Genomic DNA, 60580 nt, shown 5'->3' with positions numbered 1-60580 from the left:
GGTTTGGGTTTGGTTTTGGCTTTTTTTTCTCCCCTTTTAGGTCCTGTGCTGAGATATCGAGTACGCAAAGTCCTTACAGCAAAGGTTTGAATCTTGGTGGGATTTTTAGTTACAAATGCATGTTATGGCTGTAGGTGTTATGGATGCGCCAGCCCGTAATGTTTTCATTATGTTTTCACTCAGAAAGTTGGCACAGTCAAGAATACCAAGAGCTAAAAGGAACCTCAGCTACAAGAACACCAGTAGCTAAGAGACATTAGCAAGAGTGAGGAGTTATTTCAAAACAAACAAAAATAATAATAATAAAATAAAGGAAAACTGCAGATTGAAAAAATTGAGGTAGTCTAGTCAATGTAATTCTTCAGTAGAAAGTCTGGAATCATATTGGTTCTGTTTAAATAAAGGTTACTCTTCTGAAGAACAAACAGAATCGGGCTGTTTTTTGCTGCCTCTGAGAAGGAATTTTTAGGTACTTACCTAACAGGGAGAGTGTTAGGACTGATACTGAATTGCTCTGTGTATATTAAATATTTAAAATCCTGAATTAAAAACACAAATCCTGACTTCAGCTGGTCTGAATTCTTTGAGAGTTAATGACTTTGGAAGGGGCAATGACATTTTAGTAAAAGCAAGACCTGCAGTTAATTATTAATGGTGAGTGGCGTGTATCACCGCTGTCAGTGGTGTCTGTTCATCTGCAGCAGCAGTGAAATACAGCTTAATCCAGATCTGTTGGCATTGCAGTTGTGCTGATTGAGGCACCATGGCTATTTTAATATATTTTTTTGTTGTTGTAGTGTTTTCTGGAGCAGCTTTTAGCCAAGATAAAACGTAAGTAAAATGAATGCAGTGTTTACTGGACATGTTACTTGATTGTTGGGTGAATAGGTGCAGAATTTCAGTAGGGGCACTATAGCAGAGACTATCCAAATCAACGTGTTCTCACAGCAAAACTCCCTGATGTGTGCTAACGCTGGAAAAAGGGCTGATGCAGCTCTAAGTGCTCTATTTGCTGTCGGCGAAAGTGGTAGAGTCAGCTCCTTCCCTGCAATGAGTTCTTAACATAATGACAAGATCAGTGTGGGAAAAAGCAAAGCCTGTGCTCACTAGATTTTCTGTAGTGCCTGAAGACAGATATTATGCTGCAGGTTGGAGGAAAGCTCTTATTTGAATGCGTATTTTGTGGTTGTATTCAGCAGTGCTTATTTTGATTCTTCTGTTAACAGTGGTGTGTAAGAAAGCAATCAGTCTAAGTGCTCTTGGAAAAAGATGAATGTTTATTGTTCAGCAGCACTTCGTATATATTTGAGATAGATTGTGTGCTCATGTATTGAAGCCTGGTTTGTGGTTTTGTGGAGTAATGCATACTTCAATTTATAAAGCACTGAAGGAATTAGAGTAATCCTACAGAAGTTTGCTCACATTTCCCTTTGCTATAAATTGCCCCATTTATTTCAGTAAGAGCTTTGCTGGTGGGAAAACTATACAAGTGTACTGTTTGTTATGTAACACTTTAAGGGTTCATTTGGGTTTGTTTTGGCAGCATCTACAGAAGTGAATTACAAATGAAAGTAAGAAACATGAAAGTATTGCTCCATTACCCCTTTATTTTTTGTATTTCATATACAGGTATGTCCTTACAGCACCAAAAGTCTTCCAAGTTGGGGCATCTGAGAAAGTCGTAGTTCAAGCTTTTGGCTATGTGAAGGAATTTGCAGTCAATCTTGCCTTAAGAAGCTTTCCAGATAAGCTTGTTACTTATTCTTCTGGCCACATGTCTTTAAATCCAGGCAACAACTTCCAAAGTTCTGTAACAGTAACAGTAAGGATTTATGGCTTTTCTTGACATGTTTTCATGCTTGCGTTTAGTTGGATGTCTTAAGAAAAGATTGCACTGAGTTTATGGTTGTTTAAAGTGGGAGGGGGAGCCTATGGCCTTCACTGCTCAGATTGCTCTGTGTAGTTTCTTTCATTTTACTTTGTCTGAAATTGGAATTATAGTGGATAAAGTTTGGATAGAGGAATGAAATCAAAACTAAACATTTAATCAAACTATTGCAGAAACATTATCATGTTCAGTAACATTAAAAAAAAATAAAGAGGAAGGAATGGAAGCATGTTTGGTCTGGACAAGATGCCTCATCTGAGTAAGTCAGAGTTTAACTAAGCTTCATCTTGTTTGGCACTGACAAGCTGCAGAGGGACTGAGGCATAACCATTAACATTGATGACCTGAGGCCAAGGGGGCAGGAAGCTCAACAGGTTTTACTGAAAGCTGACAACAGATTTTTGCTGAACTATGATCACTGGGGAGGTGTTAATCCAGGTGGTGCCTCCCAGGAGCCTCTTCTCACTCCACTTTCCCTTTCATCCAAATTCATCCCACTTCTTGACAAGAAATGGTGTAGAAAAACTAGTTGAAAAATATTTTAATATTCTTTAACTCTTCTCCCCCAGCTTCAGCCAACAGATTTAGGTGGCCCAGAGGACTCACTCAAGTATGTGTATTTGGAAGCTGTTTCTCCGCATTTCTCCGGTCTAAAAAAAATTCCTGTTTCCTATGAGAATGGATTTCTTTTTATTCACACAGACAAACCAGTGTATACTCCAGATCAGTCGGGTAAATAATGGTCATTTCTCCTAGCTGGTATTTTATAAGCCAATGATATTATTATTACTTTTATAAGCCAATGATATTATTGCCAAGGAACTCAGATATGAATGTCATTTAAGCTCTTGGCCCTGTTGTATTGCCATCAGCTACTATTTAACTTTTCAATCAGCAGAAAAATACTGTGAAATTTTTATCATATTGTAGAAATTAATAACTTCTCCCATTATCCTCTTTTCTGAGTCCTTACCTTCTCAGTTTTCCTGAGAGCATACTAAAAATAATACGTTTGTGTAGAAATAGTGATGACTGAATCCTTGATTTGGTGTAGATGCAGGTTTTCTTGCTGCATAAATGGTACTAAAGACAAAACTCTAATAAAGAAATAAGTTAAACGTTTTAGGTTTGGTTGGTCTTGTTTTCTTGCTTTGTTTGTTTGTTTGTTTTGTTTGAATATCAACAGCGGTATGACCTTGTGATCTGCTGTACTGAATCTTGCAGTGAAAATCAGGGTTTACTCTCTGAACGACAAACTGCAGCCAGCTCACCGAGAAGCTGTCCTAACTATTGTGGTATGTTGTAATTTAATTTAATTTTGATAGTTCACAGATCACAAGAATAAGAATCCTACCTATATAGGAAATTGATGCTATGGATACACGAGAAAACTGATAGATAAATGTTTTTGCAGGTAGCCAGATATCTTTCAGAAGATCTAAATAGGACTTTGCACACTTAGATTTTTTTTCAGTGTTGTGATGTAAAGCTGTTACAGAATGGAGAAAAGAAAAAGCACAAATGTTTCCTAGGGAGACAGTTTGTGGGAGAATTTTTATAACTTAAGATTTTCATACAATTGTTTATTTCATTTAAGATAGAAAAGTTATCAGTAGCTCCTGTGCTGTGTTGTTTGTTTGTTTAGCCACAATAGTTACCGTTCTTATAGTAACTTTCTAGAAACTGATGTCATGTTCAGGCTCCCACTAAGGTCACTGAATTAAGATTTTTCCTTTTGCTCACAGTGATTTCTGCTAATTCTCTTCTGCTCTGTTTTCAAGGATCCAGACGGAGTGAAAGTGGATATCCTAGAAGAAAATGACTTTACTGGAATAGTTTCTTTTCCTGACTTCAAGATTCCTCCTAATCCCAAGTAAATACATTTAATATTCTTTGAAAACCTTTAGCATAATTCTGCCTTTTCTTAAAGGCTGTCAGCGTGTTTTTTGCTGATACACAGAGCGTGCGTAACTTGTAACTTGTTAATTTGTGACATTTCACATGATACGTTATAACCTTTTATATCCTTTTTAGTTGACTTCCAGATGAATTTTTGCCTGCTGAAGTGAAATTACAAGTTTACTGCCTTTATTTTCAAAAATATGAAATATCCTCGCTGTAATTAAAGAAAGTGAGAAGGTTTAGTGGGTGAAAATATTGATGGTAAAACTAAATGGCAGGTTTATCATGCTCAGTTATAAAGGAAGACTGGTAAAAACTAAAACTTTCTATTCTGGATATAGAAGTACTGTCAAAGATGTACAGATTTCAAGTAAGGGAAATGATGCCATTTCATACTTTCAAATCATCAGCATTTTTCCAGTAAGATCCACACACAGAATACATGCCTCTACAGTTCTCCCTTTGGTCTTGAGAGGGTGCTGAAGATACACTGAGTTGATGGATGCTAGCTTGAAAGGAATGTTTTCTGACCAATTTATTATTCATTAGCAAGTTAGCAATAATTTCAATCCATATACAAAATAATTTTGTATCCCTTTTGAAACTGAGTATCTGCTAACAGTAGACAGAATAGTTTCTATATTGGTGTTATAAAGCCAAAAGATTGCAGGAACTGGTTTTCTGTATGCTATTTAATGTAAGTTGTGCTTGTGCCTCAGTGCTGTAGTTGGAGAGAGAAGGACCCTAACAGAAGCCTGCATGACCCTTTGGAGCATTATTTCTCAATTACTGTGTTTCAAATAAATAGTAGAATCTTCTCAGAAAGGCACTGTACGCATGCAAAAAGTCAGTGCCAAGTATTTCGAAGTGATTATTGATATGAATTATTGGTAAATAGCAATTATTTCATTTTCAATAATTTTTGTTTAATTTAAAAAATATAGTTTGGTTGTTGGTTTATTGTAGGTATGGAACTTGGAGGATTGAAGCGAAGTACAAGAAAATTTTCACAACTTCAGCTGTTGCAAAATTTGAAGTTAAAGAGTACGGTAAGTCATGCCTGAAATGTGAATCTTCATGTTTATGTGTTTTTTCCATGAGATTAGATAGGGCAGCCATGCAATACAGAGTAACAAAACTCACGAATACTTGAGGTAGCACAGCCTACTTGAACAGCTGCAGGATGCAGTATAGTGCCAAGTGGCAACATCAACTCAATATTGTACAGCTTACCTATAAATGGTTATTCTTCATGGTGCTGGTAATTTTGACATGGTTGCACTGATGCAAGAAGTGGAGATGGCAGAAACAGATAGCTTTGGGCTGTTTAACTTGTGTTGCACTGTGGAGAAGCTGAAAGCTTTATTTTTGGGCTATAACGTAATTCACGTAACTTGAAACGTGATTCTCTGGTGTGCATGTACTGGTATGTTTCTGAGTACCTTTTGGTCATTGTTTAAAAACACATCAAAGTGCCTTTATTTTTTCCTCATTTTTTCAGCTATGCCAAGCTTTTCTATTGTCATAGAGCCTGAAAATAACTTCATTAGTTCTGATAAATTTGAGAACTTCAGGATTGCTGTGAAAGCTAGGTAAGGAAATCTGACTTTGATTTCTAAAAGGTGTGTATTTTAATTCTTTACTTCAAGAATAATTCTCTTATGTTGAGAAACTTCCTCTTTCCCAAGAAACTGTATCATTACAACCCTTTGAGCTCTGCTACAGAATTAAGTGAACCACTTAAAAATTCTTATGAAGTGGTTATTTTTCAGTGTAGACATTTGTTTTCTACTCCTAGAAGGAAATGACCCTTCTTAAAAGTCCTGCTTTGTTGCAGCCATTAGGATGGAAATCTCAAAAACATGAATACTGGTTTTTATTCACAGCTATTTTTATAATAAAAAGCTTGCAAAGGCTGATGTTTTTCTACGTTTTGGAATAATTGAAGGAACTGAAAAAAGAATGATGCCTCGTGCAATGCTTGTAACTAAGGTAAGAAAAAGCAAAACTAAACTGTGCAGACTTCACCCACTTGATTCAGGACTGATCCAATTCTACTGAGGCTGGGGAGGATGTGTCCCAAATCCTAGTTTGTGCCCACTGCTATTCAGTGTCAAATTTTCCTTTGTAATCCTTCATCAACCACATAGATATATACTTTGCAAGAAAGTCAGAAGCAGCATCACCAACAGAATGTAACTGCAGTCTGGTTCATTTGTTCACTTGAGTGAATCTTGTGGCTGAAATTTCTGTGAAGTAGATTTTTTTGCTGTCTATTACAAAACAGAAGAAATCAGACATAGGATCAGTGTAGTGTAATAGCAAATCACAATCAGAGACTGCTTCTCCTTTTCTCATTTAGTCTGCTCTTTTTTACTTAGTCATTGAGGAATTGTAAATGGCATTATCTTTTCTAAATGAGGGGAGATATATCAGTGTTTGGCCAGCATGCAGATTTTGGAGCATGTGCTTTTGATTCATTAATCATTTATAATTCTAAGGAAGAAAGAATTCTTATTTGTTAAATTATTTGTTAAAAATGTCCACTCTGATTTTCTCTAAAAATACTGAGCAGAAACATGCTGAAAATAGAATTTACGTATAGTTTACCTATCTATTATTTCTAAGTTATTCACTGTAAATGAATAATTTTTATTTAATTTCCAGATCACAAATGGAATTGCTGAGATCAATTTTAACAGTAAGAAAGCAGTGAGTTCTTTAGGGTTTCAAAGCCTAGAAGAATTGGATGGGTCATATTTATACATTGTAGCATCGGTAGCAGAGTCTATGGGTAAGTTGCTTTCTGATTGGTTTCAATTGAAATTAATGGCCCTAGGATGTGATTATGTTAAGGGGTATGATATTTTGTTAGGTGGCCTCAGTGGTGAAGTGGAATTTTCTGGGGTCAAATATGCTGTATCTCCTTACACACTGAGTTTGATTGCTACTCCTCTCTTTATAAAGCCTGGACTTCCATTCTTCATTAAGGTTAGTTAAACTAAGTACTATTGCACATTACAACATAAAACCCATCGTGTCGTAGTCTTAGTATTTTTTGTGAATATTACTGTAGATCTTTACACACTTTTGATTTCCATTGACTGTTGACATTTATTTTATTTGCTGTTGTAGAAGGTTAGCTGCTTGTTTTATGCCTGAAAAATGGCATTCTTGAAAGAAATATTTTCTGGTGAACAGGTGCAGGTGAAGGATACAGTGGATCACTTTGTTGGAAACATCCCTCTAATTATCACTGCAAAATCCTTTAGTCAGCAGATGGATGAGACAGAGTTGATTTCAGAAGGTTCCGAATCTGGGATAAGAGAAACAAACATAAATGATGGAACTGCTTTATTTGTTGTTAATATCCCATCAGATAGCAACCTACTGGAGTTTCAAGTGAGTTAAGTTCTTTCATTAATTTGTTTCTAAGAGGGTTTAATTGTATATTTTTTTCCAGTGTAGAGCAAATGCTAAGATTTTGCCCTCAACTGTTAGTTTATAAACCTAGAGATTGTTCCCATTAATCACTTATGAAACCTAAATGTTATAATAAAACATTACTTCTATATTTAATTGTGCTTGAAATTATTCTGAAACAAAATATCTCAGTTAATCACACAGTTATTTTATAGTACTCAGATGTTTTATTTAATAACTGAATTATGTGAACTAATCTGAGAGTGCTTATTTTGTTGTGTCATTTTCTGCTCTATTTATGTACATGCTTCTATACTACAATTTCTATTTGATTTTGTATTTATAAATATTTTTATTAAAGAAAGCGTAAGCCTTTAGTTGGCTTATTTTATTAATCTTTGTGAATAATGTATTACGAAATACTTTTAATATCATGCTTATTTTCTGAAGTGTATCTTGGTACTTAAGCTACCCAGAAGTCAGGACACGCAAGGTTTATTTCCTTTTCTGCTACAGAATTTTGTGGGAATTTTATTATCTTTTCAGGTAAAAACTGCTGATCCACACCTTTCGGATGAAAACCAAGCAACCAAAACCTATGAAGCAAGAGTTTATTCATCCTTAAGTCAAAGCTATCTTTATATTGACTGGGCTTCAAACCACAAAATACTGAATGTAGGAGATTTCATAAGTATTAACATATATCCACGAAGTCGATACATTCATAATATAAATCACTACAGCTATTTGGTAAGTGTTGTTTCTGCATGAAATATTGAACTGTGACTAGATGTATTGTCCTAGATGAAGGATCCCTTTGGCAGTCAGGATCTATCATCACCAGAGAATGCATGCAGTTCACACAACTGTTCAGAATATGTATACTGTCTTCTCCTATAAAAGTGCCAGTCCTGTAGTATTAACTTATTAGCAGATTTGTGTTTAAATTATATGTTAAAGTTATATTGTTTTGAATTCTCATCTGACGCAGGCTGGAATTATGAAGTAGTAGTGCTAATCTTGAGAGCTATTTCATGAGCTGAATCATCTAAGGAAAGGAAGACAAAGATACATAGAGACAGCAGCTGTTGTTACAGAATGTGGGAGAGAGCTGCCTTCCCTTGAACTAGACATGCTGGTGCTAAATACGTTTTTGTGTGTGCTGGATTATACCTAAATGCAGAGTAATTATCATGTATGAAAGACATTCGACTTAAAATTTGTCATTTTTTGTTCTCCATCATCTTTTTATTACAGATCACGTCAAAAGGAAAGATAGTAAGCTTTGGAACTCAGAAGAGAATTAAAGACTTGGAATATGAACATCTGTCTCTTCAGATAACTCAAGAAATGGTTCCTTCAGCACGTCTTATTGTTTACTATATTGTGGGAGAAGAACCTGCTGAGTTAGTAGCTGATTCAGTTTGGCTAAATGTTGAACAGAAGTGTGGGAGTAGTCTTGATGTGAGTAGTAAAACAGGCACTGAAATTTGTGGGTGTGCATTCATGTTATGATCAGATTTTAACTTGGTATTATACAACTTCTTTAACACTTCCATGATGTGCTGAAATGTCAGCTTTCAGATGCATTTATTTTGAACTAGGTACTTTTAAGATTGCTAACATTTGTTTCTTGTTTATAGATTAAGTTGCTATCAAACGAAGAGACACATAAGCCAGCAGAAGTTGTATCCCTTAACATAAGAACACAATTCGATTCCTTTGTTGCTTTGTCATCTGTTGACAAGGCAATATATGGAGTAACAGGAAGAGGAAAGAAAGCAATGGAAAAAGTTAAGTAACAGCCCACTGTTACGTTTTGTGCCTTCAAAAAGCCTAAAAATAGAAATCTAGAATAAAATCTGTGAGTTTAATTTGTACGATTCCAAATTACAAACTTAATTCATTCACGATGTCTTGATTTCCAGTAAAAGTAAATTGTAATTTTAAAGTCAGATCTCAACAGTCTCAGAAACCCTCAGACTTGGACAAAAACAGGCTGCAGTGTCACAGAGCCACAGAGGCACAAAGACCGTATTTGCCTTTTTATTTCTTCCTATAATCTTTTCAGGCTATTTTTTTTATGGCATACTTTTAAAATGTCATGTCAGTTATGTTCAGTGGATTATAGAGGTTTTCAGTCCTTGTAGAATTTTAGATATATGTACACATTAAGTAAACATACATATAATTTGTCACTGAAATAATTCCAATCCTGTCATAAAATATAGCAGTTCTTTGACACCCCAGAAGAGTCAGAGTCAAAATACATCGATGTTTAATAGGGGAATATTTCAAAAAGTTTTAAACATGCTAGATTGAGTGTCAGAACTGTTATAAACACATTACTGCCTTGATTCTAATGTCTTATTAGCTCCGATGTGTGCCACAAGAGCATGACCATGTTAGTTCTGGTGGTTGAATTAGTTCAGTTTTCTTTTTAATGGTACGCTTCAGTGTATTGTGAAGACATTTTCCAGACTAAGGTTGCCTTTCTAATTCTCTCATTTATCATTTGATAGGTATGATCTGTTCCATATTTTAGTTAGATGCTGATGTATTTATTCCTCAGATAATGCTGAAACTGGAGAAGAGTGACCTTGGATGTGGTGCTGGAGGAGGACAAAACAATGTTGATGTATTTCGAATGGCTGGGCTTACATTTTTAACTAATGCAAATGCTGATGATTCAAATGAAGCAGGTATATTCCCTATATTCCCATATTCCCTGTTTTAAACATGAAATTAGGAATTTTCTTCCCTGAAATATTCTCTTGTGGCTCACAGTACACTGGAACTTAAAAAAAACAAACTTAATAGGAATGTATGAAATACAAAGTGGAGTTTTCAGGAAGAAAAGTATTATGGTTTGTGGGTTGGTTATTGTAACTGACTTATTTTTAAGAAAATTGAACAGTAAATTAAAACGTCTCCCAGTCTGTAATGTGACCTTAAGGATGTCTTCTGAAGTGGTTTGTGTTATTGTCAAAGAGGTCCTTTGTTTTGTACTTACTTGTGTTTTTTTGTTTTTCAAACAGGTGAAAAGTGCAATGAAGTTATAAGAACCAAACGGTCTGACTTCGAGGATCTAGTACTCAAAGAAGGTGTTTGAAAAGTTCTTGAAGATATATATTTTTGACAAAAGGGTCATGCCCATTACTAATCAAGCAAATGTGCTTGTGTAGTAGTTTAAATTATTTTTATTCATGTAATGTAATAAAGAGGGAGACTGACAAAGACGGAAGATAGCATTTAGTAGGACCCCCATTTATGAAGCATTTGCTCAATTTGAAATCAGCAAAATTCAGTACACACTGGAAATGTAGCATATGTGAAGTATTTCTTTTTATTTTCTGGGAAGGCATACATTGAAAACACACAGTTCTACCACACAGCAGTGACCACCTGCCAGTGGCCAAGGCTGATAGAACAGCTTTTGTCTGTTCCATTTCATCATACTAAAAGCGCCTGAATTCAGAATTGTGATTAAGTGCATTTCTCCAGCTTTTTTAAAAACACATGTTCATGTTCCTCCTCAAATCTGCCAAATTCAGCAAATTGTAGAAGTAAGAGTAGTGTGGCTAATTAAAATGTGTTTGAAAATTAAAACTTTTTATTAAGGAAGGGAATTATTTTATTGCTATTGCAGCATCCAAATATAAACACGCAGGAATTCGAAACTGCTGTATGGATGGAGTAAAAGCTTATCCAATAACTGAGACTTGCAGTGATAGAGCTCGGCGAATTCAGAGTCATCCCAGGTGCATTTCAGCATTTGTAAGCTGCTGTGAATTTGCAAACAGACTGCGGGAAGAAGAGCCTAGTAAGCTTCTAATACTGGCAAGAAAACGTAAGTAGAAGAGCTTTGAATCTTGTGTGGACATATTATATTATATAATATTTCTGGTAGAGTGTGAATAAACGTAGAGGTGACAACTTAGTTAATATGTTAACCCTCTCTGATTACCTCTCCTTTCAGAAGGAATTGTGCCAGTCTCCATAGATCTTGATTGTTTACCCCCACAGAGGGGTGAGAGCAGTTGTTTGTTCTGATAGAACTGTTGGAGAGCTATATTCTATTCATCCATGTTTAGAACAAGCAGAAATCTGTTGTTCATGTGAAGAGAATGTTAATTTGAATGCTTAACTTGGAATTCTTTGCCTAGGCCTTAAAAAAAAAACAGTGGGTCAGTGGAAAGTGAAAAAACAGTGGGTCTCAGGAAAGATCAGTGAGAGTGTGAAATTTCTTGTCTTCCATTTTCTCCCTATTATTGCTTGTTAATAGGTTAATCTGTCTGGATATTGAATGGATGTCCACATGTATATATAGATGAAGTGGAATAAACAGGCTCTTGATTTGGGTATTCGGGTACTTTTTTTTGTATCAGAACTAACCAGAGGCAAATAGGCTTCTAGAATATAGGATCACAAAAGGACAATAGAATGATTTTCGTGCCTTTAGTGGAAGGCTTTTGGTGAAGGTTTTTTGATTGTTTATTTTTTACTTGATTTACTCATCTTTTACAGAATTCGAGGCTCTCTTGGAACTAGACGAGGCAGAAGTTCGAAGCTATTTTCCTGAAAGCTGGTTATGGGAAGTTCATCAAGTTTCTTCACGGTACTACTTTTCTCAAGGAAATTACTAACATCATCAGGTTACTTTCTATGAAGTAAATTCTAAAGCTGAGATAACTTGTGTAGCTTTACACATGTTCACAGTATGTGCTAATATGCAGTATTGTAGAAGCACGCTATTCCTGTTGTGTTGTTCTACATACAGGAGGTGCTGTCTGGCACCCAGATTGAGCCCCCTTTCCATTCATTTTTTACCTTGCTAAACACCAGCTTCCATGAAGTCAGCTAAAAACAAGCTTATTCAATCAGAACCCAGACTTTCAGTTCCCTAAATATGCTCTCATCTTGCTTTAGACACTACAGTTCTCAGTGCACCTACTGTTTTTGTGTTGATCAGCTGTTGGTGTTAGCAAATAGTTAATGTATGGATGTGCTGATTGTAAAAGAAAAACACTTCCAAACACAGGTCAAAGACTTTGTCTGTCACTCTGCCTGATTCGCTGACTACCTGGGAACTGCAAGGTGTTGGTATTTCTAATAAAGGTAGGTACTGCAACCCAGTTAAGTTGTAGCCAAAGAATTAGGTAATTTTTCAGTCAGGGTTTTGTAAAGCCTCTCATTTTGGTTCCCACACATACTCTCAAATGTTCATTTTCTGGTTATAAAGGAGGAAAAGACAACATCAAAAAGCATATTTTAGGGAAAGAAAATAATTTCTTCTCTAAGCATAAAAATGGTAGTGCAAGAGAAAGGTTGGTCTAGCCTACTATCTTATATTTGATGGAGACCCATAATAAATAATTAAGAAAGAATGTGAAAACATCACAGATAGTGTGTGACTCTTCCACAGCACAGCTGTGGATCTGCTATCAATAGCTTAGGAACCCGAGGAGAAGAAGAATCAGATTTTCCATTAAGTATGGTATTTTATAGAGAAGAGTTTCTTTTCATTTTCAGAATGAGTAGAAGGAGCAAAAAGGACTGCAGTGTCAGGAGTATATGGAAGAAATGCACTTGGAAGTGAGTATGTAAAAGGAAGTATATGTGAAGAACCAGAAGTAAGAGCTTTTGAAAAAACAGGACTATTGCAAAATGTATTTTTAAAAACAATCTTCAGTAAAGGTGGCAAGAATGTGCTTTATCAGAAGAGAAGACAAGAGAGTGTGATTTTCTGTGTTTAATTTTGTTAGGTATTTGTGTTGCTGCGCCACTGGAAGTACAAGTTGTAAAAGACATCTTCCTTAGCATTTATGTTCCTTATTCTGTGGTGCGAGGAGAACAAATTGAATTAAAAGGATCCGTTTATAACCATAGAGCTTCTGCAATTAAGGTAATTTGTCACCCTGAATTTTATTGAAATATTAAGAAATAAACTGAGAAAAAGCACTTCCTCTATGAGTACCTAATATAAACAGATCTCTGGATTGGGTTTCTGTAGTCCTTCAGGAAGAGTTATGTATGCTCTGCTTTACTGTGTAATAGTAAAATATGATCATTAATCATTTCATTTCCAGCCATTCCACTGACTATGATGTTGTTATGGTTTTATGTAGCAAATTTGCTCCATAAAATGTATGTAAAGATATCTGTGATTCCCAGACGTTGCTAAGGAACATTTGTTGGTGTGTCTCTAGTGCAAATAGTAGTAATTCTGCAGTTAGTAGCACCAGTAATAGTTGTTCATTGTAGACAGAAATTGAGTATTACATTAATAGAATACTCAGTATGGTGTTTTAGTGACTTTTGTATTTCCCTGGTAGTTTGCCTGTTGTGAAGGTGAACATTTAAAATCTTTCAATGTTTCAGTTCTGTGTTAAAATAGCAACTGGGGAAGGAATCTGTTCTTCTGGAGATTCTGTGACTACTGGAGCAAGGATGCACAACTGTAAAGTGAAGAATTTGGGTGCTGGTTCTTCATCGCCAATTATCTTCAGGATTCTTCCTTTGGAATTAGGTCTTCACACCATCAACTTCACACTGCTGACAACTGGGAGCAGTGAAACTGTAGTTAAAACATTACGTGTAATGGTAAGAAATAAATGATTAATTCTGATTTTCATATTGATTCAGTTAATAAGAACAAAATATTTGAAATCAATATATGAACGTCGCTTTATTTTAATGTTATTATACTCCCATGTATCAGGTAACATCATAGCATTAATTGAGGTATATGCAGTGGAAAAATGTATGGCAAAGTATTTGAGAGTGTGAATTTTATACCTTGCATATAGAGATTGCCAGAAGAATACGTATATATCTAATTGAATAAGCAAGGAAGATATGGAATTCTAAGTTACTTGGCTGAGATTTTCAACTGCTTTTTTGGAGGAGAATCTTATGCTTTCCTAAGCTTTCATTTAAATCTTTTGTTAAACTTTCTCAAAACTTTTGGGAAATAGACCACTAACTTAAATATATTACAGAACATGGAAGGAAAATTCAGCTGTACAGAAGGATCCAGAAGGCAACTAATGTATTTGTGTATGTAACAGTGTTACTGTTTTCTGCTTCTTTCCTCTGAATGCTTACAGCCAGAAGGCATTAAAAAAGAACTTAATGCGGGTTTCACTTTGGATCCACAAGGTGTTTATGGTATGAAAATTGATTCTATGCATCTTCATATATTTTCTTTACTTTCTGATGTTCTGGATTAATGCAGTTATGATGCTCAAGTTTTTTGTAATATGAAAAGAATGGCGCTTCTCCTTCCTGACATTTCTTGTTGGACATGTCCAGGGATGTCTTGTCCTTTCATTGGCTGACAAATCCAGCTCACAATAGCTAGTCTTTCAGATAATACATTATTTAGAAATAAAGCATTACGTATTTTTAAAAATACGATTTAATACTACATTTTTCTTAGTGTGCTTGAAAGCTGATTAACAGGTATGTTAATAATGAAGATGGAATGTATTCTCGTTTAATCACAGCTGATTTATAAACTCAAAGATGATATTTTCTGTTAATGGTAAAGACAAAAGTACGATTACAGTGCTTGCATCTGTTCTTTTTCAGCAGTTGATACTATTTGCATGTATATTTCTACTTTTCATGTCATTGTAGTTATTTTTGTTGCTGTCTTAAATAGTTGAAACATTTAAATCCAACTGTTTTATCTTAATTCTCTACTGATTTAGATTTTGCTGTGTGTTATGTATTCATCTTCCCTTGTAGGTTCAATCAAGAGACGACAGGAATTTCGTTATAAAGTTCCACTAAACCTGGTCCCTAAAACAAAAATTGATAGAAGTGTCAGTGTAAAAGGTAACTTGTATTGAAGTTTTTGGTCTTCTATTGGTCCGTGTTTAAATTCTGCACTTGGATTTGCTTTCCTGATCATTCATTTAAGTCAGTTTTGTTATTGTTCTTTCCACAGGACATCTCATGGGTGAAGTAATTGCCACAGTCCTCAGTCCTGAAGGTCTTAGTATTCTTACAACTCTGCCAAAGGGCAGTGCAGAGGCAGAGCTCATGAGTATTGCCCCAGTATTTTATGTGTTTCATTACTTGGAAGCATCAAACAACTGGCGTGTGCTGGGTCCTGAAACCTTAACGTCAAGAACTCAAATGAGGAGGAAGATGAAAGAAGGTAGAAAAATATAACTTCTCTTGCTTCAGAATTCTAGATCTTTATCGACTTTGCTGAGTAAGAAAGGTAATGTATCTGAGTGAGCAGATATAATTTTAATGTGTCCTTTTGTAACTTTCTTTCTGCCTAATATATCCCTTAGGAATTGTAAGCGTCTTGTCATTCAGAAATTCTGACTTCTCATACAGCATGTGGAAGAATAGGAAAGCTAGCACATGGTGAGTTAGATGTCTTTGGATCTGTATGAATGGAAATGGCTTGATTCAGTCCTTGGCTTTCATGCTATAGCTTATTTTTTAAAGGGTGATATTTTCAAGTAGGACATGTAGCATCATAGTGAGTTCATATCCTGAAGCATGGTATTTGATCCCTATTATAAAATTACTTATGACTAATTATTGTCCATTTGTTAAGTTAAATTTAAAATTCTTCTGCAATATCTCTTGGAACTGTGGGAGTATATTACATACCTAAATCATAAATAATGTAAATTTGCCTAATCTGTAGCAATTTGATAGTATCTGCAAAATATAAAATAAAATAAAATATTGGATTTCTTCATCAGGTTGACAGCTTTTGCTTTAAGGATTCTTGGACAAGTTAATCAATATATAAACCTTGATCAAATTTCTGTTTGTGGTTGATTGATAACTGCCAAATGCCAGATGGGTCATTCAGAGAATTTTCAGATTATCAACCAGTGAAACTACAGGTATGAAAATTGGTTGTTTACTGTGTATGTAGAGCAGGCACTGAAGTTACAGAAAGTGCAATGTATTCCAGGCTGCATTTCACCAGAAATCCAGTCAGGAGAATTTTGCAAATTTTACCTCTTTGTAACTAATTTAAAGAACAGTACAACATTACAAACTTTCTTGTCTTCCCACTAAAAGTAGCTGTGTGACGATTCTTAATGTTTAGAAAAAATAAATGCATAGCTTGATTTTACAATATAATTGACCTGGCTTGACAATAAATATGTTTAGGTCTCTTTTACTAATGAGCTCTTACCTACAAAAGAGTCAACGTATTTTCAGGTAAAATCAAATTGATATTTCATACAGGATTTTCAATTTATTTCCTCACTTAAAACATAAAAAGTTGCAATTATTTAGATGAACTATTACTTCTATTTATTATATTTGCATATTTTATTTTCTAGGGTACATTACCCACAGAAGCTAAAGAAAAATCTTTGTATCTCACAGCATTTTCTGTCATTGGCATTGAAAAATCAATTAAAATATGCCCTACTCAGGTAAATAATGTCTTTAATTCTGCCTGCAGTCATGTTCCTGGATTCTGATTTCTTCCATTTTCTGTAACATTTGTTCAAAGAAATCAACACTTTTTTACAGTGCCAGAGGTTAAAATTTAGTTGCTTTCAAAGTTGTTAAAAGAACAACAATAGAATTCTAGATCACTTTATGGCAAATTGTAGAAAATACTACGTTATCCTATATCGTCTTGATAGATGTGTGTAACAGATGTATCTAAACATACATTGTATATATAATATACATATTCACACGTATATAAATGTCTTATACATGTAAGCTGTAGTCTGTTTATTTTTTCAGAGAATCCATGATGCTAAAAATAAGGCAGGAGATTATTTGTTGAGAAATTCACACTCTGCTCAGAGCCCCTTTACGATGGCAATAATTTCATATGCTTTAGCTCTTGTGGATTTGAATCATCAGGCTGCAAGGTCACTGTTCTCTGCTCTGAAGAGGGAGGCATCTGTCATAGGTATTTCTTATTAAATTCTCTCAAAGTGTGTATCAAACTTGATCCTCAAGTAAGTTGTTCCTTTTATCATCAGCTTCTAGAGTAAATATCATTTAGAAGCATAAGAGGAGTGTATTTTCATCTCTTGTTATATGCAGGGAGAGGAGAGTATCTCCTTTTCTTCTTGACCTGCATAAACAACTTGAAACCTTTCTTCTATACTTTTGTAGGTGATCCTCCTATCTATCGCTTTTGGAAAGATGGTTTTAAAACATCAGACCTATATGCTCCCAGCTCTGTTACTGCACAAATGGTTGAAACTACAGCATATGCTTTGCTTACTGCTTTGTTAAGAGGAGACAAGAACTATGCTGATCCAATCATCAAGTGGTTGTCTGAAGAACAAAGATATGGTGGTGGATTTTACTCAACTCAGGTGAGCTTCTAAATAGTTCATTCCCATTCCTCAAGTGCCAAAATCTGAGAAACCTTAAGAGAATAATATCATTAGATGGCCCTGCTTGACAACTTCAGTATACACAACAAATATTTGTGAAGCCAGTATTGAACAGCTCTCATGCCATGGTTTTCTTTGTCTCTGGGAAATACAACTTTTCTTGCAAAGTTCATTATGAACAGAAATTTGCAAGCTGATTCCACTGATTTGAGAAAAACGGAATGAAAGGAGGCCAGGAAATTTTTCCCAAGTCTGTTATAAAACAGAATATTTCATTTTGTGACATTTTTTTCTTGTTTCCACCTCCCCCCCCCCAATAAAATAAAAAAATAAAAAAAAAAAAGAGATATGCAGTGTAAGAGAGTATATGTTTTTTTCCTATGTAAAAACTGTATTACAATAGAATGGAGTAGTTCAGTTGGGAGGGATCTGTGAAGACCTTTGAGTCCAATTGCCTGACCACTTCAGGGCTAACCAGGTGCCTGAATGCCTCTTTAACACTGGCAGACATCAACCACCTCTCTAGGAAGCCTGTAGTGGTCATACTACATAGAACATTCCAGTTCATACAAGACTTTGTATGAAAGTACAAAGTCTTTTCAAATTACTGAGAAGTAAGAACAAATTAGAGAGAGAAAATGGAGAGAGAAAATGTCTGGTGTTTATTATTTACTGTTTGCATACTGTTAGCTTACCACTGTGTTGAAGGTACTATCACGCTGCGTAATCTCTGGAGCAGGTAATGGTTACCAATGTATGCCATCCTGTTTAAACTGCAGAAAATGAATTGCTTTGTGAAAAAAAATATCTTTAGTTTGTATTTTTGTAAGTAAGTCTTTCAAATAATTTGCTGACAGGATACTGTGAATGCTCTTGAGGCCTTGACTGAATATTCCCTTCTTGTCAAACGGCTTCATCTGGACATGGGTGTTAAGGTTGCATACAGAAATCATGGAGATCTTCATCTATTTAAACTGACAGAAGATAATTTTGTGGGAAGAGCTCTGGCAGTGAGTGAATGGAATCTCTTCTGAAAAGTCTAAGCAGAATTCTGTATAATTTGTTAAGTAGTTCTGTGAACTAGATTAGCTTTAACTTTTGATAAACTGATATTAATATGACATAGACAGTGTTATGAGGAATTTGCTTATCTGCTACATTTAATCATTTTATGTGCTTTTTAATGTATAACTTGTCTCTGCTTATTCCTGTGAAGTTCTTGTGGTTTTGTTTTTGTAGAAGCTGTTTGTGGCTTTAATTTGTATTTGAATATAGAAAAGACAAGCAGTTCATTTGGCTTTGATTATATTCTTTACTATTATCTTTATATTTATTCTTTACTATTTACATTTAACACCAACCCCCTAGGTACCTTTGGAGGATGACATATATGTAAGCACTGGCAGCAGCACTGGCATCGCTACAGTGAATGTAAGTATGCAACCAATTTTTTATATGGTATCTCTTGTTTGTTAATGTGAATGCTGAAAAGGAAAATGCAGCTTTTCCACTTGTTGCACTTACTTTTAGACTTCAGGGATGGATGTCATCTTGGCTATGTTTTGTGCTGAGCTGATGTACCACGATCTATGGACTTGTATTTACATTCATAAAACAATCAGGGCTTGTTCATATAGTACTTTTAGTCTTCTAAACACCACCAGAAAGAGTTGGTTTGGTGTTTCTTGAGAGCGCCACATTTGTTTCTGTGCTGATCATTTACTCATTCTGGTGTGTGTTCACCAAAACTAATCATGCTGTACAAACCTGATTTTACTTGTCTCATAATCCTCTAACTCCACTGTGTCAATTTTCAGATTTGTATGCCATGTTTGAACATTGTTTACTGTTTCTATATTCTCTTACTTGTTTGTAGGTAAGGACAGTATATAATGTAATGGGCACTTCTGAAGAGTCATGTAACTTTGAATTGAAGATAGCTCCAAAGACAGATGATGGTAAAGAGTTAATATGGTTTCAAATATTGCTGACTGGGTCAGTGCAGAGGTGGGGGAAGCTTGTTTTGTTTGACAATGTGCTTTTTATTAGGAATGATATTAATGAATTCTTCCACTGGAAAACAAATTGCTAGAAGCTTTTTTTTGCCCTTTGAAACCATTGTCTTTTTGTGAATGGAAATATTTTTGATGTATTTATGTTATTGCATTTTTACTCATTCATAGAAGTGCTATTAGAATGGAGACAGTGAGAAATATAAATTTCTAGCAGAAGAAAGAAATATAATAGGAGAGTGGTTTGTGGTAAATTCTGTGAGGTGCTGAGACTTGTAATCCAGCAGCAGTGGGGTGTATAAATGCATTGTGAGCTTTTGCTATGAAGTAGTTTTAACAACTTCAGTACATGATAAATCACATTAAGCATTAAAGCTGACATTTTACCCAAATTATAAAATATTTTGGTATTATTTGCTTGTGACTAGACAATGTGTTCATATGAAAAATAGCTACCAAAACAGTTTTAAAAGCTCTCTTTCAATTATGAGAATAGTTTACAAGAATTTGGGGTTGCTATTTCTGAAGAGCTTTAAAATCACTTCTTTGACTCTACTTGATTTAAAAGGTTACAGCGGAGTAGATGGTGAGCCACTTGGGCGCTTAGAGGCTTGTGCGAAGTAAGTACAGCTGGCGGGGGTTAGTTGGGTAGTTTGTTATTATTTCTGCAGTGATTGAGCCAATGTTTTGCTTTTAAATGTTTCATTTAAACTCAATTCTGGTTTAAAACATCCTGGATTGATGAACATTTAACACTATTTGCAAAGGTGCAACTCCCAGATGTTAAGGAATTTGAGAAGAGCAAGGAAATATATTGTGGCTCTATGTATACATAGTGAAATTACTCTGAGAATGTTATACAGACCTTCTGCTCATATATATATATATATATATAGTTATTGTTTTAATGTCACATTAATTGACATACTTACATTCAAATCTTTTTTCAAGAGTGAGATTAAAATGTACTTATCTGCTAATTCTCCCATGTTAATAATTACATCTGGTCTTCTGATCTTCTTTTCTTCATTTTTCTTCTCTATGCATTTGTGTAAAAAGTCTTAGAAACAAAAGTCATTATTCTTTTGGGAAATGGTCTTTTAAGTATGTTAACTTACATAAGTCTGAAATGATTCATTGGTGTTATGAATGTTGACAGAATTTTCCTTGGGATTTTCTGAGATGGCAGATTGAAGTTTATTTTTAGCTTCAGTTGTGTTTAACTAATTTTATTTTTAATATATTTTAGGTACAGGCCCCGCACAAGGGAGCCACAGTCAGGATCTGCTCATGTGGTGATGGACATAAGTTTGGTTAGTGGTTTGGAAGCAAATACAGAAGACTTATCTACTGTAAGTATTAAAGAACACCTTCCTTTTGCTGGAGAATTTTCTGACAGAACTGTGATACTGTTCTTCATCTCTCTCTGTTAGACTAGTAGTACAGATTTGTATCATTGTATTCTTATTACTGCAAAGTACTTCTAATGCAGATGAGAATAGTCTAAGTATGGAGTCTGGATTTTCAGTAGAGTCAGATCACATTCCTTTAACTGGTCAGAAGCCAGACATCTAACTAAAGCTTATAATACAGGCTCCCCCTGTGACCAGTGGAAAGAGAAAAGTGAATAGAGAGTGGCTGCCATTTGTGTTAGGATGATGTTAATCCATCTCTGGATATGTTTTATGTGCTAAATGTAGAGAGGATTCTCTTAGTGTTCACTCCTAACTATTAGTTGACTGAAGTCTGTGTGATGAATCTCCACTGTAGCATCTGTCCACCTCGTACTGCAAGATAAAGTTACACCGAGTTATAGGATTTAAATGGGACGCTAGAAATCAGGTATCCCTATAAAGACAGTTGGCTTTGTAACTGTTATCTTCATGCAATGTGTAAAAGGACTAAAAAAAAAGTGAGAGTATAAGCATTATAAGAGGCAACCCAGAAACAGCTTTTTAAGTCTCAAAATTGTGTAAAGGTTACTGATTAAAAAAATCTTCAAGACCATCCAGAAAACTTTATCTTTTTTTTTTTTTTTCCTGTTTTTCTTCCCTACAGCTTGCAAGTGGAGTTGATCAGTTGATAGCTGACTATGAGATAAAAGATGGGCATGTTATTCTGCAGATAGACTCTGTATGTTACCATGTTTCCTCTTTCATAACTGTAAGAACAAATTTAACTCTGTGTTTCCTTTTTAGAGCTTCTTCATTCATGTGTCTTTCAAATAGGTGCCAGCTGACCGCTTCCTCTGTGTTGGGTTCCGAATAAGTCAGCTTTTCCATGCTGGAATGCTAAATCCTGGCACATTCACTGTATACGAGTATCACGCACCTGGTATGTATTCCATGTCTTCAGACTCATGCTTCTTAGCTCTTTATTCCTTTTTTGAAGGCTACCTTTTCCCTTCTTCAATAGCTTTCTAATCCTTGTTATTTTAAGTGCAGGTAATTTCTGACTCACAAAATTTCTGTGCTGTTTTCTTGCTTTCTCTATATTTATTTATTATATCTTTTTGGGTCTTTTAGATAAAAGATGCACTGTATTTTATAACCCATATGGAAATGAAAAACTTGTGAGGTTGTGTGAAGGAGATGAATGCAAATGCATGGAAGGTAAGCTTTTTAAAAGATGTTCTATTTCATTTGGTGGGAAAATGCTCTTAAGAGTGCAGCTATCTATCCTCTAAAATTATACAATATATTATACAGTATTAAAAAAAAACAACACACCACATATATTGGTACACCGTGCACTCCCATAATTATAGTGTTCCTTGGTTACAGTAGATTATCTGAATCAGGTGAAAGCTCATGGTGTTTTTTGGGAGGACATGTGATGACACTGTCTTAACTGTTTGTTTTTATCTTCTCCTTCCATGTAGCTGAGTGTGGCAAAGTACAAGAAAGACTGGATCGGTCAATAACTGCTGATACCAGGAGAGAAGTTGCATGCCAGAATGATATTGCATATGGTAATATTTGAACTGCTATTACTTATTTCTCATGCTTTTACTAAAATTTAATATATTTAAGAGACATGGACATGACACTAAGAAACATGGGTCAGTGATAGAACTCAGTAGGTGAGGTTGATGGTTGGACTTGATGATCCTGTAGGTCTTTTCCAGTCTAGAATGATTCTGCATGACTTTGGGTTTAGGAGAAGTTAACGGATCATCAGATAAGAGCCAAACAGTGTACAGCTGTAGTCATAATTTTATCAGAAATTAATGTAAAGGGACGCTGTATTTCCTACCTGAGCAACTGTAGAACATTTAGAACATGCTGCTGGAAGAAGGAATAAAACTCCTTTGGTTTGTGTTCTTTCACAGTTTACAAAGTGAAAATCTTATCTCGAAGTGAAGAAGGTTACTTTGTAAAGTATTCTGCAACTATTCTTGATTTATACAAAAGAGGTGAGTGTCCTATTTTTAATCCGTGTAACTATTTCACTTAGATCAAGTGCTGTTTGGTTAATACTGCTGAAGCAGATGACAGAAATCAAGAGTCAAACCCAGTCATTTCAGGAGAGTAAAAAGCCCTACCCTCAAACACAGACTTTGAACATTCTTGTCCTAAGAAGAGCAGTCTTTGCAGGATGTTTTTAAGCAGTTTATTATAGCTGTTAACAGACCTAAACTGTAATCAGTGGTAAAACAAGATGGACATATTCCTGCAGTTTTTCACCCATTTTTTTGTCTGAGTTTAATCAACCAGTAAGTCGTTATAATTAATAGAAAATTATTTAATTTGTACGAGGTTTGCTTACCATTCTATTTCATTTAGAAATAATTTGCAGGGAGCATGTTTTATATCAACAAATCTTCCTCTTATATAGTAAGTGGCAAATAGCTCGCTATGCCATACCATAGAACACGTCAGTGTTTTCTAACACATCTGTGATGGGAAATTCTTCTTATGTACTTTTCAATTTCTTAACGTTCTTCTTCAGGACAGGCTTTTGCTCAAAAAAATAATGAAGTTACCTTTGTTAAAAAAAAGTCCTGTACTGATGTTGAGCTGAGCCCAGGAACGCAATATTTGATCATGGGAAAAGAAGCCTTAAAGATAAACATTGGTTACAGTTTCAGGTAAGAAACTTCCATCAGGATGTGCTGTGCTGTCAAGTGGCAAGTTTCTGTATGTAATAATTTTCATGTAGTGTATAATGTGTTTTTTTAAGTATCAGTTCAACCAGTAGCCAGTCACCCAATGTGTTTTCAGATGCGTAAATTAGAGTTATGAACACTAAACAATCTATTTCTTATTATATTTCTTTTTCTATCGGATGGTTTTGTCCCCAAATCTTACTTTAAAATAGGAGCATTTAGTGTTGTTGGTTTTGCTGTTGTTTTTCTTTTAGGTTCCAGTATCCTTTGGACTCCAGCACATGGATTGAGTGGTGGCCTTCGAATACAGCATGTACATTTTGTCAGGAGTTTTTAAACAGAATGGAAGACTTTGTTGAAGATCTCATCATCAGTGGCTGTTGATCTATGTGAAGAATTTTTTAATTAAAAATACAGATCACATCTCATTAAAAATTCCTCAGTTGTTTAGTAATTCTTCTAGAACTTAACTGTCGTGGTTATTCACCTTCAAAAAGACTCTTGGCTTGTATTTTGTAGTCATGTTCTTATTACCTGGTAATTTTCAAGGTATATTTTTTTTAGCTTGGGTGGGAGAATAATGCAGAAGACTTCAAAGACATTTGAGATCAGGTGAAGTGAAGAGGAATGACTGTAAAAATGACATGGAAAAGACATGTAGCAAAAATGCCTTCGAACATTGAAATCCAATGTCTTGTTACAACAACCCTGCCTTAAGCACACACACTAAAAAAGGCAAAATAAAATGGCTCATTGAATGATTTTGTTAAAGCTTTAAGTTGCTAAAGCTTTAATTTTCATTGTCTTAGACCTGCAGATGACAGAATCTTGCTTTTTTTTAATCTATGCGAGTATCCAAGCACTTAACATTTTTCATTCAACATTTGGATTGAGTAACAGATGTTTAAATTAAACAATGCTGAAGGTTTACTAAGTTAAGAATTTACAGATTGTTCCAGTCCATTTATTTTAACAATGCATTGAAACACTGCAGTGCATCTCAGGCAAACAGCTCCCACTCCCTGCGACAGAAAGCAGCCATTTTAGAAACCTACCGTTCATATTCAATAGGCTGAAACTGTTACAGGCTCTTTGCTTTTTGTAGCTAAACAAACTGAATTTATCATGCTAAAAAACAGTCAATATGGCCTTCAGTATACCTGGCAATGTTTCGGTTATGAACTTACAAATACTTGCATTGAAGATAGTTACTTGCAAATTATTTTGCCTTAGTATGAGAAAATCTCCTTGAAATAATGCAAACTTTGTTAGTCCTTGTTAGTCTAGTGAATGAAAAATGGCAGTGTTAAATCAAGGCTAAAAAGAGACTGTTACGATAATAAGTCAAGTATGTGGTACAGGGAAATTTCACTCTGAGAGAGCTTGGATTCAGGGCTTCCCCTTGTTGCTGATGAGCTAAGAATTTCAGTCACGGTAAGTGCTCTCTAGAGAGGTTGTTACATGAGATATCAGAACCAACCTTGAATATGTTTGATGTTCTTGTACATGATGGTTTATTTTTTTTCCTGATAGTGTTGGTATGTCATCCATGCGTGTAGAGAAAATAGAATGTTTAAATACTTGTATTTCTTGCAGCTTCTATTTTAGGAAGACCAAATTTTGGATATTAACACTGCAGCCTTGATAAAGATTGAACAATTATGGCAGCACGTAACAGCACTATAACTTATATTACAGTAACGTGTAAAACTGAAGTGGAATTTGTTTGTATTTGTAATGGAAGAGAGCTCAGTGTTAATTTAAAGTCTGCCCAGCTATGTCTGTGGCATTGAATCATGCATAATATCTCATTTTCCAGATAGGTACAGCTGTTCATCCTTTGTTTTCTCACCATGCTTCTTTAGTTTTGAAAGTCCTTTTGCTAGCAAACATTACTCCCCTTTCTACTTAGGCATCCATGTACCTTAAACAAAGGAATACACACAGCTTTTTGCCTCTGTGATAGAAACAGTAGAGGGAGTGCAAGAACACCGTTTTTGTGCAGGTCCTGTAAACATTGGTGCTTTATCCCTCACTCCTTAAAAAAAAAAGAACTTTTAAAAGACATTCTTCAAATGTCCAACCACTGAAAATGCTGTACCCTGTTTCCTAGTGAATGGAAAACATGCACTTTACTGTATACTCTGAAGTTGATTTTGTGTCAGCAGGAAAAACCACTTTCACCTCCGTAGAGATCTTTGTCATTGAATTCAGCTGTGAGACAGGAGCTGTCATCTCTGGGATTCCTGGACAAATGCTGCTTTTGCCAGTATTACATTTGGGTCTGTGGGACAGTGCCTGGGCAGGGGATGCAGAGCCTCTCCTGATCAGAGCTCCGAGCACAGAGCGGCTGCAGGCAGTGACAGGGCTGATTGCTCAGCGTGCCTCACTTGTTTTATGGAGTTTAGCAGAGCTACTTCATTTCTCCCCAAAAAGACGTGTGGTATTTGAGAGCGTGGAATAGGAAATGCACTCCAGTGCTGCTTCCTGCCTTCTAGAGAGATAATCTAGACTAAATGCAGTTTAAAACCACAGAAAGAAGGAAACTCAGAATTCAGCCTCACAAAGTCCGTCTTCCTTCACAAACCTGGGCACTGGCAAGTGTGTGCACATGGCAGCGGGTATTGGGGCTTAAGCTACAAGTTGAACTGCCTCCTGTTCAATACAAAAGGTTTTATTTACTGACCATGAAATAAATCGTTTTATTCCCTAACTTTTCCCTTTGGACTCTTTTCTGAACTTCTGCAGGTATTCTATTGCACTTTCTTGACACTAACTCATTTTTATGCTCTGAATCCTTGTTTAAAAATATAAAATAAGTCTGAAAAAAGATTTGTGCCATTCATTTACATTTTAAGGCACAGTAGATTGAATGATTTACAAGAAATGTTGCTTTGGCACTTGATAACTGAATTTGACCACTAAAAGTCTTACCTTGCCTCCAGGAAAGTGGCAGATAAAGGGCCAGATTTCACTCTGACAGCTGCTGGCACAGGACAGGTTGATTCCTAGTAAAACTGAGAAGAGAGTTTGATAGAAAGTACAGTTGTACATGTGCTTATTTTTATTGACTAACTGCCCAAAAGCATTGTGTCCAAGAACTTTAAAATCCCCATTTTCTCTCTCATAGGAATACCCTCCATCCAGACTATTCAGTATGTGGAAAGAAGACAGCCACAGCTGACGCAGTTTTCAGTTCTAGCTCTGTGAGTACTTTATTTGGATCTTCTGTACTTCTCTAAGAAGCATGAGAAGATAGCGCTGTATCTAATACTAATTAGATATAAATTGAAACTGCAGAGTGAAATATGCATAAAAACTCATTGACGTTGCCTAGGCAGTCCACCTGCAAACCAACTTTCTTCTGAACTGTATGAACATCGTTGTGAAGGTAACTTTAATGAAACCCAGTTATCTCCCACGAGATAACTTCCCACAAACCTTCTGGGAAGCATTTCTTGTTTCTTTATATGGAGATGCTGCCTCAGCTGTCCTTGCTGAGGTGGAACCTGTTGAATTGGTTAAAGTGCAATGATGTCATTGTAAAATATAGGTCCATCTTTGTCCACTTGACACAAGCAGTTTATGTTGGCTGATTTACATATCTCATAGTAAGACAGGAGAAACATGGAAATAGCATACGGTTGAGTTTAGAGCGTTCTGCCATGCTAACCTTAGTGATTTCCAACCATAGAGGCCCAGGGTACTCAACTAATCTCAGGAAAACCAGAAATTCCTGGAAAAATCTCTGTTTAGATGAGTCATCTGCATTATGAGATGGAAATTATTTCAAGACACATTCTGTACATATAGACTTACTGGGGATTCTAGACATCAGAAAGGCCCTTTTATCTGAATCGTGCAGTTTTTCTGTTCCTTGGTTGTTTGTGTACGTGGTGTGCAAGTCTCCAAATGTTCCAGGTACTTAATCATTGGCTAATAGCTTTAGTGCTTCCAGAGAAATAAGCATTCAAATACTATATTTCTGTATTTTAGCCTGGGGTTGGCTTCTGTGGGATTACCAGTCTGTCTGCACATTAATGTACTTGTCCAAGGACTATGTGCTTTAGTCCAAATTGCTTCTCTTATAATACAGATGACCGGCCTTGGGTCTGTCAGTTCTGGCAAGACAACAAGGGCTGCTGGCACACAGGCTTGTTCTGACATCCATTTATTGACACACTGGTACACGACAGTCAGACTTGTCTTGAAGAGAATTTCAGGCTGCTTCTTAGCAGCTCACGCTGCCCACCAAAGTCAATGAAATGAATTTGATTATTATAATACATTTAATGTGTTTTATGTACTTTAACATATTTAATGGACTTTAATACATTTCCAGATCAGAATCTGAATAAAAGGATTTGCCAGATGCCATTCTAATGTGGTTCCTCTCTGAATACTCTTGGCAGGTAGGTAAGAACTGGGTTGGTTGAATTCCTGAGATAGCAACAATTTTGAGGGTTAACACTCAGCAAGCCCTTTCATTTTAGCTTTGTTTATTTTGCTTGTTAAAAAGTATTTTTCTGTATGTTTCCATTTGCACCTTACTGATTTTTAGATAACTGAATGTTGCAATGAAGTGAAGAAATCATTTTGTGACCAAGAGTTTATCCAGTTGATCTGAGCTAATAAATGACTTCAACAGATCAAATTCCTCCCTGGTGTGCACGGTGACAATTTGCACTTTTCTGGTCTGGTCCTGAAAGCTGTTGTGCTGCACCAAACTGCCATGACTAATGTAGGAATGGAGCCAAACGGTGCCACATTGCCTTTTTAGCAATTAGCAATTAGCAGCAAAGAGATGATTTATGTATGTGATCTTTTTGGATGCATTACAGGCCTAAGCAGACTGAGCCAGATTAGTTCTGCCAAAACTCTTTTGAGTTAGAAATACCCCACAGTTTTAGCAGAGGGTATTTAGCAGAGGGTATATACTAAGTTCCTGCAGCACATGACAAGTCTTTGCTTTTTAAAACCTGAGTATCTGTAAGTGACCGCCATCATTCTTTCTTGGTGAACTGTAAAGCGTACCATGTTAAATATCAGGTGAAAGAGAAAACTGCTTATGTGAGCCACTGGGATGCACTTTGGGTGATATAATGCCATAACATCACACTGAAATTAGCTTCTGTCTTTGCATAGCAATAGAAGCGTTCAATATAGGCTCCCTTCTGAGTCTTTAGGTGGGATCCTACACAGGGTGGAGGAACAAAGACAGCAGTAAAATCATTGAATCTAATCCTCAGTGAGGCTTCTTTCAAGTTCAAAGATCTTTTCATAGGTCATCTCTATTCTGAGGGCTGCTAATTTGGATCTCAGCCATTGTGAGTTTTCTTCTGACCCTACCTGCAGAGGCATATTTACAGCCCCTGTGAACGTTAACATTTCTGCATGTCTCCTAGAAAAATGTGTTCTTAATCTCCTGCTGAATTCTTACATGAGAACACACTGAAGTCTGGCACCACCACCAGTTATTTTCCAGTAAAAAACCACCTTATAGCAGTTGCATATGCTTTCAATTTTTAAGGTATTTAGTAATGTTTTCACCTCTAATTAGCAGAAATTTCTGGGTTTGGCTCTTTCATTCCCCCGGGAACCAAGAGTTTGGTTTTGCCAATTGCCGGCTCATTACAGGATTCCATTCCTCGTGTTAAATGTTGCTTTTCAAGTTCTGAATGAACTTGGAACTCAGACCAGCAGCAACCGAGTTCCTGGAAAATACTGAACCGAATGAAACTGTCGTGAAAAGAACATTCAAGCTTAGAAAACAATAGCAGAGAAATCTTGAGTAAGGATTGCTATTTTCAGCCGTTTCTTTTCTGTCTCAGGAAATATCAGTTACATACAGGTGCTTATTAGTAAATAGTTACCCGTGTTGGTGGCTGGAAGGCATGAAGTGCGGGTTATCCCTGTGGTTCAGACTGTGATTCTTTCATCTGCTACCTGACAACCAAAATGCCAATTCCTGCTGTAAATAGAGCAAACAGAAAGTTATATGTGATGCACTTTGAATCAGCAGAGATATTGAATGACAGAAATTGGGGTTTACAGTGGAAAATCAGTTGCTTTTAATGACAGCAGCCCCACTGGCGCCACAAATAAAGTTCTCCAAAAGCAGCAGAGAGGCTCAGGGTTTGGATGTAGTATGCTGTAAGAGAGCCCTGACATGGACTTGCATTGTCTCACTTGGCTTTACGACTGTAACCTCAACACTGCATTCTTTCCACTGGCCATTATGTGTTCTCTGCAATTTAAACAGCGAGGCCACAGAGCTAATGGAAATCAGCGTTGTTGTGATTATTTTGGAGAAGCTGCACTCTTTACATTTGATATCCAGATCTGCAGTTGTAGTATTTCTACTACCAAGCCACAAAAATAGTGAAAATCTCTTTTCAGAGAGGAAATATTTTAAGAATGCCTCACTCCCCGCACACATAGAGATCCATGTTACTCCAGGGCAGTTTACACCTGGTGAAGTGTAATGTGCAGTATACAGGCTTGAATGTTAGCACTGCTGACAGGCTGGGCATGAGCTGCAGCTGTAACAGAAGAGCTGCCCTGTGCCTGTTTTGCTGTCTCATCCACAGAGACATTTCCTGAGCACTTCATGCCCCATTCACTTGCAGTGGGGTTTCAGTGCCCAGTTTGTGATGCAGATGTCCAACAAGAAGTCTTAAGGTTTGGTTTCTTGGCTGAATAATGAAGACACTGCTGGGAACTTTTATGTGATGATCTGATTTTGGAGTCCCGTCACTGGCAGAGCTGCCAGTTGATGTCCAACAGGATTCCTGTTGAATCACGGAAGCATTAATTCTTGCTTCTGTCTGTTCAGAACACAGACCTGCCTGCTTTCTCCCACTTCCAACTTTCCTCTTTCATTCATGTGTTTAAAACATCTTTTGATTTCTCTTTCATATTTTTCTTTAAAGGAATCTTCTTTTGTCTTGTTCTGCCCCTGTCCACTATACTATTCTAAACATCTCTAGGATGAAGGTGCTCTTATTAACAACATTAGTTAACTACTGGCAGTGTTATGGCACAGTTGGGGCTTTCACTCTTTCCGCCATTCCTCTCATTAAGGAGAATTAATGAAGACACTGTTAAAGAAATGTATTTCCATTTTCTCTTTCCGCTAATTAGTCCCACTCAAATATGCTGCAATTTCTGATACTGGTGTTATTTCTCTAACTCTCTGTACCAATGAACTGAGCTATCAATAGAACATCCATTCTTTGCCAACTGCTTTATAGTTGAAAATGTTGACTCTTAGCTTGTTTCTTCATGTTACATCCAGGACATTGGAAGAGCTCTTTGGCAAACTCCTGCCGGGCTCAGCTCCCATTCCCTGACTTCTCTCCAGAGCAGTAAGAATGGAAATAAGCAGCTCAGAATTTTCCAGTTTAGATCAGGCTGTGAGTGTGTGTGTTAAAGGAAACAGAAGCACAACCACAAGCACAGCGCAGGCCCTTGATGGCTGCAGCAGAAAGCAGAACTTTGCCTGGTGAAGCTGCTAAAGCTGTCCCCCATCAGCTGCAGATGTCCATGCCCAACACTTCTCCTGCTGCAGATGCAGTGACACAGGTGTGCCACCAACAAGTCCCTGCTGTCACAGATCTGTGTGACTCAGTGGCCTAAAAGCAGTTTCAGTTGTCTCTTCATGATGCTTTCACACTCAAGTAGTGCTGTGAATAGGAAACTACCCGGGACACCATGGTGGAGAGAAGCCCTTCTTTTCTTTACTCTCCTTCAATGGGTTCCTTGGCTTCTGTTGTGGAGCTGCTTTGTTGAAGTACTGAGATCAGAGAATTGGTGAAAATGTTCATTTTAATGGGTGCTTTTTTTTCCCCCCCTGACAAACCCTTAAGAGATACTCCAGAATGCCATCACTGGGGGGAGGGGAAACCCTGCATACTGAGGAGCTGAGGGTTAGACTCACTGCGCTACAGAGAATATGAGCTGGGAAAATGTAGAAGCAGAGAAGGGGATAAAGGAAAAAAAGATTGATTCCTGATGTGTCTTTGAGGAGCACAGTCCAACTCTTAGAGGAGTTAGTGGGAATCTTTCCAGCTCTTTCATGTGAGTGGGGCTGGGTCCTGGCAACGACACCACCACAGCACAGAGCTGAAGCTGGCTGCATGCCGGCCACACTGCAGGTAAAGGATTGAGCTGTGGCAAAGCTCTCACATGTAATAAGGACAAGAAAAAACTGTGCAGCTCTTCATGTTTTCATTTGAAAATCTTGAGGATGAAATGCTGGAATCTTATGACTCTACTGTACTCCTCTCTCATGGTGGTTAAAGTCAGGATGGTGATAGCAGAGAAGATAAAGAGTGGACTGGGCTCTCATTCCTAAAAGGACAAGACTCAAGTTATAAATACTCCTTCATGAGCTTCTTGTCTCAGATGTATAAGTGATCGTTGTCCTTAAATAGTAACACGGTGAGCTGCGGTGTGAGCTCTGCTAGGAATGGCTCTGCAGTGAAATGATGCTGCAGGGGTCGGTCCCTCTGAGCCACATCCTGTTTTCGGTTAACTGATCTCATATGGGGGAAATTTGTCAGAGGAAATATCTCTAGTTTGGAAAGTACCAAAAACTTCTTTCTTGTTTCTCTGTGTAATTCAGCACCTATGGAGATAGAGCTGTCATATTTTCGAGAACTCTTGAGGTAGAAGCAGAGGAGCAATCTGGCAGCATGGATGGATGGCCTGAAGGGTGACAGCACACAGTGTCACTTCAGCCCCAAACCCCAACTCCCCATCGGTGTGGCAGCAATCTTTCTGCAATGATCAACTTCCCAAGTCCTGACAATTGCCACATCCAGAACTGCCTTTAAAACCTCCTGAAAACTGAGCTCACTTCCTGGCAGAAATGCTCCGGGACAGATAACTTGCCATGGCTTCTCACAGCACATTATAAAGCAATGGCAGCAAACATCTCCAGCCATACAACCTATGGTTGATCAAGGTGTCCACACAGGTTCTTAGCTCTGTACTGAGAGCACCTACAAATCTACATGTAGCACAGAGTAGAGAGAAAGAAGTGGAGATGAAGAGACGTTGCATGTGATTCTGCATCAATCTATAAGGCAACCCTTCTGCTCCTGCAGGGTACAAACGTTGTTGCTTTTACATGAGGATGCCACGTGCATTTTTTCTGCGTAGTGCAGAGGTTTATAATAGTTCCCGTTGTCTGTGGAGCTGCCTTGTTCCCAGAAGCTCCATCCTTCCCACCTGCGATTTAATACAGCCCGAATCAGTTTGGCTTTGTGTTTGGTTATTGGTAATTGTGGCAGGAGGGCAATCAGCCCACGTGGTGTGTGTGGCACTGTTATCTGAGCAAACACAGCCCAGAAGCTATCAGTGATAACCAAGTAAGGTGATGTGCTGCTGCACTGTACTTGGCAGTGAACACCTGTGAGTGCTCCAGAGTGACAAGGCAATGGAAGCAGCCAGGACACGATCTCTTTAGTTTTGGTTTCTGCTGGGACTCCCCCACAGCTGTATTCCCCACATTTCTTTCACCGGGAAGAACGAACAGATTTGCATCTGAAATGCTCTTCTTACCGATCCCTGGGCGCTGTGGTTGCAGCACATGATTTCACAGCAAATCTGCCTTATCCTGAGACTGAAACTTCAACTCCCAAAGACCCCGCTGAGCTGCGCGCACCCCGGCAGCGCGTGCACGCGCAGGGGGCGGTTTTCTCTCCGATGATGCTCTGGACCCCCTGAGGTTCTGAGTGACCCGGGCAGCACCGCACCGACCTCGGCATGTAACCGCATCACTGCGCTCTGTTATCCGCCGGCTCGCCGAGCCCTGCGCCGCCGCTCCCACCTCCTGGAGCCGGACCCGCCCCCAGCGGTGCTGCCCGAGGCCGCTCCTCCTCTCCCCGCGGCGCTTTGCCGCTCCGTGCCGCCTCGGCGAGGTAAGGGGAGCGGGGGGAGCGGGGGGAGCGGGGGGAGCGGGGGGAGCGGGGGGAGGCCCCGCCTCGTTCCGGCCCTGCCGGGGGCTCCGTGGGGCGGACGTGGCGGCCGGCGGGAGGTGGGGGCGGAGGTGATGGTCACAGCGGGATGCTGTCGGTGCGGGATGCTGTGGGTGCGGGATGCTGTGGGTGCGGGATGCTGTGGGTGCGGGATGCTGTCGGTGCGGGATGCTGTGGGTGCGGGATGCTGTCGGTGCGGGATGCTGTCGGTGCGGGATGCTGTCGGTGCAGGCAGGGCGGTTTCCAGCCCGCAGGCCGCCCGCTCCGCTCCGCGCTGTACCCGCTCGGGCTGCGGCAGCTCGCGGTGCTGCGGTGCTCGCTGCGTTTCCATCTTGCGGCTCTCGGCTGGACCGGCTGCCTTTGCGCTCATCGCGCTCATCGCTTGCTTCCCTTGGGTGCCGAGCGAGCTGCCTGAACCACAAGGCAGAAAACGCTGCTTAAAGGGGTGTTTAAAATCCCGGGGATGCCCAGACAGCCCGTGTTCCGGCCCCACTGATTTCCATCCCTTGGGCGGCCCGCGGTGCCAATAGGAGGGGCGCAGGTGTCCGAATGGGTTGCGATGCTCGGAGCCCTCTGAGCCGGGCACGGAGCCGAGCTGCGGGCTCCTCCAGACTGTTGCTCATAGGGCCGCAGCTGTCTCTGCTGTGTGCCCCAAGCACATCCCAGCACCGCAACACAAACATAGGGGTACCTCCACTGACAGCACTGTGAGCATTTCTGAGACCACCAGAGTCAGTTCTGGGTGCGTTCCCAGCAGTGTTCCATTTTGCAGCACTCATTTACCAGAAGCCTCACTGAATGTGCCTTGCATGCTTTCACACGTGATGCTCGGTGTATCTGGCTGGAGCACCAACATGGGGCTTTTGGAGGCCTTGAGATTCCCTTTCTTTGTGTTAGGTCTTCAGGAAGGTCACTGTGAGCACACCCGGCGCTCAGTTTCTGTGCCTGTAAAGTGTAATCCCAAGTTTTGGCCCCTGGAAATGGAAGATTGTTGGGGATTTACTGTACAGGAAGTAATTCTGTGTGCTGTGGATTGATGGGATTGTGGCTGTGAAACGACAGGACCATTTACTTCATCTTTCTATGAACTAAAACATGAGAAGAAAACCCCAGCCCTTCATGTTAACGTGTTGTCCATTTTCACATTGTGTTTGAGGGAAATTTTACATCTGCACAGTAATTTCCTGCAGGTCCCGCTGTGACATTTAGTCATGCACGTCAGCTGCACATTCAGTCCAACAGATCACTATGATCACGGCACTGGTTCAGGGCTGCTCTGTGGCCTTGGTACCGATGTGTTCCCTCACAAGGCAGTGAGCAGCTGCCTGCCCCTTTCAGTGCCTGTTTCTCTCCCCTCCTCTCCTCTTTGCCAGCAGTTCACTTCAGATGGCTGAGCAGACAAGAGGCCTGCAGGACATCCCCAGCTCTTCTCCTGATGAAAACGAGTTTCCCTTTGGATATCCCACTAGCATTTGTGAAGATGTGCCCGAACAGAAGTACCTGTGCAGCAACTGCAATAATGTCCTGAAGAAAGCCCTGCAGACTCTCTGTGGGCACAGATATTGCACTGCCTGCCTGTCCTGGATTGTCAGGTAGGTCCTTGGTGCAAAGCTGGCACTGCTGTGTGCTCAGTAGGTTGTTGCTGCTTTCAGCTTTGGAAGCCATACGTCAGCCCTGCAGGTGGGCAGTGAAGCTGCAGCAGCAATCCCTGTGTGAGTGATGGCAGCTTTGGTGTTTGGGAAGGCAGCAGCAGTCAAAGTTCAGCGGCAGGGTTCTAGCACTGCTTAAATAGGTTTTGGCTTTATTTTTCTTGATCCAGGCTGCTCTCGCTTTGCTGGCATACAGGTAGGATTTATGGCCTTGAGAGATAAGACCTGGCCTTGAGGAATAGAGCAGCATTATTTGTTCGGTTTGTTTGCTTTGTTATGTTTTTCTTGGTGGTTCTTATTTACTACTTTATTTTACTTCAGAGTCTTCAAGAATTGGACTTTTAGTGAGCAAAGACTGTGGATTCTGAGCACAAATTACATCCACGTTTTAATTCATTTTGGTGTATGTACAAAGATCCCCTGAACATCCAGTTCAATAATTCTCTGTTATTTTGCTCTTCTGTCTTTTACCCAGGAACAATAAAAATCCAGTTTGCCAGAAGTGTAAAGAGGAGGATCCCAACACTCTGAGTGAAGGAAGCCTATTGGCAGAGGAAAGGGTGAGTTGTGGTTCACAGCCCATTCGTGTATCACTAATACCAGACTATAACTAACTAACTATATAACTATATAACTAAGACCAGACTAATCTGGTCTGCTCTGCAGAGCTCCCTTCTGCTGCTGGGTGGTTTCTTCAGGCAGATCCTTGTGCCTGAGCACACACAGGGCTCACTCCCAGCTCAGCTTCTTTCTTTCTATCTGATTACATGCAGGAGCACCAAGAAATACACATTCTGTCTACATTTGTTAGGCAAGAATGAAACCCAGTAGTCAGCTGGCAGCGAGGTAAAAGGCAAAACATAGGATACGGCTGCACTAAATGAATCTGCAGTTAACACTGAAGGTCTCAGAAGGAAAAAATCCTTAATTCTGCAATAAATTTCCCCATAACAGTTTCAGGCATCATAGAAGCACAGACAGGTACAGCTCAGCCCTTATGGAGGTCTTAGTGAGTGCTGACTGTCAGCTCTTTTACAACGTTTGGATTCTCATTGGGTTTTCTGGGACTTCCTGCAGTCTGTGGGTGGGTGGAGGTGCCGTGTGAGCTGATCTGCACGGGCAGGTTCTTGCTGGGAAATCATCACCACAAAGGCATGATCTGCTGTATGGACCCATCCAGAACAAAGGCCTGGGCTTTGTAAACAGAGTGACTAACAGAGACTGCACGGCAGGTTTGTTCTTTGCTCCATATCTTCTCCTGATAATCACTGCTTTACCTTTGCTGCGGTTTTGCTTGATGTTTATTCCCTGTGCTATCTGATGATATGTTTATGTTTTAAATAAGGTACTTACACAAGAGGAAAAAAAGGCCCTATCAGGGTATGTGTTTGCATTATCTTATCCCATGACCTGCTGCTGTGGTAGCTTCCCTCCCTTCCCTCTTATAATCTACCAACCACTGATATACTGTAGGTGCTTCAAGTCTTGCCATGGTGCAGTTCATCAGGATTTCAGTGCCTTTATTTAACATGATTGGTAAATACTTTTCCCCCCTTTATTTGTAAAGACCCCCTCCAGCCTCCTGCTGCCTGACTCACTCTGTGTTGGGAAATCTGCTGTCATCTGCATTGTGTACTTATTACTGTCTTGTTCCTGTGCCAGTGTAATATGCAGTATTAAAAGTGTGCAGGGTTTAATCGTTGGCAGAATAATGGTACAGCTCTTCGTGGTTACTATAAGAAAAAAGATCTATGCAGTCAAAAACCATCCGACATGTGGTTTACATTTTGTGAGTACACAGCGCTGTATTAAATGGAAACAGCCCTGGCCTGGGAAGCTTAGGCTCAATGAAGAAGAGTCTCAATCCTCTCCACTGCACTTCAGGAGGCGTTAATGACTCCAGTAATTAAACACATTCATTATGGAGTCCACATAGCAGCACCCTCAGGGTCGCCTCTGCACATGCACTGCATGTGATGTGTGTCAGAAGAGGAACTCAAAGCAATGGCTGTGCTGGTTAGGTGTATTTTCAGATGGCATCAAATGGTTTATTTCTGAATCATAGCCAAGAGATGATTTGATAATTATTGGACTCTTACTAACACCAAAATACTTGCTAAGTAGAGCAAACCTTGACACGGTCACTTAACTCCAGTGCCAGGAATGCATGCTGACCAGGACTTTTCCTTCCTGTGTTTGCTTTCCAGGCCTTTGGGGATGCTGCCATTAACAAGGAGATTTCTGAGCTCAGAGTGCACTGTGTCACCCTTGGATGCAGCTGGTGTGGTACCATGAAAAATTTTGAAGTACGTTTAAATTTCCAGCTCACTGTTATCAATACCATGGAGTCACAGACCCATGGAATGGCTGAGGGTGGGAGGGAACACACAGCACCCCCCATTACCCCCTTTGAGGGCTGCCTGCCCCACAGCTCACACGGCCCAGGGCCTGTGCAGGGATGTCAGCACTCTGAATGCATCCATCCTCCTGGTCCAAGCAGGAAAGAGCTCCTGCTGGAATTTATCACAAGTTGTGTGGGCTTTGTCTTTTGTTTGTTTGATTGTTTGTGTGTTTGTTTTCCATTTGATTGTTTGTTTAAGCGAAGGGTCATCAAAAAAAGCCCCAGGAAAGGCTGTGGATTTTTCAGCAGTAATTTTGGTATCGCTGCAGAGTGGGACATTACCCGAGGTTAGAAGGGATGCAAAGCAACGCTGCAGGGATGGGTGCTGTTTATAGATGAGTGTTATCAGCAGTTTAAGATTGAGTCTGTAACTACTGACTTCCAGGAGCATCAGGTTCTGTGTGAATACGCTTTGATCCCTTGTCACACTGGCTGCGGGCACATGGTGATGAGGAAGAAACTTGCAGATCACTTGGAAAACGGATGTGTTAATAATGTGGCCGTGTGTCACAAGTGTAAGCAGAGCTTCTCCAGCAGTGAGTACCAAGTAAGAACATTTACTGGTTTCAAATAAGGATTTTATATTAATGGCTTAATTACTTTATCATCACGTTTTGCATCCTGCTTTGATGGCCGCTGTTGCACGAAGAGTACTGTTAATTTCTCAACGTTTGCTGATTTTCTCATGCTCATCTTGACATTTTAAAAGCTGCCCTTTATTTCCCCTCATTCTGAAGTAGCAACGTGGAGCAGATTGTGGGAGTGCTCTGAGGACACAAAGTGAGCAAATAGAAACTGCTCTGCATTGCTGAAAGGGGGAAACGGTGTGGTGGGGCAGCTGTGAAGTGATAGAAAATGATCTGTTCTTATACAAATAGATCAGTATTTTTGATATCTAGGAGATTCTTATATGAAGATACAGCAGCAGTGGCCCACTGCTCTCAGTCTCTCCACCTTTACCACTCAGTCACTGGTCTCATGACTTCTGCATTCCTGTAACTTAAATAAACCTCCCCCAGCTCAATTCCCCCAGGAAACCAAAGGTCTGAAGGAGTGAACCAGCAGTGAGTAAGAAAATAAACACACACGTTGTGCAGTAACTCAGATGCACAGCGTTCAAAATGAGTTGGAGGGAAGAAAAAGACTGTGGTGGTGTTTCTGGGGATCGAAAGAGAAACTTCAGAACTGAAGGTGAAATGACTTTATGAAAGAAAATTCCAGACTGCTCTAGGAAATATGCTGAAATGTGAGGGCATTTCTAAAGATCAAAACCACCCCCTGTGTGCTTTGAGTTGAGAGCTGACAGTTGCTGCGTTAAATACACAGATTGCAGCACTAGTATGAAGCAAAGGCAGGGGAATTATTTTCGTCTCCTTGCAGCCAGAAAAGACAGGAAGTCTCATGTTAGCTCTAATGCACTCTGCATTAGCACGTCGTGATGGAACATTTGGATTCCTGCCTTCAAAACATTAATAATCAGGATCCAAGAAGTGTCTGCACGTGGAACTAACTGTATAAAGCCAGTTTACATTTGGGTTTCTCATATATTCACTCTCTGTTCCATTACCCACCTGCATCTCACTGTGTATGTATGTGTGCACATACACAGTGTGTTCATGGTATAGTTTGAGCTGAGCAAGACCTTTACAGAATCACAGAATCACAGAATCACAGAATCACAGAATGACCCGGGTTGGAAGGGACCTCAAGGATCATGTAGTTCCAACCCCCCTGCCTGGCAGGGCCATCAACCTTTCACCTTTACTAGATCAGGTTGCCCAGGGCCCCGTCCAACCTGGCCTTGAACACCTCCAAGGACGGGGCATCCACAACCTCCCCGGTAAGCCTGTTCCAGGGCCTGACCACTCTCCTAGTGAAGAACTTCCCCCAACATCCAACCTAAATCTTCCCTCCTTCAACTTGGATCCATTTCCCCGTGTCCTGCTATTGTCAGCCCTTTCCAAGAGTTTACTCCCCTCCTGGGTGTAGGTTCCCTTCAGGTACTGAAAGGCTGCAATGAGGTCAATTGCCAGTCTTGTATCAGACTTTGCAGGTTGACTTTGCAAAACATCTCTAAGCAGTTTCCAAAAGGTTGATGCCCTGTAAGAGTCAGATCAAAGTCAGTACTTTCATTTGACAGGAGCTGCATCTGAAGCTCTGCCACTGAACAGACCTGCTGGGCTGGGAGGAAGAGCTGTTGGCTTGGAAGCTTAGCTTGAGAAACCCAGAGTCTGCCCCTGTACAGCCAGCTCCTTGGGAGGGGACAGCAGCTCCTGCTTTTAACAGATGTACATTAGTCCCAAATTATTCTGTCTGAAAAGAAGCCTTGAAGTCACTGCAGTGTGTTGAATAGTGAGGCCAAGAGCAGTCATTCTCTGGACATGTGTTGCAAAGCTTGTAGTACTCATAGGGAAGTGATCCTTCCTTTATTTTCCTCAGTTCTATACCCTCCAGAAGGAAGCAGGAGGCTTGCATGGAATTTCATGCATGAAAACCCCTCTCATGTTCAAGTGCCTGTGAAATGGGAGTAGCACTCCCAAAGAGAAGCTGTGTTTCAAAGACTCTCCTGTAAAGATGCTCAGGCTTTTTACTGATGTACTCAGTTCCTTTCTTCTTGTTTTAATGACAGAAACATTCGTGTGAAGGTGATTTATATAGAGAGCAGAAGCACGTGCAAGCAGAAACACCATCAAATGAAAAGGTGGGTAAAAGATGAGTAAAAACGGTACGGGTTTATTTCAGTTCATGAAATAAAATCCTCATTTAGGTCAAATGATCACCTGAGAACATCTTCAGATACAACATTTGTATCTGGGTGCTTTTCCATCCTGACATAGCTCTCATGAATAGCTGCACTGTGCGGCTCCCACAGTGAATGTATTAAATCAGCCTATTTATTTGGGGGTGAATAAAAGAATCCCTTGAAGCTGCTATTTGATTATTTTCTCACTTCTTCAATTCTTTTTCCCCAGCAGAACCATTCTGGTCTCTCCATCAGCACGGATGGATGTCGGTTTTCTGAGGTTGGCTGTTCTTTTGGGGTAAGTGAAAGTGCTGCCTTCAGGAGCACAACTCCGTGCTGTGCCTGTGGCCTCATCAGTCTTTGTGCTTCAGGGCAGCAGGCCTTGATTTAAACATGTCTATAAAGAAAGAAAGAGCTGTACCCGTTTTTAGTAGACTAGGAGAGGTGATGTTGGAGCTGCCAGGGCTACATGGTGTGTGTTAGTTGCAATTTGCTGTGTTGTGGCTTTATTTGGCTCCATGATATTTGTATGGAGAACGTATTAACCATATCTTCTTACAGGGCAGCAAAGAGAAGATAAAGGAGCATGAAAAAGCCGCAGTTGGGACTCACATGCTGCTTCTGCTGCAGTACATAAAGCAACTGAAGGCAAACCTGTGCACCACTAGAGCTGCAAATGGTTTCATCCCACAGACAGAGCTGAACGTGAACGGTGCAGAGAAAAGCATCTCTGAGCTATGCATCCCAGGCAGTCTGCAAATCAATGGGGGGCTGGAAATGGACTGTTTAACAAGAACTTCTGTTCCCAGAGATGAATCTATTGTACAGCAGCTAGTGAGGGAGAAGGTGATTTCTGAGCTTGAAAATAAGCTACATGTCTTTGAGAATATTGTGGCAGTGCTCAATAAGGAAGTGGAGACCTCCAACTTGGAAATCACAGCCTTTCGGAGACAGAGTGAACTTGATCAAAATATAATACGAGGCCTTGAACGTAAGGTAATTATTTATGGCCAGCATTGGATTAGTGCTTGCTATGTAGATAACAAGTACTTACATATATGAGAGAGAGGTGCTGTAGAGATGGGGACAGAGAAGAGCAAAGGCACCGAGGCTGTGCAAGACTGTGTTCTGAACACATCAACAGGATCCTTTTCTTGTTTGGGATGTTTTTGTCAATTGGGCATCTCTAATATTTATTCTCTAAATCCACTTGTAGGCACATGGGTACTGCCTTGAGCATTAAGAGTCTGCCAAAAGAAATCAGAGGGGATGTGAGGACCTCAGAACAACTCAGCTGCTTCTGCAGTGCTGGGGATGGAGTTGACTGAGAACTGTTTTGCTTTTCCTCCTAGATTGCAGAGTTGCACCGCTGCCTGAGCCAGAAGGACGCAGGCCTGAGCAGGCTTCATAAGAGCCTTGTGTTCTCCGAGCAAACTTCCTACGATGGGGTCTTTTTGTGGAAGATAACAGATGTCAGCCAGAAGCTACAGGACTCAGTGACGGGAAGAGCAGTCAGTTTGTACTCACCAGGTAAATGTGTGTTAGCAGGTCTCCATCCTTTAGAAAACACACTGATTTCTCTTAAAAGAAATGCTTCTTTCTGCTCCTGGATGGGAGGTGCTTTAAAGTAGTTCCCTGAGCTTTGGTGCTGTTTGCATGAAGGCATTTTGCTCCTGCCTGTGACTCAGGGCAGCTGTGCTGTGCTCTGCTGCAGAGCTTTGTTCTCTTCTGGGTTTTTCCTTTTGCAATTTGCCCTCTGCTGCAGCTACTTGCAGTGACATCTGCTGGATCTGCGTTGTCTAACCCACGGCCTTGGTGCCTGGTGGTACTGAATGGTCTCCTGCTGCAGTTATCTCCTGTGTGAGAAGTGTTTAATTAGGGAAAATATCCTTATGTGGCTATTAACAGGTATCTTTTACCAAGGTATGAGGGGTTAGAAGGATTCTCGTTGTTTATTTGCTATACTGACCTGTGTTCTCTCCTCATCTCTGTGCTATTGGCACAAGACTTTTTTGTAATGTGTCAGAACACTCGTTTTGCCTTAATTGCAGAGGAGGCTTTATTAATGAAGCACTCTGATTTTCAGCGTTCTACACTGCAAAGTATGGCTACAAGGTGTGCCTGAGGATTTATCTCAATGGAGATGGGATGGGAAAAGGAACCCATGTTTCACTCTTCTTTGTTGTCATGAAAGGAGACTACGATGCCCTGCTCCCGTGGCCTTTCAGGCACAAGGTAAGATGGGCAGCATTTCATATCTGATCTGAGCGGACACCCACTGCTTTGGGCAGGGAACTTGAGGCAATATTATAGTAGAGGAGAGTGTTTTCTCATGTTCTTCCATGATGGCTGATAAGCCATACACTGTGCTTGGTAATCAATAGTAATCAAAGTTCTCAGTCCTCATTGCATTAAAGAAGTTAATCTGTATTTGAGTTTTCAAGCTCAGGAACAGTGGGTTAATAAAAGTGATAGTAAAATGGAGTCATTCTATAGGCTTTGTCTTCTACGTACGTGCATACAGACAGTGGAGCTGTTTTGATTCCAAACCACAGCACTAGAATGAATGTAATGACTGGAACCAAACCTGGAGTATCATTAAGTTGTTGGAAGAGAGGAAAAAAGGTCTTTGCAGTGTATAATGCTGTACCAAAAAAATAATGGCTTCATTTCATTTCATGGGTGGCAAAGTTCTAAATATTTCATCTGGGAATTGTTACAGTCTCCCTTGTTCCCATTAATTGACCTCGTAGGCTGTGAGACGTTCATGACAGCTTGCATTTCATTGTCAATAGAGCATCCAGCAGCTTTTGCAGTGTTTGCATGTTTGTCTCCAACATTTTCTGTTTAATTTTCAGATCAGAACCTCATCACTGCTGCGTTCTGCTTTTCAGGTTACATTTATGTTGCTCGACCAAAACAACAGGGAACATATTATTGATGCCTTTCGCCCGGACTTGACTTCTGCATCCTTCCAGAGACCAGTGAGCGACATGAATGTTGCCAGTGGGTGTCCCACCTTCCTCCCCCTGACCAAACTGCAGTCACCAAAGCACGCCTATGTGAAAGAAGATACGCTTTTCCTTAAATGCATCATAGATACAAATTAGTAACTTCTGTAACATGAGGGTCTGGTAAATCACCCTCTGCAATCCGTTTGCTTGCAAGAAAAGAAACATCAGCTTGAGACATTGGTCTGGAGAGCTGGGCCTGTGTCCCCCTGCACTGAGCGGTATCAGCTGGGTCTGCCTGCTTGCTGTGGTTGCTGCTGGGTATGCAGATACATAGAGCATGCTATTGCACACAGGGGCTGTGATTATGTCACTGAGCAACCCAAGCTCTGCTTTAAATGCAGCTCACAGCTGCTCCCCTCCATGTGCACTGGTGGGACAAGGTGAGCTCCTTCCCCACATTGCCCAGGTGAGCTGTTCTGGGGCTGAGTGTGGTGTGCTGCAGGGCTGCAGGGCTCTGCACACCCTCAGGAGCAGCAAGGAGCGCTGCTCCCTCTCCCACCATTCCCAGGTCTGATGTACCTGTTTTGCTGCCTGCACTGTGGGACTTGTGCTGCTCCCCAGCAAGGATGGGGCAGATCCCTCCTGTAGGCCCTGGGTGGGTGTCTGTGCTGTTTGAGCACCCTGAAAGCTGTGAGCTGCGGGTAGCACTGGCAGCTTGAAATCCTTATCCTGGATGATTTATGTCTTGCTATTTATTTCAGGCCTATATTTATGTGCTCCTTACAGAGGTGCTCTCTCTTCAAATGCTGGATTTTATCCCCTTGAAAAGCACTAAACCCAGTGCTCTCCATTTGCTGCTTCAGAACCAGTTGATGGGTCATTGCAGCTGGGCTGGGTTTGATTGCAGCAGTTGCTGGACTCCCAGCAGGTCAATGCCTGCAGTGCAGCTGCTGCTCCTGGCCTGCAAGGCCCTCTGCAGGATGGGTGCAAGTGTAGGATGCAGACCCAAGGCCTGATCTTGCAGACAGAGGCAGGTGTTTATTTATGATTGAAAAGCTTTTATGTAACTATATTCCTTTTTTTTTCTCTGCAATATGGCCCAAGAAAACAAAGCTGGCAGGAGAAACTGTGCATGGAACAACCATGGGGGACAGTGGCTGCCTTGCAGAGCTGCTGCATGCCCTGTGCTGCAGTTCCCCCCAGCCCTAGGGGCACATTTCCAAAGCTCTCCCTTCTATCTCAACTGTGCCCTTAGAATCATGGAATCAAAGCTTGGGTTGGATGGGATCTCAAGGATCATCAACCTCCATCCCCCCATCCCACATCCAGGGCTGCTGACCTCTATATCTAACAGCAGAATGAGCTGCCCAGGGCCCCATCCAACCTGGCCTTGATCACCTCCAGGGACAGAGCATCCTCATTTTACATAACGAGTTGTGATGAAGTATCACATTTCAGAGAGAAAAAACAAAACACCCTCACTTCATAAGCAAATATCTCTCATGTGTTGTCTGGGGAGGAGCTGTTTCTTCTTTGCCATCACACACACACACACACACACACACTCACTGTCATTTTTCTCTCTTTCATGTTAAAGACATTTTTCAGGGACAGAAAGTTATTTTTCCAGCACTGTGCCAGACCTCCCGCCCACACTGCACTAATGTGCCTATAAATACGTTCCTTTCCATGGCTGTGTCATTCTGACAGGCTCTGTATTTATTATCATCATTCAGATTTTCTTACCGTCTCGGCTATTCCCCAAATAAAGCTCACCAACTTAAAAAGGGTTCGTGTATCATTTTAACTGCAAAAGAGAGAGCTGAGAACCTGGTACAGCAGTTTGCAGTGGGAATTGCTGAGCCATGTTGCAAACCCCACTTGTTGCTGCGTGGCAGTGGTGGGCTGAGCTCTGACAGCAGTGGTTGCTGCTTTGGGGTGGGGGGGGGGGTTGCCTCCTTGCTCTGCTTCAGGTTTGTTTGCTAAACACATCTGCATGGAGCTGCTGTCTGGTAGCGGAAAGGGAAGGGCTGTCCTTGGGTGTGAGAGGGTCGGGGAAAGAGAAAGTGTGTGGGAGAGCTGCAGACACGTGTTGGTGCAGAGCGCTCCTGTATCTGCGTGTGTAATTAATGGAGGAGTCCAATCAGAGCTCATTGTGTGTGGAGGCAACACAGGGCCCTCAAAGAGCACAGCAGAGCTTATGGCTGCTGCTACTCGGCTGCAGCCTGGAGCTGTGATGCCCTGTGGGAGGGAAGGGCCCCAAATGGCCTCACATCACTCTTGTTTTCCATTTTTATTCCCTTTTTTTCTTAGTTTTTTCTGCTGGGGTGTCTTTGCTGAGCTGAGCTCAGGAACTGCAGACGTGTACATAACATATCTGTGTCAAAGTTATGTAACGGCTCCATTAATATAAACCTTGCCCAGCTGCAGGAACACTTAAAAGCTCCTCGCCTCTTATGCAATTGCATGGGAGCACGCAAAGCTGAGCTTAAAAATAAAAAGGACACGGATTGAGTTCATCCTCAACAAATAAAAGACACAAAGCCCAGCACCTGGATGCTCTTCCTCTTAAAGGCACAGCTGGCACCGAGCAGCTGGATGTCAGATGGAACCACCCCTCATCACAGCCACACCTCAGTATCCCCATTCACGGCTGCTGGGAGCCCAGTTTGCCTGTGCTGGCTGATGGAGATGGCGCTGGGGGATGGACCCTGAGCCCTGCGGGGCTGTGGGAAGCACTGGTCATGATGAGGTACATCAGTGGCCAAATGCCACTTGTTGTGGCTGCTCCCATTCACACCAATGGGCTGTATTCACCCAGCTGAAGCTGTGGGTGGAGGTGGCACTGGGGTGGTTGGAGTTATGGAGCCTTGTTATCTGTGTGTGCTGCAGTGTGCATCCTCACTGCACGTTGTACCTCAAGGCCCGGCAATGCTCCGGGTCAGCTCCGTGTTTGGGTTTCCATTCACTATTCCTTGCCTCTGATGATGAGCCAACTCACAACCCCTCCTCCCGATCCTGTTTGCAAAGGAAATAAAGTGTGGGGAAAAGCTCCTGCCAGAGCTCCATTGGAAGGACAGCGTGGGAGCCCTCAGCTCCCTGCTCCATGGGCACAGGCTGTGGGGAGAGGCCTTGGGGGCAGCGTGGGGCTGTGGGACAATGTGCTACAGAGGTTTTGTGCAAACCACTTTGCAGGGGCTGCATCAGAAATGCAATGACAGTGAAGGAACCCCGTGGTCAGCGCTGTTCAAACAAGCCCAGAGGGCACTGCCACTGTGGGGTGCTCCCATCAGTGACATTGTCCCCACTCATTAGCAGTGTTTGGGCATCACCCAGTGCCCGGCTGACCTCTCACATCACCCACACCTCCATGGCCAACGATCCGGGGGCTGCACTCACAACCACAATGGTTGAGGAGGAGCACGGAGAGCACTGCTGTCCCAGCACCACAACCTCATGCCCAGACCGGCTGCCTGTGAGCCAGAGCAGAGCTGCAAAGTGCAGCAGTGTTTGCCCACAAGCAAAGTTCTGGTTCAGGAGTTATTTTAATCCCGTGGTGACTCACGGCTGCACACGGTGACTCACCGCAGGGCTCCGCCGTGGGGCGCCTGGAAGATGTGTCAGGTTCTCTGTGCAGGATGGGGCTGCAGGCAGCAGGAAGGAGCTGTCAGGTTTTGGCTGCCTATGGGCTCTGCTAACATGGCCTGAACACGGGGAGCTGGGAGGAGGCACAGCACGGCTCAGCACGGCATGGCACGGCACAATATGGCACTGCACAGCACAGCGTGGTGCTGCATGGTCTCTGACCCCTACAACGGCAACCCAAGACTATTTGGACCATTCCTTTTGATTATTTGGATCTCTCAGGAAATCCCACGCAGGGTTTTGGGTGCTGTGCTGCACGTGCTGCATTTGCCGTTGTCACGGCTGCCGGAGCGCTCCCATCCAGGAGCTTTGAAATGCAATGAATCACCCCAAAATGCAATGAATCACCCCAAAATGCAATGAATCACCCCAAAATGCAATGAATCACCCTGAAACCCGCACTTTGCCCTCCCCGCTCCCCGCTCTCACTCCCCGCAGAGGCAGTCGGCGGCCCCACGTGTTTCTCGAGCCCGTGCAAAGCCGCCCGCAGCGCAGCGCGATGCCAGCGGTTCTGGGAGGCTCCGCTTTGCAAAAGGGAACGACGACGAAACTCGTCCGAAGAGCTCAGAGCCCCGCTGCTGCCTCCGAGAGGTGACTTCAACACCGATGCTCCTGGAGCGGCTCCACTCGCTCCGCTGCCCCGCAGGTGCGCGACGATCGTCGGTTGCGGGGAAGCGCTGAGCGGGGCGACGGGACGAGCAGGGAGCGCTGAGCTCCGACCCCGAGCAGGCCTGGAAACGGCTCTTTATTTTGGCAGCGCTCTTCGCAAATAACCAACCCCGTTTCCTCCTGCTCGGCGCCGCCCGCAGCGCTTCGTGCACCGACGGATTTGGGTGGTTGGTTGTTGGATTTGTTTTTTTTTTTCTCTTTGGATTCGGAGAAAAACGATCCCACGTTCCCGGAATCCCGGAGAGCGGCAGCACGGGCCGTTCCTTGGCGCGGGGCCGGGCGGCGTCTGGGGCATCCCGGGATGCTCCGTGCCGTTCCGAGCCGTTCCGAGCCGTTCCGTGCCGCTCCGCTCGGAGCTCCGGGAGGCGGCCCCGCTCTAATTGCATAAGCGGGACGTCAATGCCCGCGGGAAGAGCGGGAAGATGGCGCCCCGCGCCCTGCCCCCGCCGCGCTCCGCCGCGCCCCGCTGCTGCCCCGGCGGCCCCCGAGCGGGCGGGCGCTGAGCCGGCCCCGTTGTCGGCAGAGCGGCGGAGGAGCGGCACCGAGCGGTGAGCGCGGCTCGAGCGGCCGGGGGGCGGCGGGGCCGGGCGGGACGGAACGAGGACGGGACGGAGCGGCGCCGCAGCGCCTTTGAATGAACCAATGGCGGAGGGTCTCAGGGCTGCGGGGCCGCTCCCGCCCGGCAGGTGCCGCCGCTCCCGGTGTCGGTGTCGGTGAGGTCCCGGGGCGGCTCTGCGGGCTGCGGGTTCCCGGAGCGCTCCCCGCTGCGCTGCTCGTCACCTCCCGGCGCGGCGGCGCTGAGCTCCGTGCGGTGCCGCGCGGTTCTGCCCGGTGCGGTCGGTTCCGTCCGGTACGGCGCTGTCCCGGAGTTGGGCGGCGGCCCCGCGGGGCTCATCCCGGGCAGCGCGGCGGTACGAGCGGCGCTCGGATCGCTTCGACCCCGCACGGAGCCCCGAGGGGGGAAAGTGCCGTCGGGGCGGTGCTGTCAGCAGCCGGGGCTCCGTCCCGCGCTCGGAGCACGCAGCAGCGGCGAAACGCGGCCGCTCGGTTTCACCCGCTTCTGCCCGCGCCGCTCCCCGCTCCCCCAGCGCTCCCGATGGCAAAAACGCGGAAGGAAACGGACAACTCGACTTGGCGATCGATTTAAAGCTGCCGATGCCGAGAGCGTCCGGGCCAACCCCGTACCTACGGAGCGGGCGCCTCGCTCGGCCCGAGGGCGCATCGCGCTGCTGCTGATGGGCGACCGGCTCCGTCCCCGCAGGTTCTGCTGATGGAGAACGGGACGCTGAGCTCCATCACCCGGGACGTGCACGGAGCCGCCGGGCGCAGGGGCGGCAGCTGCAGGGAGCTGAGCGAGGGGCAGTACGTGCTGTGCCGCTGGACCGATGGGCTGTACTACCTGGGGAAGATCAAAAGGGTAAAGGGGGCATCCGGAAGGGTAAATGGGCATCCAAAAGGGTAAGAAGGAATCCAGATGGCTAAGGTGGGCATCTAGAAGGGTAAAGTTGGCACAAAGAAGGGTAAAGAGGGAATTCAGAAGGGTAAGAGGGCATCCAAAGTGCACCTGGTGCAGGTGCTGTTCCCTGGGTCAGCTCACAGCATGCTGGTCTGTGCCTTGAAGTGACTGTGGTCTTTGGAGTGATGGGGATTGATGTCTTAGCTGGGTATCCACCCTGAAACCCACCTTCCAGCAGCTCTGAGAGATGGGGAAAATGGCACCAGGGAAAGAGGAGAGTGCAGGCAGTAGGAGCAGTCATTCATTGGTTCTTTGTGCTGTGTCCCTGCAGGTGAGCGGCTCCAAGCAGAGCTGCCTGGTGACGTTTGAGGACAACTCCAAGTACTGGGTCCTCTGGAAGGACATCCAGCATGGTGAGTGCCAGCCCGTCGTGCCCTGCTTGCTGCTCCCTGGGAGCCCATGTGCCACGGGCAGCACTGTGGGGCCATCACTGCTTTCTCCATCCTCAAGCCGGCGTCCCTGGGGAGGAACCCAAGTGCAGCATTTGCCTGGGAAAGACATCAGGGCCCAGGAATGAAATCCTCATCTGTGGGAAGTGCGGCCTGGGTGAGTGCAGACACAGGGCTCCGTGTCCTGCTGCGTCCTGCTTGTGTCCAGCCAGCTCGGTGATGCTGACCCTGAGCTGTCCCATAGGTTACCATCAGCAGTGCCATGTCCCAGTGGCAAGTAGCAGTGAGGGCCCGCTGGGGACACCTTGGTTCTGCCGCCGCTGCATCTTTGCCCTGGCTGTGCGGGTGAGTGGGGCTGTGGGGTGCTGCGATATGGGCTGTGGTCTCAGTGCTGACCCTGTCCGGCTGGCTCCCACAGAAGGGGGGTGCCCTGAAGAAGGGAGCTATTGCCAGGACACTTCAAGCCGTCAAGATGGTGCTGTCCTACAACCCCGACCTGCTGGAGTGGGACTCTCCGCACCGCACCAACCAACAGCAGTGCTACTGCTACTGCGGGGGTCCTGGCGAGTAAGCAGTGCCTTGCTGAGGGGCTGTTCTGTCCTGTTTTATGGGTGATTTTCTTCCAAGAGAGAGTCTCTGCTTGCAGGGTCATTCTCTGGGGCTGGTGGCTCTGCTGCCTGCTCTGTCCTGCACTGTCTGCATGCAGCTCCTTGCCAAGGAGGGCTCATTCCTGGCTGGGGCGGCTCACACTGCCCTCCCTGGCACTGGCTCCTCTCCCTCCCCAGGTGGTATCTGAAGATGCTGCAGTGCTTCCGCTGCCGGCAGTGGTTCCATGAAGCCTGCACTCAGTGCCTCAGTGACCCCATGATGTTCGGGGATCGGTACGTCCCCATATCGACAGGTCCTGGCTGCATCTCCACACAAGGGCAGATGCTGCATCCTTGCGGGGTGATCCCACCCCCCTCATGCTCTCCATCCCCACTCTTTTCCAGGTTCTATGTGTTTTTCTGCTCCGTGTGCAACCAGGGACCTGAGTACATCAAGCGCCTGCCCCTGCGATGGTGAGAAACTGACGTGGCCCCGTTGTGCTGTGCCGGGTCCCCATTGGGTTTGTGGGGCACCAGTGTGCTGTGCTGTGCTGTCAGGGAGCCAAAGCATGCTTTCACCAGGAGATAACTGCAAAAAGCAATTTGGGAACGAGCCATCGAGTTTTAAGATTAAATATAAGTTTCTATGATACTCCATAGTGTACCTTGATGATCTGAAAGCACTATGTAAAATATCTTAACACTGCTAGCTGCACTGGGGGCGTTGCATAGAGAAGCACTGGGTGCAGAAGGGAGATCCTGAAGGATGTGCTGCTTGGCTTTCACTTATGGAGATGTAAGTGTGAAGTCCCACAGGAGAGAATGTTTTGTAAACAGCCCATGTGTGAGTAAGAGCCATCCTGCTCCTGTACTGGAGTGCACTGAGAGCGCATGGCTGGAGCTTGGAAGAAAGCTGCAACACTGAGTGTCTGTCCTGGGACTGGTGCATCCTTGGACTCCTCACCTTGGGGCTGATGTGGGGTCCCAAGACACGGAGCTGCTGTCATTGTGCCCTGGGCCAGCATTGCTGGCAGTGAGCTGCTCACTGCTCACTGCTCTCTGACCTGCTGGCCTTGGTCACTCCTGCAGGGTAGACGTGGTCCATCTCGCCCTGTACAACCTGGGTGTGCAGAGCAAGAAGAAGTACTTTGACTTCGAGGAGATCTTGGCCTTCGTCAACCACCACTGGGACCCTCTGCAGCTCGGGAAGGTAACGCCTGTGGGTGTTGAGTGTGAAGGGTCAGAGCCTCAGGGGCACAGGGACGCAGGGGGCAGGGGGCCAGAAGGGGCTGGGGTGGCCATCCTGCCCTGAGGAGCTCAGGCTCGTGTCTCCCCACAGCTGACAGGTACCCCTGTGTCTGAGCGCGGCCCCCACCTACTCAATGCCCTCAACAGCTACAAGAGCAGGTGAGTGCTGGGCTGAGAATGGAACAGTGCATGGAGTGCTCCTGCCCTCCTGGGGTCCATTCCTCCCCCCCAGGCTGAAGGCTCCTGCATCCCCAGGTTTCTCTGTGGAAAGGAGATCAAGAAGAAGAAATGCATCTTCCGCCTGCGGATCCGCGTCCCACCAAACCCCCCCAGCAAAGTGCTGCCAGAGAAGGCACCGGGTGAGAGCGGCTCCTGTGAGCAGAAGAGGAGAGGGAAGAGCAGACATAAAGACAGGTGGGAGCTGCCCAGCACTGTTATGCAGCCCCAGCCCTATGTCTTGCCTTTTATCTCTGCTTACAGCCTGCTCCCAGGGCAGCTCCAGCAGCAGAAGCGGCGTGCGGTGCGGCGGAAAAGGGCCAAGTTCCTGCTGGAGGACGCCATCCCCAGCGTGAGTCCCTGCGGGCTTTGGGATGGCCATGGGGGAGGGAGAGCTGTGATGGCCGGGCAGGGGGTTCTGAGCCACTTTGTGGTGTTGAGGTGATGGCTTTTGTGGTGCAGAGCGACTTTACCTCCGCCTGGAGCACCAACCACCACCTGGCCAGCATCTTTGACTTCACACTGGATGAGATTCAGAGCCTGAAGAGGTGAGTGCTGCCCAGCTGTGGTGCTGGGGGAGCTCTGAGGTGCGGGGCCGCGGGGCCGACGCTGCCTCCATCCCAGCGCCAGCTCGGGGCAGACCTTCCTCTCTGACGTGGACTCCACGGATGCTGTCAGCACCTCGGGCTCAGCCACCACCAGCCTGTCCTGCGAGTCCAGGTGAGGGCTGCAGCCCCTTCACCCCCTTCCTGAGGAGCTTCTATCTTCCCTCACAGCACCCCATTGCCTCTCTCCCTGTCCTGCAGCCGGAGGACGGTGGGCAGCCGTAAGCGCAAGCAGACAGTCCTGACCCCCCCCTTGGCACGGCCCAAGCGTGGCAGTGGGGCTGCAAGCAGGCAGCCAGCAGTGGGCAGCCCCCAGGGCAGCGAGGTGACGTATGGGCCTGAGCGTCCGGATGATGGCATCGACAGCCACACCTTTGAGAGCATCAGCGAGGACGACTCGTCGCTCTCACACCTCAAGTCGTCCATCAGCAGCTACTTTGGGGCTGCGGGGCGGCTGGTGTGCGGGGAGAAGTACCAGGTGCTGGCACGGCGTGTGACGCTGGAGGGCAAAGTGCAGTACCTGGTGGAGTGGGAAGGGACCACCCCCTACTGAGCACCCATCCTTCCAGTCCAAACACCTCTCCTGGAGCTGACAGCTGAGCCCTTGGGTGCAGCCAGGCCTTGGTGCAGCACAGGAGGAAGAGAAGGAAGAGGAGGAGGAGGAGGATGCCCCGTGTTTGGCACCCTGGCTGCCTGGAGCTGTGAGGGGTAGATCCCCTCTGCCTTTTTATTGTATTCCTTTGACAACTGTTATTTTATCAGCCCCGTATATGTAAAGAGCAGCGCTGTCCTGCTTCAGCCTTCAGTCACACCGGAGGCACCAGAGGAGTGGGGCAGCTCAGGCCCCTTCTGCAGCACGGGGGCTGCGTGGGCTCCGTGTGGGCTCAGCCTGCAGTCACCATGTCCGGGTTGGAGCAGTGGTCTCACAGGGACCCAGTGCTAAAGCACCACTGCTGTCACACCATGGAGCTCAATGGCTCATCCCTACACCATAGGAAATGGCAGGTGATGCCGCAGCCCTTCCATGGGCTTTCCCTTCTCATGCCATACCCATTCATCTGAGGAATGAATTGCTCTGAGGGGAGGACACCCTACAAATGGCTCAGACCCCATCCCATGGCCTGGATGTGCTGCATTCCCCATCCCAAACAATCACCTCTTGGCATGGCTCAGCTAAACACACACACGTGCCTTAAACCAGAGCGGGCACCACCCGGACTGCTCTTCATTCCTTGAGATGCCCATTCTGCAGTGCCAAACCAGCCAAGAAACCAAAAAGGCAGCAGGGTGCTCCCCCAGCCCATGGGGTTGTCCCTGTTGTGGGCATGCTGCTGCTTCACCGTGTGTTTTCTATATAGAAGGAGAATGAGAACCCCTTGTTGTCTAAAGCAATACAGTCACTTTGTTCAGGAGCAACCTTTTAAGTTCTACTCTCAGATGTAATCATTAGGTTCTTTCTAAGATCCGCTGATGTGTTTGAGCTGCAACACCCTGAGTGCTGGGCACAGCAATACAAAGACCTGCAACGCCTTCATGCTGTGCCACTGGTGCAGTGCTCAGTGCAGAGCTGTGTGCTGAGCTCTGTTCAGCTGCAGCCACGGCGCAGTTTGCATCTATTCATCTGAATGGAGCTGCCTCCAAGAGGCCCCAGTGTTTTGGCAGAGGTTGCTGCCAAGACCCCACCATGCCTGGTGGGGAGCACCATGTATTTCCATATCACGAGTGCCTATGGAGCCCAGGTGACTATCCCAGTTACTGCCTGGGGGGCTGGGGACTGCCAGGAGCTGCACCCAGACCAACCCCATGGGATGTGCTGGGAGAACATGGGTGACCCCAGCTTGGCAGCTCCCTCCTCCTCTCCCTCTCCTCTCCTCCTGGCCTATTGCAGAGAACTGAATATGGAGCCTTTAAAAGTATTTTTGTTTCAGAATATATTTTGCATTAGTTATAATAGATACTATAATGACTCTATGCACCTTCTAAAGATTTATGGTTTCAGGCTGCTGCTTGTAATAACCGACTCTTGTTATATCCAAGTTGTAATTAATATGTCTGATGTACAATTATAAAGTCTTTTTTTCTTCTTTTTTTAACATCACTGCCTCTTTGTGGCACTGAGGGGTCAGTGCGTGGCCCTGGGCAGCACCCCATGCCTGGGTGGTGCTATAGAGAAATGCTGCTAAGCACGGGGATGGCAGGACGATGCAAACAGCTGTGCGTGGGTACAGCCCAGTGACCATTTTCCCTGCTATCTTGTTTCCTGCACCTGGGAGCCCTCCTTGCACTACCTCTAACTGCTGCTGGGGACACACCAGCCTTTGGGCACAGCTCAGTGCCTGCACCACATCCCCACCACCTGTGATGGACACCGACAGAGCCCTGACAGGACCCTCCTGCCCTGCTCACTGCACCGTGCACTGCAATGACTCATGAGGCTGCAGGTAGGAAATGCTCTGGTTTATTCCCTTCCCAGCCACACAATAGATTTATTTCATAACTTGCATCCAATTACACAACACGAGCATCATTTTCTAAGGCTCAGCTTGGTCTGGGGAGAAAGCAGCGAGGCTTTGCCCTGCTGGCTCCTGGGTCCCTGAATGGGGTTGCTTTGCCCAGCTCAGCCCAGCTGACAGGCAGGGCGCTTGCTAAGGTTCAGCCAGTGCCATGTGTGTGAGTGGCACCCGCTGCACCATCCCCAGGTGCTGCAGGGCAGTGCTGCCAGCACCTCCAGGCAGCAGCAGCCCCATGGTGACCTTCCCCATTGCAGTGCTGCCTCCAGGGCCAAGCCAGGGAGGGGACATCTCAAGTGCAAATGACATTCCCCATCTCTATGCCCTGTGCTGTAGCACACCCCTGGGGATGTGAGCTGCTCCCCTGTGTCACTCTGTGCACAGACACCAGCAGAACTTGTCTCATCGCGTCTCCTCAAGAGCAGGGAGGTTTCTGGGCTGTTCATTCAATCCCGTGGGACGTTTTCTCCGATCCACTTGAGGTAGAGGGGGTTTCCTTGGTCGATAGGCAGGCTGATGACTTCAGGGATTTCAAAGGGATGGATGGATCTAAAGTGGAAACAGACGCAGCGGCGCAGTGCCACGGCCACATCCCACAGCAGGAACAGGCTGGCGGTGCAGGAAGCAGCGTGGTGCGTGGGCCCTGCCCCGGGCCATCCCCCCTGACTTCAAAGCACTTTGTGCCACGTGGGAATTCTGCTTTGAGTTTGAGGTTTACCACAGCCACCAGCTGTGCTCAGCACTCAGCGCGTGGGGTGGACAGGAAATCTGCAGATGGGGGGGACCTGCAGACCCTTGAAGCCCTCCTTGTCCCATGCAGGGAGCCCGATGTTCCCAGCAGCCTGCTCCCAGCTGGTGCTGTGCTGGAGCTTTTCTGGCTCTCAGAGTGTACCCAGCAGTGCCTTAGAGCTCTCCTGGGTGGGACTGGTCTCGAGGAGACCCAAAGCCTGAGGATGAGATGGCTGCATACTGCAGATAGAAAGCCCCGTGCTCACCTGACATAGTTGGACAATTCACTTATTTTGGACGTCCTTGTTTTTACTATCTGCAGAGAGTAAAGAAAAAAGAGTAAAGAGAAGGAACAATCCTGAAGGCACAGCTCCACTGCACCCCCCATGCACCACTGCCATGAGCCTGGGGGTACTCGGTTTCAATGCCACCCTGCAGCCCCATTTGGCTTGGGCTCTGGGATGGGAATTGCTGTGACTTGGGGAACTGTCACTTACCAGCAGGATTTCAGTGGATTCTTCCAGTTGCCCTTTCCAAAAATACCTGTATTTAAAAGGAAAGAACCATCAGCACACCCAGCTATGGGTACAGCCTTGCTGATCTCCCTGGCGCTCCCTGCATGTGGCTGTTCCTCTATGAAGTGGTGCTGGAGAAGCATCACTGGTCCTAAATGCTCATGATCCAACATTTGGAGCTCTAAGACCAGGGCCACTCTTGCTGTGCAAGGTCTGAGGGAGCTAAGGGTAGCAGGGCAAGGTGAGGTGAACCCTAACCCTAACCCTAGCCCCCTCTGAATAAGGCAGAGAGACGTCTTGTACAGGAAGCACAGTGCAGTGGGATACTGAGCATGGCACCACACTTTTTCCCTCTCTTTCCCTGCAGGAGTGGAGCTCTGTTTCTTGTGAGTCAGATATGACCTTTCAAAGCAAAAACGCTGCCAGAAGGCCACAGTGATTTCATCTGCATGCAGAGTCCCCATGTGAGGAGGCACCTGGAGGCTTGCGGTGTCTGCTGCATGGGGTGGGGAGGAGAAACAGAGGAGCAGGTGGGCTGTGCAGCTCAGTCCCAGTCCCCTCCTCTGTTGGAGTACAGCAGCCCAACTTACAAGGCCGAGCTCTTGGGCAGGATGTTCACATAGGCAGCCAGCTTCTTGTCCATGATGCCCCTGGGTGAGAGAGGAGAGGGTCAGGGCTGCTCAGCTAGCTGTGACTTGCAGGAACATCTCCGATGCTGCCTCATGCAGCAGATGGGAGACATGGACTTGGGCTCATATTATTACCCTGGGAAAGCAAAGTGATCTCCAGCTGGGGCTGTTCTGGCTCAGATCCTCCTGGCCTGGGGCTGGAACTGTCCCTAGAGCTGCCCCAATCTTTAGCAGCAGGGAGCGGTGCCTGGCACAGAGCTGTGTCCATGGTCAAGTCAGAGGAGCTGAAGGCCAGCTGTGCCAGGAGGCTGTGTGCCCCAGCCACGTGCAGCTCAAGTCACTTAAAGCTTGTAAAGCATCTTGAGTTAATTTGCAGCCCAACAAACAGCAGCAGCATGAATGAAGATCTCCCTGCTGTGCTCATCGTGTAGGACACATGGCACAAATCACTTTGTTTTCCCATCTGCAACTTCCAAGACTCTCAAGCCTTTTCAATACCTTCTAATTGCTTCTGCTTTGCCCCTGCAAATTGCAATCCTGACCGATATCCTGCACTTTGTTCTGGCAAGCTGGGTGAAAACAGGCAGCCACCATGGTAACAGGAAACACTGTGAGATGCTGAACGTGGGCAGTGCAGAATGTCTGCATAATAGATGGTATCTTTGGGTTGGGTACCTGATGTGTATTTCTTTGTCCCTGCCACACTAAACAATAGTCTGTGAAGGGAGATGGGTGAAATATTAATAAGCAGAAAAGCCAAGGAAATGATGCACACAGGCCTAAGGCAGAAGCAGTTCAAGGACTGCCCAGGTGTTGAGTGAATTCTGTGTGGGATGCAACCACCCAACAGCAGGTACGGGGCAGAGGCCACATCTCTGGCTGGGCCACGAGTTTCCTCTGAGGGCTTTAAGTTATTTCTTAGAGATGGTACAAACCTGTTTCCACAAACCCTGATCTCCTTTTTCTTAGAAACAGCAGAAAATTTCCCCGCAGCCTGATCCTTCCTTTGAGCAACACGAAGGAAGAGCACACACGATAGCTCCAAGAAAAAGGTGGGTGGGAAAATAAATGCAGGAGCCCTGTGTCATCCTTCACAACCACTGCTCCTTCATCCAAATTCCTGGAAAAATTACTCCACCAGTAAAAATGTAACCAAAGTACACAGATCTCAGCAACACAGGATGATTTACTTCCTCTCCCTTCCTTGCAAGATAAGGAACAAAGAGTGGGAAACATTTGCAGAGCTGTTAAGACAAAGTGTTTTCAGGAACAGAGGGATCTTTTCAGCAGCCATGTACTGTTGTTCTTGGTTTTTTTTCAGGAGACATCCAGTGGCACAGATACGATTCTACTTGAATTTCTTCATACAGTTGAAGTATTTAAGGTGACACAAAATCCCTTTCAGTAGCCGGTCAGCTCCTGAATGGCTGCTTGGGAATGCTCTGCTCTTACAGAGGACAGGGAGAGTTTTTGGCAAGCGAGAGCATAGCAGGGAAAACAGCTCAGAGAAGGTGTTGCAGGAAACTTAATGGTCCATCATAAACATTTCCCCAGTCAACAGTTTCACTGCTTTGAACAAACCATCTATTGAGTCAGAGACTGACGGATATGTGGAAAAACTGCATGCAAAACATCATGCAGTGTATCTCATACATTGAACGAGAAAAAAATATCAAGGTAATATTGCTCCCTAAAGTTTGCCTGGTGAGCAGGGTGTGGGCTTTGGGTGCACCTCACAAGTGTCTGCTCTGTGCTTTCTGTGGACCACTTCATTTGTATTTGTTTTTATGTTAGCACACTGTGTTTGTCCCTCCTACGAATGCTTGGCAGGGAATTTGTTACTGTTATGTTCAGAGAAGAAGGCCTGTGGCATGTCAGAGCACATGGGATTGGGTCTTAATCCAAATTAGGATGCAGAGATTTAGGGCCACGGCTTTAATAGATCTTAAAAATGAAAGGCAGTGGAATAAATTGGGAATTGGTTTGATGTGTTACTGTGGCACTGGCTTCAGAGGTAACTGTCAGCTTGCTTTAAGAGATCACAGCTCTTGGTTCGTGGGCCTGCGATAGAGGGAGGGAGTGAGGAGAACAGGATCACTTTGGGCAGAGGTGTCAAAGCCAGCAGAGAAGTGCAGCTCCGTTCCAAGGACAAGGAAAGGCTTTATTCTGCAAAAAGCCATTTCCAAACAATTGAAGCAGACAAGCAGGGGAAGCAGCTCAGTACCTTGCAATATCCTTGGCAATCTGCTCGTTGAGGCAGTTGATGAAGACGATGGAGTGGGTCCCAGAGACATAGCTGCCAGTGATGGCAGAGTGCAGCTGGAGAGCAAGGCTCCTCAGCATGGGGTACATCAGCAGAGACAGCGTCACCGCCTGCAGTGCAACACATGAGTGCTGGTTGAAGGGAAATAGGTTGCATTTGCTAAAAACAAGCGTTTATCTTAACATTATCTCTGGCTCAAAAGAGCTCTCCAGTCTTCTTTCAACATTACAGCGGTGCTCATTGCAATTTAAGTGAAAACATGCTCACGAAGCAATTTATTCCCCCACAATGGGGCCAACCTAATGCCGTGCCAAGTTGCCTCTGTTCAGCTGTTCCTGTTGCAAACAGGAGCACCCGGGACATATCCTGCAAGCAAGTGGGGACAGAGCCCCTACCTCCCCAAGGATGTGGATGGAGAAGAGCAGCACCTCCAGGAGGGGCTCTGGACAACACATTCTGTGCAGGCCTTGCAGAGCTTTAGTCCTTTCTTGCAAGTTCTTTTCTGCATTCAGATGTTTTGCTGTGCTCCCAGCCTGTGCCACAGACTTCAGACAGGACTGAAATGCAGTTTTTAGGTTCATTTCATCTTAATTATCTGGTAAAAACATTACAGTCAAATTCAATCTGCTCAGGCACAGAAATCCTTATTGACGCAGCCTGAGTCTGTAGGGCTGCAGAACAGTCCTGCTCTTTCCTTGTGCTGGCAGCGGAGTGGCAACAAGTTGTTTTGCTGCACATCCCATTCCCGGCAAACCCCTCAGCTGCTCTCAGTAATCACATGCCATAAACACAGTCACTTAGAAATGCTACCCATAAATTATCTCAGCTGGGAATAGCAAGGTTAATTTGGTGTGCTGAGTAATAGCCAAAGGATGGGTGCCTGCTCTGGAGCAGCAGCACACGCTGTCTCTGCACAGCTGCTCTTCTCTTTGTCTTCTGTTGTTTTTTAATAACAAACAACGTCTGGCCCTTATTCAACAGCAGTGACAAAAAGGGTTTTGTAAGACTAAGAGGACAGACCTTCTTTCCTCCTTCTTTCCACCCTGCTCTGTGCTCCCGACACACGGATAATGTCAGGAGTGCTTTTGTAAAGACTGAATCCTACAAATATCTTGACACTGCAAAGACAGGGAACGACTGATGCTCAGTACGAGTTGTCTCCTCTCATTCAGTCCATCTGAGGAAACGCTCCTTGTTATCACGAGGTTTCTCACAATCATTTCTTTCAAGCCCATATCTTTCTGTTCAGCAAATTAAACCACCTACACCCACAGCCAGGCTGAGATACGCTGTTGGATTTGCTTCTCAGGATTAGAATATAATCACATTCCCTGCTTAGGACAAACTCTGACCTGTTCAGCACCGGCAATCATTAATCTCCTTGGAAGATGTGTGTGCATGTGATGTGGAAATCCCCACGCACACTTGTGGTTGAGCATCAGCACAACAGTGAGCACCGCTTTGATTTTCTGGTTGATGTTTTTGTGTTTGTTGGTGTTTGAATGGTGACAGCACAGAAGCACTGAGTGTGCCAAGGGAGTGAAGGGCTGAACCTTCAGGATTCCCACCTGAGGGACCTGATAAACTCCTGGCTGCCAAAAGGTTCAAGTGAACAAAACTGAGCAGCCTGCTGTGTGATTA

General features: G+C 43.7%; 4 protein-coding genes and 1 pseudogene across 11 annotated transcripts in view; 4 read left to right on the top strand and 1 right to left on the bottom strand.

Moving 5' to 3' along the window:
- Positions 1 to 662: 662 nt before the first annotated feature.
- On the top strand, positions 663 to 24142 carry C5 (complement C5). The gene is given in 42 exon segments (XM_032448136.1): positions 663 to 831; positions 1630 to 1822; positions 2458 to 2620; positions 3113 to 3183; positions 3670 to 3761; positions 4757 to 4839; positions 5292 to 5382; positions 5677 to 5782; positions 6458 to 6584; positions 6666 to 6781; positions 6992 to 7192; positions 7760 to 7963; positions 8471 to 8677; positions 8857 to 9006; positions 9786 to 9915; positions 10252 to 10317; positions 10863 to 11063; positions 11741 to 11831; positions 12255 to 12331; positions 12979 to 13118; positions 13595 to 13816; positions 14323 to 14383; positions 14966 to 15055; positions 15168 to 15380; positions 15523 to 15598; positions 15946 to 16010; positions 16013 to 16092; positions 16543 to 16638; positions 16961 to 17132; positions 17342 to 17547; positions 18426 to 18578; positions 18937 to 18999; positions 19445 to 19526; positions 20149 to 20200; positions 20830 to 20932; positions 21639 to 21713; positions 21809 to 21914; positions 22106 to 22192; positions 22462 to 22551; positions 22912 to 22995; positions 23532 to 23670; positions 23943 to 24142. Coding segments are annotated over 42 exon segments (5022 nt in total). The 5' UTR covers positions 663 to 763; the 3' UTR covers positions 24073 to 24142.
- Positions 24143 to 24575: 433 nt separating this feature from the next.
- Positions 24576 to 45207, top strand: TRAF1 (TNF receptor associated factor 1). 4 transcript variants are annotated; one of them, XM_032448142.1, is made up of 12 exons: positions 24576 to 26894; positions 28031 to 33614; positions 35048 to 35263; positions 35796 to 35880; positions 37528 to 37626; positions 38107 to 38268; positions 40351 to 40422; positions 40694 to 40762; positions 41026 to 41460; positions 41817 to 41994; positions 42551 to 42699; positions 43359 to 45207. In XM_032448142.1, the coding sequence occupies exons 3-12, from the start codon at positions 35058 to 35060 to the stop codon at positions 43572 to 43574; spliced, it is 1671 nt and encodes a 556-aa protein (XP_032304033.1). In that variant the 5' UTR covers positions 24576 to 26894; positions 28031 to 33614; positions 35048 to 35057; the 3' UTR covers positions 43575 to 45207. The 4 variants fall into 4 exon arrangements, with proteins under 4 accessions (XP_032304033.1, XP_015734625.1, XP_015734626.1 ...); XM_015879139.2 differs by having other exon boundaries at positions 35045 to 35263; XM_015879140.2 differs by lacking the exon at positions 24576 to 26894 and having other exon boundaries at positions 31186 to 33614; positions 40697 to 40762.
- Positions 45208 to 47597: 2390 nt separating this feature from the next.
- PHF19 (PHD finger protein 19) lies at positions 47598 to 54388 on the top strand. 5 transcript variants are annotated; one of them, XM_032448137.1, is made up of 14 exons: positions 47598 to 47709; positions 48994 to 49149; positions 49520 to 49601; positions 49699 to 49794; positions 49882 to 49982; positions 50056 to 50204; positions 50423 to 50518; positions 50630 to 50698; positions 51314 to 51434; positions 51564 to 51631; positions 51728 to 52040; positions 52151 to 52236; positions 52313 to 52408; positions 52495 to 54388. In XM_032448137.1, the coding sequence occupies exons 2-14, from the start codon at positions 49003 to 49005 to the stop codon at positions 52844 to 52846; spliced, it is 1776 nt and encodes a 591-aa protein (XP_032304028.1). In that variant the 5' UTR covers positions 47598 to 47709; positions 48994 to 49002; the 3' UTR covers positions 52847 to 54388. The 5 variants fall into 5 exon arrangements, with proteins under 5 accessions (XP_032304028.1, XP_032304031.1, XP_032304030.1 ...); XM_032448138.1 differs by lacking the exon at positions 47598 to 47709 and adding an exon at positions 48162 to 48280; XM_032448140.1 differs by lacking the exon at positions 52313 to 52408.
- LOC116654187 lies at positions 48299 to 49003 on the top strand (annotated as a pseudogene).
- A 346-nt stretch (positions 54389 to 54734) lies between the features above and the next one.
- Positions 54735 to 60580, bottom strand: part of LOC107321802 (protein CutA homolog) — a 6441-nt gene continuing 595 nt past the window's right edge. The window contains 5 exon segments of the mRNA XM_015879143.2: positions 54735 to 55352; positions 55799 to 55848; positions 56030 to 56075; positions 56638 to 56697; positions 58901 to 59049. Of these exon segments, the coding sequence (XP_015734629.2) occupies positions 55250 to 55352; positions 55799 to 55848; positions 56030 to 56075; positions 56638 to 56697; positions 58901 to 59049 (408 nt within the window). The 3' untranslated portion in view covers positions 54735 to 55249.

Source organism: Coturnix japonica, chromosome 17 (genome assembly GCF_001577835.2).
Source record: "Coturnix japonica isolate 7356 chromosome 17, Coturnix japonica 2.1, whole genome shotgun sequence".
Classification (NCBI taxonomy): domain Eukaryota; kingdom Metazoa; phylum Chordata; class Aves; order Galliformes; family Phasianidae; genus Coturnix; species Coturnix japonica.
Note: the sequence above shows the minus strand (reverse complement) of the source record. Positions and strands in the feature narration are given on the sequence as shown.

Excerpts from the sequence above, each read along its gene's own strand:
- PHF19 (XM_032448137.1), top strand. The coding sequence starts at position 49,003 with ATGGAGAACGGGACGCTGAGCTCCATCACCCGGGACGTGCACGGAGCC. Across the intron at positions 49,983-50,055 it reads TCTTTGCCCTGGCTGTGCGG|AAGGGGGGTGCCCTGAAGAA; the intron begins GTGAGTGGGGCT and ends TGGCTCCCACAG. Across the intron at positions 50,699-51,313 it reads AAGCGCCTGCCCCTGCGATG|GGTAGACGTGGTCCATCTCG; the intron begins GTGAGAAACTGA and ends TCACTCCTGCAG.
- TRAF1 (XM_032448142.1), top strand. The coding sequence starts at position 35,058 with ATGGCTGAGCAGACAAGAGGCCTGCAGGACATCCCCAGCTCTTCTCCT. Across the intron at positions 41,461-41,816 it reads TACGAGGCCTTGAACGTAAG|ATTGCAGAGTTGCACCGCTG; the intron begins GTAATTATTTAT and ends TTTTCCTCCTAG. Across the intron at positions 41,995-42,550 it reads AGTCAGTTTGTACTCACCAG|CGTTCTACACTGCAAAGTAT; the intron begins GTAAATGTGTGT and ends TCTGATTTTCAG.